Here is a 72,089-nt window from a genome sequence, read left to right on the forward strand (position 1 = left end):
TACATTTTTGGAGCTTATTACATTGAAAACAGATATTTAAGTATTTCAAAAATGGTCTTTTCTTAAATCAAATATGCTTTTTGCCTGCTGTTTTTCATTATTATCATGGTTTTTCAGTTAATAGTGCTTTCCACTCAAATTGTTGAACTCCATTGTAAGAAAGCAGTGCAAGTTTAATTTGCTTGTGGTTTTCTTATGTTGTTTTAAAATGACATAGAATGATAAAAAGTATGCCTTCAATTATGTAGGCCAAATAAAACAAACATATTAATCATAAAGTAGGTTTAGAAATGACTGATCTGAGAATAAAATTATGAAAATCTATAGGCAAAATAATGAAAACATGGAAAACAACCAAATGAATAATGTATATTCGAAATGTACACATCCCATTGTAGTATACCAGCTATACAGAATAACATTTAAGGCCAATAAAAGAGAGTACAAAACTTAAAACTGTGAAGGATTTCAAAGGGGCATGGGATAAACACTGTGGATCCCTAAAGGCTAGAGGATGGGAATAAATAAAAAAGCTTGGGAGTAACCTGCACGGAGCGGCAGTTACTACCCATAACAGAAACGTGGGGGTAACCTGCACAGAACAGCAGTTACTATCCTTAAGAGAAACATGGGGGTAACCTGCATGGAGCGGCAATTACTTCCTTGGGAAGCTTGCTGGGTAGACTAGATGGACCATTTTGGTCTTTTTCTGCCGTCATTACTATGTTACTATGTTACTATGCTTAGATAATTAGTTGCCCACTCATGCCTTGCTTTATTTACACCCAATTTATAGCTTATGGACTAGAGTTACCACATGGTTCCAAGTCTTCAGGGCAAACTGATCCGGACCTGGTTTTACCCCCTTTGAATGCAATGAGGACAAAAGCATGACCAGCTCTGCCCGTCTCTGATGAACTAGAGCCATCTAGTAATCCTGTTATGGAGTATGGACCAACTCTACACACATGTATAAGAATAATATTCGCATATGCCACTACTTTATAGGCACTATATATGCATGTATGTAGTGAATTTATCTTGTTGGAATCAGTTCTCTTTCAGGTCCTTTACCTCTCTGGCTTTTTAACGCTGACGTACTCTCTCATGTGACTTAACTATCTCACTTGTGATTGGCCCACGATTTTTTGGTGGGCTTTCTTGAACTTTTTAATACAGTTAGGTCTCTCTTTTACAGTAGGCGTCCCCCTACTTTACATTCAGCAGGGCCAGGCATTTAACTTAGTATGTACAATTTATGGTGTCTCCCTGAGAGTCTTAGTTTGTGTTCTTTATTTCATTTTCTTCCTTTCTTCTTGGCGTATCTTCTTACCCGTGTAACTGCCTTTTTTTAGGCTATACCCGACATTAGTTATTTATTTTATTTATTTATTTATTTATTTATTTATTGTTTTTGTTATACCGAGTTTCATGACTGGCATCACATCAACCCGGTTTACAATTAACAATGTGTGAAAAGCATAAGGTAACGTGATAACAATATTCCCAATTGTTGAAATCCTGTACCTCTTCAATGGTTGGCTTGTTTATTTTTATGAGGTTTGCTACGTCCTTTGCTTACATCTTTGCTTGCATCTTCTCTTTCTCTAATATTATTGTTTTATTTTTTTACAGCATACTTTAGAATTGCGAATCTATAATCTACATGGGGTATGTTTAAGGCTTATATTTGTTATCATAGAATTTTTCTTATTATGGCCTTCTAACTTGTTTTTTTACTTTATTTTTTGTACCCTCTTGTTCTACAGAATGCCTCCCATTTTGGAAATTTTATAAGCTGAATACTCTTGATTTGGATATGTGCTTTGTATCCAATCTTGTTCATTGTTAACTGTAACATATGCTGCTGTCTTTATTAAGATTTTTTGTTTTTTTGTGTAGATAACAATCTTTGGAAATTGTTCTTTGTGGGTTCCTTCTGATGCGGCCCTTGTGTGAAACACAGCCATGCTGGGGGACTGTACTTCTTGACATTCATTTAAAGTTTACAATATAAAGTTGTTTTCTTGAAATAACGCCTATACAATGTTGTTGCTTTGTTCTATTTGGAACAGCATTATTGACTGGTCTCACACCCTTCTCTTCACCGTGAATTTATACATGTGCAGGTTCTGTGCAAAAATATGCTATTTTATAAATGTTCACCTGTGAATTTTATGTGCTTAAATCTTGCTCCTTTATAGGCATATTGTCTTCACTTTTATGCATGAATATGGGTTTATAAGGGCAAGGTTCATCGCCTATCTTCTTAACTGACTATGTCATGAAGAAGGTGAGCTCTGCTTAGGAAGCTTAACTTCTAGCTATGGGAGGTAGACTTTCTTGTCAAAGAGATAATGAAGTTACAGAACATCTTGTATGGGATGGAGTCAAGGAAAGTGGGATTCTACAGGAAAGAACTGAGCTGGAAGAAGATTTTCCGTCAACTGAATGCTGTTTTCCACGATAACGGGAGCGTACAAGACCTCAGTCACAAGTGGCAAGACCTCAGTTGCAAGGACAAGGATAAGCAGGCCAGAATGAGGGCTGAGGGGCCAGCTGGACAGATTAGCTTCACCCAAATAGAATGTATCATCCTCAGCATCATTTTAGAGTCAGCAGTGCAGAGTTTGACACTAGGGATGTGAATCGGGCTTCGGACGATTGAAAATATCGTCGATATTTTCAAAATTGTCAGAAATCGGGGGCTTCCCCAAAACAATAGGAAAACCCCATGATATTGATCGTGGGGGTTCCCTTATCGTTTTGGGTGAGGGCGGGAAAAACGGCACACAAAAATAACCCCTAAACCCACCACGACCCTTTAAATGTAACCCCTTAGCTTCCCCCACCCTCCTGACCCCCCAAAAAACTTTTTACAGGTACCTGGTGGTCCAGTGGGTGTCCCGGGAGCGATCTCCCGCAATCTCCCACTCCGGGCCGTCCTCCTGCTCCCGGGCCGTCGGCTGCCACTAATCAAAATGGCGCCAATGGCCCTTTGCCCTTACCATGTGACAGGGTATCTGTGCCATTGGCCGATCCTGTCACATGGTAGGAGCACTGGATGGCCGGCACCATCTTGTGCTCCTACCATGTGACAGGGGCTGACCAATGGCACAGGTAGCCCCTGTGACATAGTAAGGGCAAAGGCTATCGGCACCATTTTGAATACTGGCAGCCGGCGGTCCGAGTGCAGGAGGTCACTCCCGGACCCCCGCTGGACTTTTGGCAAGTCTTGTGGGGGTCAGGAGGGTCCCCCAAGACTTGCCAAAAGCCCTGGTGGTCCAGCGGGGGTCCGGGAGCGATCTCCTGCACTCGGGCCATCGGCTACCAGTAATCAAAATGGCACCGATGGCCTTTGCCCTTACCATGTGACAGGGTATCCGTGCCATTGGCCGGATCCTGTCACATGGTAGGAGCACTGGATGGCCAGTGCCATCTTTTGCTCCTACCATGTGACAGGGGCTGACCAATGGCACCGGTAGCCCTATGACATTGTCCTCATTAAAAATATCTTTGTATCAGAGCATTCCTTTTCTCTACAATCCTCTGACATGGTTGTGCTTCCATTAGGCAAACTAGGTGGTTGCATAGAGTACCAAAGGTTTGGGGGTGGCAAAATCCTGCCAGTGTGAGGCCTGGAAGATGCTGTGCCAATGCCAATACTGCCAAAGAAGGGAATCCTGTCCCAGAGCCATTATTACTGGTAGGAGAGAGTGCTGTGCCGTAGCTGTCACCAATAAGAATGTTGGGGGGAGGGGGGGGCATGACTGAAGTTTGCCTAGAGTGCCAAATACTCTTGCACTGGCCCTGTCTGTTGGTAAGTCTGGCAATGTATCTCCTGCATTTTCTCTTCACTTAGGTCATATGCCTCCTCCTCCTCCTCATCATCACAGGGCCCTGTTAGATGATCATATTGTGCCTCTGGAGGAGGCAAGTTTCAAGATTTGGTCAGATTATAAAGCATGCAGCAAGTTAGAAAGATCTTATAGGCCTTTGTGGGGTTCTGGAGAAGAGATCCCTGATTTGTCCAGGCAGTGGAAACATGTTTTGAGTAGGCCAAAGATTCTCTCAATGACTTCCCTAGTCTGCTGATGGGCTTAGTATTAGTGGACATCTTTTGCAGTCTGTGGATATGCCAGTGTGATCGTGAGCCAGGTTAGAGGTGGATATCCTCTATCACCTGTAGGGGAGAAGCTAAAGAAGAGCAGAGTGAGATATCCCAAGGTGGTAGGCAGCGAGACTATCTCCTGGCAGAGTCTGGAGCAGGCTTCCTGGGTCAAAACAGTAATGCCACCTAGATGCCTGGGAGGGACAAGGGCAGAAGTCAATTACTGTGTGGCTGTAGTAAGAGCTACATACCTACTAAGAAACCAACCTCCAGTGATGAGACTTTCCTGAAAACAGTCATGAATTCCTGAATGTGAGAGGATGTAGGCATCATGACAGGATCCTAAAAACCTGGGAACAATGTCCATGATGATCTGCTTGGCATCGCAGACCACCTGCATTTTGAGGGAGTGGAAGCCCTTGAGGTTGTGGAAGATGGTCTCGTTGCCTGCAAGTGGCCTTATAGGGATGTGAGTGCTATCGATAGCTCCTAAAACAGAGGATCAGTCATAATTACTTGTTGTTGCTGTCTTCTCTAAGGGAAAGATATATAGTGATGTGTTTTTCTGAGAAATGAATCCAGGAACTGATCAATACAAATGGTGGTGGCTGACTGGCTTATTCTAATTGTGAATCCTAGAGGTGTCTGGAAAGTGCTGATGACCAAAAAGGCTAGGGCTGTAGTGATATTGAGATGTACTGGCAAGGCATGAACTCTTCAAGTGGAAGGGCATGGGTCCTGCTCTAACTGCAGATATTAGTACAGTATGGTTTCCTTGTTGAACCTGAACCTACACAAGATTTGTTCCTCTGATTTATTCAAAAACCGTGCACTGATCCTGTATACGTCCTCCTACTCCTCCTCTGTTCTCTCTACATCCTCAACTATTGTGCCATGAGTATCCATAAGTTTATTATATTCCTTTTGCACTTTAATTCTCCACCATTTAGTCACCCACCCAGTCTATCCCAGACCTATATACACATACACACCCTCTCAGATATGCTGTACCATTCACTAAAAGGTTCCTTCACAGAACAGAAGAAAATATTGTATGAGACAGAAGGATAAACCCGACAAAAAATATTTCCAGAAAAATACCCTTCTGGGCAAGGACAATGATTTCCCAGTTAGTGGCCCCAGACCACCTCCTCCTAGCCAGCTGCTATTTTCACTTATCTGGAGAAGCCAACATACGAAACATCAGGTCCAAAAAGACAAAGCAAGTTTGAAATTATAACGTTAATAAATAGCAGGTAAAACCTGTTTGTGTATTCTTGATGACACTTGCACAGATGTTGTTTATAAAATAGCAAAATATATGTAAACTTGCAATCCGTGCCCTAGCACCCCCCAAACATGCCCTCTTTGTTCACACATTATTTTCTGCACAAACACAGATATTCATGCGTACGTGACCTACTTCCAGAATCTGATGTTTCAGTGTATGCTACACATATGCACACACAAGCCATTTTTGCATGTGAAACTTCATTGAAAATTTCCTCAGTAAGGGTTAATTCAGCCCCGGTACATTTGGACTGCAGAAGATGAATATCTCTGGATATTTTAGTTTGGCTGAATAGTTGCATTCAGGAGATATATGAGATGTTCCAAAAGATATTTGGCACAGTTTAAAAAAGAAATTTGGACTGCAAAAGAGGAAGAAGAGGAGGCACCACAGATGCTCCATTACGATTCTCTGTTGTGCCTAGAAATCTGTCCACAAGAGGTTATTCATCGAGATATTTTTGTGTTCTTTATTTGCCCCCAATGTCTTGAACCTCAAATATATTTACTCTTACCTAGGCCATGAGTTTGTGTTTATTGTTTCTTGTTGAATCACAACTTATTATATTAGTAAAACAGAACAATGTACTTCCTAAATTAAGGGCCAGATTCATTAAGGCTTTTCTCCCATTTTGTGTCTATGGGAAAAACCTTTAGTGAATCTGATACTAATGTAGATAGCTAACAAAGTAAAACTAGCTGCAGAAAATTAACATAAAAACAAGTAACTAATTAAGACCTAGGTTCATCAAAATGCTATAAATATAGTGGAAATAGTGCCTGTGATACAAAAATAAAGGAAGGGAAGAGAGAGAGCACAAGAGAGAGAGAACCGCTGTAGGGAACAATATGCAAGTTTACTATTTATATCACTGTAAGAGGGGGCACTTTTAATTCGGGGTGAGGTTTGGGGGGAGGGGTAGGTTTTGGGGTATTTTTATATACACAGCCAGAGGTACAAACAGCAAAGTTGCCATTAGTGAAGCTTTTCTGTCATTTGGAGTGATGAAAGGTAAAAGAGGAGTTGATTTGTACAATGTACTCTCTACCTAGCTTGATTGTATCTAGATAGAGAGTGCACCAAGCTAGGTAGAGAGTACATTGTACAAATCAATTGTAGGGAGAGATTACAGAAGAGAGATATAATGGGGTGCCCCAGTGTAAAGCTTTAAAAGTTAGGCACCCAATTTTAAATTGTATGCATAGGGACACTGGGAGTCATTGTAGCTCAATCAAGAAGGGGATAACATGGTCAAATTTGGACTTACCGAAGATAATCTTAGTGACAGCGTTCTGTAACATTTGGATTTGTTTGATTTCAACAGTAGAAAGACCATGCAATAATGTATTATAATAGTCTGATCTAGCGAGAACAAGTGAGTGGATTAAGGTTTTAAGATCAGCACAATCAAGAAAAGGTTGAAGACGATATATATACACCTTAGGAAGAAATAAGAAGTTTGCAAAAGCTTGGAAATGTGATGAGAAAATTTGAGTTGACTATCAAAGGTTACACCTAGGGCAGTTATCATATTCTTTACTGGTATATCATAGCCTGCCATTATGGGTGAAGGGAGAGGATCAGTTTGAGTAAACCAAATTACTTCTGACTTTTGAGGCTTGGCTTTAAGATTTTAACCAGTCTGAAACCTTAGTTAAGCAAGTATTGAGATCAGACAATGTGTGTGCCAAAACTGGCTTATAGCTTGTAACTATCTGTATATTGTTTGCATAAAAGTGCCCAGAAGGTCCCTTGCCGCAGTTGTGTTACTCCCTTTGTAGTCTATGTGAGTAATTTTGTCTCATGGCAAAAATAGAAAATCTAGCTCACACAACTCATGCCATTTCACTCTTTCCTATACCATGAAAGGGAAAAGTGACAAAATCTGCTTTTGTCTAAATGTAATTGGCTGTACTTTCATATTACAAAAGCTGCTTCGAAAGAGACAATAATGCTTTCTTTGTAGTGCTATCTTTTTAAAAGTGCTGCTCCAGGCCCTACCTCTTACAAAAGCAACCAAACATCACATATGCCCTTCCTTTTGAGTCGTACCTCTTCTTCACATTCTCTGTCTCATGCATAAGAACATAAGACTTGTCATACTGGGTCAGACCAAAGATCCATCAAGCCCAGTATCCTGTTTCCAACAGTGGCCAATCCAGGTCACAAGTACCTGGCAGGATCCCAAAGAATAGACAGATTCCATGCTGCTTATCCAGAGATAAGAAGTGGATTTCTGCAACTCCACCTTAATAGTTGTTTATGGACTTTTCCTTCAGGAACTTGTCCAACTCATGCATACACTAAACCCATCTATGCATGCTCTTGCACTCATACTTATCATTCATGCTCATGCACAACCAGGCCTCCAAGAAATGATACCACCGAGTGCATTCATAAAAAAGTACTCCAAAAAACAGTAAGATAAATACAACTGCATCTTTCCTTCCTTTTTTTTTTTTTTGGTACCTCCTTTTCCTCCAGGGGTTTATTTGCATCTCTGGATCTCTTGAGCAGATACTCTTCGTCTTCTTGCTCACCAATTGCTTTTTTGGCTGATTCTTCTTCTGAAGGACTAGTATGGGTGGCTTAAAAGAAAAAAGGCAAATCAGAAATATAGCTCTACAGACTTCTAGCACAAAACAAAACAGAATCTCGAAAACAGAAAGCAAGACTGTGGGAAGCACATGAGAGCTCCAAATTTATGTATTTATCTATTTATGTGTGTATTTAAAAACATTTATAGCCCGCTTATAGTGAACCATTCGTGCTAAGCGGGTTTTAACATATCAAAAACAATATAATCAATACAAAAATAATACATTATATATAAAAATGATTAAAATACTTTCAATCAAAATAAATCTTGCAATAATCTGGGTATTCAAGTTTCTACAAAAGCTTCTTGGAATAAAAAAAGCCTTTACTTGTTTATGAAAAATTTGTATATCACTAATAACACGTAATGCATGTGGCAAGGAATTCCAAATAACAGGACCCACTATAGAGAACACCCGACATTTTGTTTCTTTTAGATGGGCACTCTTAATAGAGGGCACTCATAAATATCCCAGTTCTTGAGACTGAAGGAACCTAACAGGAAAAGTAAGGCTGCAATAAATTTGACAAATAGCCTGGACCACCCAGCTTCTTTGATTTAAAAAAACAACACTAAAACTTTAAAGGCCCATCCAGTCTGCTTGCTGGGCAGACTGGATGGGCCGTTTGGTCTTCTTCTGCCGTCATTTCTATGTTTCTATAAAGCAAATGCATTGCAAAGATTACCTTCTCTGGGGGTTTATCATATGCATCCATTGGTTGAAATCCTGGACTGCAGGAGTTGGGTACTTTAGAGAGGGGGCCTCATAATCAGGCAGTGGGATGCTTTTTTGGTTCGGGGAGCAGCCAAGCCAGCCAAACTCCACTCCCTCCCCACTCCTCCTCTCTGACCTCCTGCCTGCTCTGTCCCCCAATGCCCTCCCTCTTTCTTCTCTCTCCCCATCTCTTTCCCTTTGCCCTACCCCACTGCCTCCCTCTCTCTTCCCCTGACCTACTTCCCTCTCCCCCCTCTCTTTTTTTCTTCCCCCTCCAATCCTCCTGATCAGCTGCAGGAAGATGGAGCAGTGGTGCCTCTGGCCATGTTCTCCTCCTCCTCTTCTGCCACCTGGCCTGATTGCTGCTTTGAACGGCCTGGCTAATCAGAGCCCTGTGTAGTTCAAAGTAGCAATCAGGCCCAGAGCTGCAGAGGTGGAGGACATGGTCAACACACCAATGCTCTTCTCCTGCCACTGAACAGCTGCTGCTTGCCTGACCCAGCCCTAGATCTCCCACAGCATTTCTGTGGGAAGGGTCAGATTTAGGTTGGGCTTTGCCCCTATGACCCACCGCATTCCAAAACCTACGTGTATAGTCTATACTGAAGAAAACACATTACATAACCGTACGAAAAAAGTGCAGAAAATAGAGCTGGCATCAGATACACATATGAAGAGAAAATGCAAAGTTAGAATCCACAGAAGACAAAAGAAAGATAATATAACAAAAGGAATGGATATGTTAGAAATGGCACACTACACCCACAGCAGATGCATTCCTTTTGCATATGTAGCCACCTCCAGTTCTAGTTACAGGGGAAAAAGGGGTGTGAGTGAACCCCATTTAAGAGGTCTTGTAGATGTTAAAATGGACCCTTGACGGCAGGTCCGGTGGAAGCATTAGGCAGTGGCTTAGGGTGCTGGAAGTGGGCTGGGCGGCAGTTTTGAAAGGAGTGCAGGAGGGACGAGACGCGACGCCAGTGAGGCACAGAGCTGGGGGCATTTTCCTTTTTTGGGGGTATGTATTTATTTGAGGAGCTCAGGCCATTTGTGTGGTGTGTGTGATTTGTGTCGCTCGGAGAGAGAGAAAGAGATGTCCTGACATCATCACCACCTAGGGCACTGGCACTGCTCGATGGCAGAGAGGACAGAGTTGCTGTAAAAAGGACTCCACACCTTGTGCTGGTGTTCCCAGGGGTTTGCATTTATTGTTTAGGTAGAACAGCTGCAGGCATTTATAACAGAAAGAAAATACACCTATGTACGGTCACTATTTCTGTTCTTGCTGAACAAATGTCTCCTCTCTCCCAGCTCCTCAGAATTATGTTGCTTGTCCCTTACTGAGAGGTCTGAATTGTGCGTTCAGGACCACAGGGAGAATCATTTTTCTTTATGGCAGAAATGACTCCATCTGTGCCCAGCCCATGTGGATAGATCCAGATGTGTCTACTGTATGTCCACCATACAAAACCTCTGGGCTACTATTACTACTATTTATCATTTCTATAGCACTACTAGACATATGCAGTACTGAATAGAATCATATAAGGAATAGCTCCTGCTACATTGGGCTTACAGTCAAGATATACATATAAGACAAATAATAGGCTTCTGGAATTGTATTTATTATAAAAAAAAACCTGTTAAAATCAACAAGGCTAAGGTCATGAAGAACCAGATCTAAAGTCTGCTTCCCTTGTCCCACAAGAACATATACAATGTATCATAACGAATGCCAATACTCAAGTGATTCCTACTTATAGTTCCCAGTTGAAGGTCCTGCAAGAAAGACAAGATGGTGGGGATTTTCATACTCTCTCAGCCATCCTTCCAGTTCTTCAGACTTCCTTACTGTCTCCTGCTGCTACCCTCAATCCTCTAGGGGAGGAGGTCTTTGGAAACTCACTGGGATCCTAGAACACCCCATACTGGACTGAAGCACAGCTTACTAGCAAGGCTGGAAATGACCTGTAAATCATAAACACTGAATTTAAGCCACAACAGAGTGCACACGAGCACTTGCCGTTCTCTGTATTGGAGGCTGGACTGTGGCACACACAGAAAAAAAAAATCCCCAGTACATAGCATCTGCTACACCAACATTCAAGACTTAAGAGTGTGGCTACCACTTTAGTCTATGTAAATGAACAGAAATAAAGCTTAATAAATAATACAAACCTCCCCCCCCCAAACATATAAGGTGGTATTGATATAATGTTAGTCCAATAAAGAGGTGGCACGTTATACTTTTAAACATTATTTTTATATTTATTTCCATGCAGACACAGAAAAGACATCACAGAACACTTTCAGTTACAAACTAGTCACCAGGAAAGAAAATGAGAGACATGCAAAGAATTCACTCATAGGGCAGACATAGGTAACCTTCCATTGCTGATCTCCTTGACTGGCATCCCCTGCCCGGGATCCTCCTCTAATCACTAGGACAACAGAAAATCCCGTGTCTCTTCCTCCTCATAACAAAGAGGGAGAACTCCATGCTTGCTGCCCTTGACCAGAACCTTGATTGGATGGAAGGCCCTTGTCACGCTGAAAAGCACAAAAGAGAAAACATCATTTAGCACGTGACCTAAAAAAAATGTAGAAGTTAGTCTAATTCCATTATGACTGCTCACTTTCACACTTTCACGTTAGATTCATCAGTGATATATGAGAACCCCCAAAATCACACATCACTTGAAAGCATGCAAAATTGTTTCTCGTCATACAATTTGGGGAAGATTCTTCAGGGCATGTTTCCCAGGTCCCAATTGGTCACTGTTTCCCAAATCTCCTTCTCAAGGACCTCGTGTAAGTGTGGTTTTCAGAATTTCCTCAATGAATACGCATGAGATCTTATTGCATGAACTGCCTCCGTTGTATGAAAATAGACCTTATCCATATCCACTGTGGGAATCTTAAAAACCCCACTGGGGTGTGGCCATTGAGGGACAGATTTGAAGACCCCTGCATTAGCTGAGTAGGAAGAGCAGCTGCAAGAAAGGGAGACTAATGGCTACATCACTAGCAGACGTCACCATTCTTCTATCAGGCATATAGGAGGCAATAATCAAAAGGTTTTATGTGGTTAAACATCTGGTTCCAGGTGTATCATGTCCTTTATGATTGTCATGATTGCCTACATTCAGTATTCCTCCACAAAGCAGAAGAAATGGGAGGTGATGAGAGCTTTCTATCATATAGTTAAATCATCTGTGAGGGATGGATGTGAAGGCCATCTTTCCTAGGTCTTTCCAGCAGTGGCACACATGAAAGAAGAACCCTTGAAAGAGTATGTGACTTCTGGGAATAACCTGAACATTGTCCAGCAAAGTGGGTATAATGGTGATGTAGCCCTTATGTACCCCATATGAGACTGCATTTGTGAGTGTCCCTTCCTTTTCTGACCAGTCACACTCTGATGTCAGATATGGAGGGGTGAACAATGATTATTGTTATGATGGGCACCTCACTGGATGGCCCCTTGAGCTGCTGCACTCACTCCATGCAGGACAGGGCTTCTATCTGTGGCAGGAATGCCACTGATACTTGCACGCAATTGAGAGCAGTGCATGGCGTTTGGACAGCGTCTTCCTCTTGCTCCTCCTTGGGCCTCTCTATTGTGCACTTCAAGACTAAAAGGGGCCGTGGTGGGAAAAGGCTCCACTATACACTTTTGATGATGTCAGTAGCTTGCCTATTTAAAGCAGCCCAGGACCTTGCATCGGCGCCTCAGCAATGGGTCTCCTGCCTTGAACAGTGTGTGTTGCTCCTGCATTCCTTATTACCCTGCATTCCTGCTTGTTCCTGTGTTCCTGCTTGTTCCTGTGTTCCAGTCATTCCTGCATTCCTATTTTGTCCTGCCTTGTCTAGCCTTGCTTTGCCCAACCTGTCTCATCTAGCGTTATCTCCTCGTCCCAGTTTCATCTAGTGTCTCATGTGTCTTCGTCCATCCTCAGCCTGGTATTGACTTCTTGCATTGGATCTGACCAAGCTTGGCTGCTGCCTGATCTGATCTCTTGTATCAAACTTGACTACGCTTGCCTGCCGCCTGAACCTGACCTTTTGAATTGTACCCTGTCTATGCTTGTCTGCTGCCTGCCACGACCATTAGCCTGTTCCCAGTCTCTCCAGTCTTCTGCCTGTCCTGACCCTGGTGTGCCTCTGGATTCTTGCTCTCTCCCCCGACCCATGTAAGTCCTGTGGGCCACCAGAACCCAAGGGCTTAACCTATGGGGGAGGTGGCTGGTATAGGCAAAGCTCCAGTCTGTCCCGCTTCAGGACACATTCACCAGTTGTTGGCGTAGGCCATGTAGATTTACCTATGGTGTAGATTTACCTGTGGTGTAGTTGACTGCATCAACTACACCACAGCAACAAGAGCTGACTTTCCCGCTGCTCATTACAATTATTCGAAGTATGGGAAAGCTGTCATATGCCAATATGTAACTTAATGGGAAGGAGAGCTCTCAGTGAATTAAGTAGAAGGTAGACATGCTGGCCTACTAACTTAACAGTTCTTAATTCTTTGCACTTTCCTAAGGTATTGCAGAGTTTTTTTGGTAGGCAATGAGGACGTTTTCTATATGTGTGTTTCTGAGGTATTTTTCTTCATTCTCTCCTATGAAGCAGGGCTGCATAAGTGTTTCAGAGCACATGCAAATGAGACGGTGTAAGGCTAATTTGTTTTTCATTTGCAGGACTAAGAAACCCCCGAATTGCAGTAAAAAGTCTGTTAATGCCATACAATATAGATACAACCAGGATTGCTTGCTTAGACACACAAATACAGCTTTCAACACTACATGTATTATTTTCAATGAAAAAAGTCCTAAAGAAATAAATATCTGCAGGTATTGTGTACCTGTGGCAGTTTTCAAAGCAAAAATAGGCTCGAACAAAATCAGCGCACGGTCTAAAGGTTAGGAATACCAGCAGATTTTGTTCCATTGAAGACAGTATGAAAATTGCCTCTCATTGTCACGTCTTTGCATCCTGCTCTTGCTTTCTTTGTTCATGTTTCCTAGTGTATCTGTTAGCTCACTGCACCTGAGTTTCTTCCCAGTTCTTCTCTTTTCCCCTAACCTCCCAGTGAATGGAGCAGCCAATCCAAACTGTTGGTCTTGAGGACCAGACGGAGAAGAGCCTGATAATGAAAGTTTAGGCGAGTTCTCATTTTCTTTATTCAGGCCCTTGCAAGTAATTTCGGCATGGGTGAAAACACACTGAATAGTGGACAAGCATCCCCTTTAAGCAACAGAAGAGAAATGTGAGAGCCACAAATCATCTGTTGGAGACCAGATTTATTGGAGGCGAACTGACCCCCATAAAGATGAACATTCGTTGTCAATATCCTGAAAACCAGAACTGATTGCGACCCTCATGGACTGGCGTTGCCAATTCTGCACTAAATATGATGCATTACAAGTGTCACATAGGGATGATTTCACAGTCTTTAAGCATCAATATTATCTGCTATCCATTTTCTGAGAGCTGCCAACTATAAAAAGGCAATCACATTTCTTATGCAACAAGCTCTTTTTTTTTCCCTCCAAGGTCACAAGGGATTAATTCGGGCTTCTGATTCTAATCAGAAACAACTGGGTGGGGTAGAGTTTTCCAGAGTCGCACATGCTTGGTTAGGTGCTGCATATCCTTTATATACCATGCATTTTTCTCATGAACACAAAATAGGAAAAATCCTTTAGTGCATAGGCCACAAAATGAACTTTTTTTTTGTTTTGCTGTTGAAAAGAAAGATTTGGTTAGAGGATGTACTATAATACTTAGTGCTAGTCAGAGACCAAGTGATTCATGGATCTGGCTCACAAAATTAAAACAGACTTGAGAGCTGACTCATTAATCTATTGTTTCTCTGAGTGATTCAGACTATTATTTTGATTAAGTATAAAGAAGAAACTGTTTTGTGATCTACCATACCTGGGAAGGGTATCAAGTGATTATCATTTGGCCTTCGAAAATTAAAAAAACACTATTAGCTGTTGCTAAGCTGTTGTAAAAGGCGATGTTTGTTCACTATCTGGTATGTTAGAAACACTCAAAAGACTTACCTGGAAGGGCCCATAATATGATAAGCGAGGCACACGCGCTCTCTCTTTCCTTTTACTCTGAGTCGATTGAGCAGGAATCCGAAGAAAATCTCAGGACAGAGTCGGGAATAAGTCTCATTTTGGAGCCATTTTTGCCTCATTCAAAGAGATGGTCCTACAGTTGTCACAGCATACACTGGCATTTGTCTGTTGAAAAGCAGTTTTGTTAGACCCTACCTAGTGTATAATCATCTCGATACTATATACTTGCAGTTCATACCTCTTTTTTCTACTCATTCTCATGTGAATATACCAGCCGAGCCTACTCTGTATATATGCACTCACACTTTGATTCATAATTCATAAATACATACTACTAAGCCTAGAGGAAACTGCAAAGGATGCCAAATCTAATTTTTTTACCATCTCTATTCTAACAGCAGAGAGCAACCCTAGGGAATTATTTAGATCTGTTAATAAGCTGTTGGGTGAGGGTATAAGGATACTAGGGGCCTTGGTAGGCATCCCTGATGCTGAAGGTTTTGTTACTTTCTTTACATGTATAATGAGGGCAGAGGTATACTAAGGGGGGGAAGGGCAGGGAGCGGGCCGCCCCGGGTGGCAACAGGGAGAGGAGTGCCATTGCCATTGGCAGGAAGGTCCTCTGGTGGTATGGAACAGTAACGTGGCAGAGGAAACCCTGATACATACTGTGCAAGGAAGGATTGAGAGTAGGAGATAAGGTTTGGGACATATTTGGTCATTGGATTCTTTTTATTTATTTATTTATTTATTTTAAATTTATTTATTTATTCATTTTTACATTAATTTATCAAGTAACATACTTGAATTGAAAAAGCAAAGTATCGCAAAATTAACAATTCCATACCAAAGTAAAATATTATAAGCTTGTAACCCAAACTCACAAATAATTTCCACAAATATCTATAAATGGAATATAATCAAAATATATATTACATTGCCCAAGCCCACAATATGATCCAAGATTTCCTCAATTCCAAAGGAAAAATTTACCATTGTTATTGGTAATAGCAGGGAAAATACATTCTATTCTTAAAGGTACCTAAACACAATTATGGAGTTACTGGGCTCACATTTATAGAAGAGCTTAGAACATTTTTCTTTTTGTTAGATAAAAAAGCAATTAATTGAGATGGTTGATATAATAGGAAGGATACTCCCTGGTGTTTAACAAGGCATTTGCATGGATATTTTAACATGAATAGTGAGCCTATCTCAAGTACTTGTGGTCTTAGTGGTCATTGGATTCTAGGGGAATGGGTGAACCAGATTATAGGGAGGGATGAGAGTAAGGGGATAAAGAGGGTATATGAGGGTGTGTGTGTGTGTATGAGAGGGTATGTGTGTGTGTGTGTGTATGAGAGGATGCCTGTGTGTGTATGAGTCAGTGAGTATATAGAAGAGTGAGTGTGTGTGTGCCTGTGTGTGTATATATATATATATATATATATATATATGAGAGAGAGTGCCTGAGGGTGCCTCTGTGTGTGTATGAGAGGGTACTTGTGTGCGGGGGTAGGGGTGGGGGTGAGAGAGAGGAAGCATGTGTGTGTGTGCATGGGTGAGACCAGAATCGTGTGTGAGAGATACAGAGGAAGCATGTATGTGAGAGAGAGATGGAGGAAACATGTGTGTCTGTCTCTTTCACACACACACACACACACACACACACACACACACACACACACACACACACATACACACACTCAAGCTCCCTTTGTGTCTCACCAAGCGTGTATATGTGTGTGAGAGAGACAGAGGGAGCATATTTTGTTTGTGTCTGTGTGTGTGTGTGTGTGTGTGTGTGTGTGTACTCCCAGTTCTCGAGAATCTCAGGGTGACAGGTATGTAGAGAGGGGGATTTTTAAAATCCTGATTAGTTTTAATTATTGGGTGTTATTTGATGTCTGCTGTTTTCAAATATTTTATCAATGTTTAGGAAATTTTAAAAAATTTGTACAGAAGCTTCTAATTATTGAATATTCTATTCATCAGCTATTTTGAAATTTGTTGCCAGGGGATGTGGTTAGTGCAGTTAGTGTAGCTGGGTTTAAAAAAAAGGATTGGATAAGTTCTTGGAGGAGAAAATCATTACCTGCTATTAATTAAGTTGACTTAGAAAATAGCCACTGCTATTACTAGCAACGGTAACATGGAATAGACTTAGTTTTTGGGTACTTGTCAGGTTCTTATGGCCTGGATTGGCCACTGTTGGAAACAGAATGCTGGGCTTGATGGACCCTTGGTCTGACCCAGTATGGCATGTTCTTATGTTCTTATATTTTTTAGTATGGTTCTACTTTTCTGATTGATTTATATTTCTTTATTGTATTGTTTTGAGGAATAGTGATTTTCTGCTTTTCCATTGTTGACTGCATACAGAATCTGGCTTGTGGTTTCCAGTTCAGTTTTTGTCTGCATGTATGTGTGTTTGTGTTAGCATGTGAGAGAGACATAGATGAAGCATGTGTGTATGTGAGAGAGAGAGATGCAAGAAGCATGTCTCTGTGTGAGACACAGAGGAAGTGTGTGTGTGAGAGGTACAGAGAAAGTGTGTGTCTGTGTGTCCCTCACACACACATATGCTCCCTCTGTCTCTCACCAGCATGTATGTGTGTGTATGAGGGAGAGGGAGCATATTGTGTGTGTGTGTGTGTGTGTGTGTGTGTGTGTGTGTGTGTGTGTGCGCATGCGTGCCTCCAGTATACAACAATCTTAGGATGACAGATATGAAGAACGGGAGATTTTTTAAATCCTTATTAGTTTTAATTATTGGATGTTTGATGTTTCTGCTGTGTTGAAATATTTTATCAATGTTTAGGAAATTTGAAAATTATACAGGGTGGTCCGTGGAAAAGTAGCCCACCTCCAATACCAGTGCCACTCAGGCAGGCTACTTTCCCTGTATATGGGAGGGGGGGGGGGGGTGGTGCCAAAGAAGTATCCGCCTAAAGTGCCAAATACTCCAGGTATGCCTCTGAGTGAGGGATCTGCAGAGCGCCTTTGAAAAGATTTGATGACACTTTGATAAGGGAGAGTGAGCTCTGTTAGTTATGTTGGACCTTTTTTGTACCTTCTACCTGGTAAATCATGCCATTTTATTTGAAAAGTGTAGGACTATAGGCTTGGGAGGTAGCACAATAGCATGGATTGCTTCCTTCCTTTCGGACAGAATACAGAGTGTGAACTCAAATGGGGACATTTCTGCTCCTAGGGTATTGACATGTGGTGTGCCTTAGGGCTCTGCCCTGTCCCCATTGCTTTTTACAATTTTTATCACCTGTCTTGAGGATATTATTGGCAGCTATGCTCTAACAGGATATCTGTACACCCATGATGTGCAGCTGATAGTCTCAACAGGTAAAGATTCGGAAGCAGCGGTAGCCCAGATGAACAGCTGTTGGTGCAGTCAGGATTAGGACCCTCAGAAATATTTTCCCAGTGGTCATCTTGGGGTTTTTATAGATAGGCTTTTTGCATATCCTGCACCTCCCCAGTTTTTGGGTCATCATGTTTTTAGGATGAGTCTCAGTGGTAGAAATTGCCACTGAGCACATGCAGTAGTGAGAGGACAAGCGAGGTTGCAGAGAGGGAAGGAGAGACTGCAGAGAGCAGAGGGAAGGTGAGGTCCACTAAGCCTAGTGGGTTAGTTGTGAAGGAGGAGATCCGTCCAAGATCTCACAGTGCAGAGGAGTGGGTGAGGAGGAGATTTTTTTGAGTAGGTCTTCAAGGCTGAGTTATGTAAGAGTTTTGAGAAAATTGGAGAAGTAATTTCTGATATTTTGACTCAGGTCCTAACTGAGAGGGAGGACTTTTGGAAGGAAGGACTGGATCCCAGTTAACAGCAAGATGGAAGACAGATTAAAGGTTTTGAGAGTTCTGAGAAGTATTTTGGAGATTCTATCTATTTTTTAAGTTGGGAAAAGCTTTTTCCATCATCCATGGTACACTGTAAGCTGGAGCTTGAGGAGAACATACCTACTCTTATTGGGGAAGGTATTTTGGACTAGGACATAATGAGAGAAAGAAGGTCATCAAAAGAGATACCATGGGACAAAATACCTACTTCTTTTTATTTGTATTTTTCTCCTCTTACTTATGATTTTTGGAATCATAGTCTAGATTACATTTTTTATGCTTAAGTGAACCTTTTTGACTATTTGAACACTACTTTTGGACTTTGAATTTTGCTTTAAGTGTGCCCTTTTGGGTCATCAGACCCTCTCGCTATGAGTATTGGCCAAAGAATGAGAGTGACTGGGGCTTTCTTCCACCTTGATTCCTGGCAACAGATGCTGCGATAGAAACCCCAAATTGGGTCCTTGTGAGCCCTACATCATCCAGCGGCCAGCAGCAACAGTGGGCATGCTTTCAGCTTGGTTTCCAGCAACAGGTGCTGCTATGGACACACTGAATTGTATCCTTGTGAGTCCTACATCATCCAGCAGCCGGCAGCGCACTGAAGCTACTCTCCATTTAAGCCTTTTTTCCCCCTTGTTTTGGTATGGGAAAGAAGAGGAAGTGGAAGACTGGGACTCCTGCAGCAGCCTCTACTCTGGTGAGTGGCCCCTGGGATACTCATTTTCTTCATCTTAATATGCCTACCACAATAGAACTTAGTGATATATCAGGTGATGCCATTTTGAGTTCTGGAGTTCCTCTTCCTTCTCCTCTTCCTCCCGTGTGACAATCTCTACTGGAGAGAATAAGGAAGTTCTTGCCTTGGCTCAACCTGTGACTTTTTCACTGGGGAGAGGGGAGGCAAATTCCTAGACAATGTGAATACTGTAATCAATTCTGAACCATCCTTAATCCCAGAAGGAAGGGAGGATGGCACATCTATTTCTGTGGTCGTCCCTTCTAGTGACCAGAATATAGAGGCCTTGGTCCCTATACCAGCAGCTGTCATACCATCATCAGCCTTAGGATGTTCATTACCTCTTAATTTCTCTCCTGAGCCAAATAAGATTACATTAAAAGACATCTGGAAAGTGGTCGCTCAGACCAAATTTTTACTTGCTTCCACAGTAAGATGGCTATATAATTTTTCTGTTGGCACTTGTGCTAAATTGTCTGAACTGGAGAGTAAAGTAGATTTGATAGAAGGGAATTTGACATCTCTCTCAGAAACAGTTACAGTGATCCAATATTCAAATGTAGAAAACATGAAAGATTGTTTAATGTTATATAATAAATTAGAAATGCTTGAGAATAATATTAGACAAAAAATGTGTGCATTGTGAATTGTCCTAAATCTTGTTTGTTGTCAGCTGAAGGATTATTTAAAAAATATATTAGGGAAAATTTACAGATACTGTCTGATAAGGTTATTTCCCTATCTAATTGTTATTATGTTCCTGATTTTAAAAGAGAGGATAGGCAGGAAGGGAGCTTAGACCCCCTTAATTCCATCCAATAGTGTTAATTTGACTTCATTTCTTCAGGATTTGACAGATAATATCTGTGTTAGGGTTATTTTAATTGTTACATTTGTATTGGATCAGGACAAAGAGCTTGTCCTTAGACAATATTTTAAAAATAGAAGTGCCATATTTTGTGGAAACACGGTCCAGATGTTTCCTGACATTTCTCCGAAGCCTCAACTGCGTAGGAGAGCGTTTCTGCAGTTAAAGATTTGCGTTATCTCTTTGGGTGCATCTTATTTCTTAAAATGTCCTTGCAAATGAATTGTCACTCTTTCAAGAAACCAGTATGCCTTTACAGTTCCATTACATCTTGAGACCTTTATTATTGGCAAGGCTGCTGTTAATCGGTAATGGGGGTTGAGTTTTTATGGAGATGATATATATATATAAATTTATTTAATTGCCTTGGGATCCATGTTGGATTGATTTGTTTGTTTTCCTAATACTTGTTTTAGTTTTGCCTGAGGCCCCATTTAATGTGGACTTGGACTTGATAATCTTTCTTCTATGTGCTTTATTTCTTAAAATGTTGCCAGTTTTGCACATGTATTATCCTTTTTTTTTTCTTCTTTTCTCAAGTATTTGCAAAATCTCTAATTAAAATAAATAAATAAATAAATAACGAGAGTAACTGTGCTGCCTGTTTGTCACCATAGCACTTAAGGCTCGTAGGCTCAAGGCTCTTCCCTGGCCCTCAGGGCTGAAGTTTGGTGTCTGGAAGTGATATAGATCCAGAAGAGAAAAGACAGCCCTGGGACTTTGCTGCAGCCCCTGCATCAAGGACCCTCTGACACTGGGAGGGGGCGAGATGTGAAAAAGGTTTCTCTTTGGTTGAATACAAGTAAAAAAAATCCAAGTTACTAGTATTAGGGTGTGTTAATGTGCTCTCCCTGTGGATGATGTTCCTATATCTCCTGTGTCAGAGGTTAGGAACGTAGGTGTAAAGTTGGATTGTCTTCTTAATATGGAATCTCACATTTTGGCTACAGCACAGAATGATTTTGTATCATTGGGAATGATTAAACAACTTAATCGTTTCCAGAATTAAAAGGCATTCACGTTCATTTTGCGATGTTACCTATTGGCTGTATCAGAATTGAACTACTGTAATGCTTTACATGTTAACCTACCAACTAGAAATATAGGAAGCGATGGCAGCTTTATAGTTCCTTCCTGTCCCTCCGAGATCATCTGTGCTTGTCCCATGTGTTCTTGAATTCTGATATGGACCTCATTTCTACCACCTTCAAATGGAGAGTATTCCTTGTGTCCACCATCCTTTCCATCAAGATATATTTCCTTAGATTACTCCTGTGCCTGCCTCCTTTCACTTTCATCCCATGACCCCTCATTCCAGAGCCTCCTTTCTGTTAAAAGAGACCTACCTCCAGTGCATTTATCTTTTGGAGGTATTTAAATGTCTACCATAGCTATCCTTTTCCCCTTCCATCCAGGGTATACATGTTTAGATTTTTAAGTCTGTCCTCATATGTTTTATGGTGAAGACTATTGCGCTCTGGATGGTTCTATTTCCAGAACTGTACATAATATTCTAAATGAGGCATCAGAGACATGTACAGAGGCAAGTATCTTTTCCTCTTTTTCCAAGCCTCTTTCTTGTTTGACCGCCTTAAGATCATGAGATAAAGATATGATCACTCCCAGATTCCGCTCTTGTTTAGTGCACATAAAAACATCACCCTCCATACTGTACTGCTCCCTTGGGTTATTGCAACCCAAATGCATAACTCTGTGTTTTTTATCATTAAATCTTAGTTGCCAGACTCTAGAGCATTCTTCAAGTTTCACTAGATGCCTCCTCATGTTTTTCACATCTTTTAGGGAATCTACTCTGTTAAAGATTTTGGTATTTGCTAATTTCACATATTCCAAAATGTGGCCTCTAGAGTGATATTAGTATTAGGTAAACCCAAATGGAAATGAGCCACTCCTTTCTTGCAACAGTTACAACGGCTAGCCGTAGTAGCTAGGACCAGACTTAAACTTCTTACCATGATCTTCAGGAACATGAGAGGAAATTGCCTGCCTATTTATTGAATAAATGGTATATGCAAGGAAGAGCACTTAGATCTAGCTAGGGGGCATTGTTAGATATTCCCAGATTGTGGGAGGCACAGTAAGTATGGACTAGGACTAGGGCATTTCTAGTCTATTCCCTATTCTTTGGAACACCCTGCCCTAGAGATCAGACATGAAGAAAGCTCTCTCTCTCATTCAGAAAGAAAATAAAATGTGGATATTTCCTAAAGTAGGATCCCATTCTGTATAGTAGGTTTTTTGGGAGTTTTTTGGATGGGGGAGGTGTTATGGGTTTAATGTTAGGATAATGATTCCCAGTTAAGCCTGAATACTGAAGGTAATAAAAAATATGGCAGAATGGTGTAGCATTACAACTTATACATTTTATTTGCTTGTGTGTTGGGGATAATTGTTGTTGAATTTGCATAACATTTTTAAATAATTATAAATAGTGGTTTGGATGGTCCTGTATGTTTTGTGATCTGTGTATTGTTTGTCTTTGGTATTTCATGTCATGTATTATTTATCACTATTGTGGTTTTATATTTTATTTTTAGGTGATTTCTTTTTAAACACTGGGGAAATGCTATATAAATATGTTTATATAAATAAATAGTAAAAAGTAGTAGGAACAAATTGCACACCAAAAACAAAATAAAAATAATAGCGGAGATGTCGCAAATCAGGTATAGAAACCAGGGTGTTCTGCTCCTGCCCGCAAGAAGCTTGGGCAGGCTCTTACCTTCTCACAGACAGCCAGCCACGCTGCTGCTTCTCTTTCTCCCTGAATCAGCTGGGGCTGTCCCCGCAGCTCCTGCCATGCGGTCGGCTCCTCTGCTCATGTTTCTGCCTTCCCCCGACGTACTGCTGCGATCCCGGGACCCTTCTGCCAGCAGGGAGGCTGTCCCTCCCAGTGCCTGCTTCAGCCCGGGTCCTTGCCTGGCTGGGAAGCCGTCCCTGCCAGTGCCTGCAATCTTACCTCTGCTCCTGGGGCTGTCTTCACGGCATGGAGCCGTTCCTGCAGTCAGCCCTTCCCCCGCTTCCTCTGCAGCCAGCCTTACCTTCTCTGTTTCTGTCCATGCGGCTGGGAGCTGCTCCACTGAACTGCCTTCACCCAGCTCCAGTCCAAGGCTGCTCCACTGCTTCCCTGGGCCTTCCACGTGGCTGAGGACGCCACCAGCTTCCAGCTCTTCTCTCCAGCCTCCTAGGGCACGAGCACGCGCCTCTCTGCTCCTCTTAAAGGGCCAGCCAGGTGTGGCCCCCTGCTGACCCCTCCCTGGGCGTTGTCCACCTCAGCCCTACTAAAAGGCTCAGCTTTCTGTGTGTCTTTGCCTTCGCAAGGAGTTGGTCACTCCTGAGATCCTTCGCTCCAGGAAGTCGTCCGTGTTCCAGCACTTCTGCAAGGTCCTGTGTTTCGTGTTACCTGTCGGAGCTCCTCGTCCAGTCCTGATGTCTGCCTGCCATTCCAGTCCCAAGGTCTGTCTCTTGATCCAGTCCTGATGTTCCTGCTGTTTCAGATGTCCATGTTCCAGCCCTGAGGTGTGTCTCCTGTTCCAGTCCTGCTGTTCCTGCTGTTCCTGATGTCCATGTTTCAGCCGTGAGGTGTGTCTCCTGTTCCAGTATCTGTGTTCCAGTCCTGATGTTCCTGCTGTTCCAGATATCCTTGTTCCTGATCCTGATGCCTAACCTGCCTTGTGCTGCCAGGAGAGCAGCGTATTCTTGCCTTGTGCTGCCAGGAGTGCAGCAAACCTGCTTCCTCTTTCCTGTGCTCTCCCGCTCTCTGCGTGGTCCGCGACCAGCCTTCCAGGGCTGTGTAGGGCGCGCATGGGACAGGGTGGTCCGCGACTCAGTCCCGCGGGTGGCCTGAGTAGGGCACCCTGAGGGTCAGTGCCCATGTCTACCTTCAGCCCTCGTTCCTGATTCCACCTCTGTGCATCCAGTCCTGACTCCATGCCTGTGCCTGTCCACGTCTATGCATCCTACACCTCATTCCTGAGTCCAAGTCTTTGCCTGAGTCCACGTCTAAGGATCCTGCATCTATGCCTGAGTCCACGTCTATGGATCCTGCACCTCGTCCTGAGTCCACGTCTATGCCTGAGTCTACGTCGTTCCTGAGTCTCGTCTGAATCCATGTTCCAGTCTTCACTGCCCTGGCCTCCATCTGGCCTGCCGCTTCGTGCCGTACCCTGCGGCAGGTCCGAAAGGGCTAGGAACGGTCGGAGGACTGTTCACAAGACCAACATTGCGTTGTTGGGTCTTCCGAAGCGTGCAGGTCCGGAGGAGGGCCTGTCTTCCATGTCACTCCAGCCCTGCTCCCGTCCAGCCCATGCTTGGGCATGCCACGCCTCCCGCGGCACCTCTTCAGAGCCCTCTGGGGTCGAGCCGTGGCCCAAGGACACACATCACCCAGGAGTGGGATCGCTCTCCTAGCGCTCCACAACACAGGGTATATTAAAGTCAGTAAATATATCTTTATTCACAAAGTTGCATTGTTTCAGTTTTAAAATAATGAATATAATGAACTAAAGTTGCCAGATGATAGCACAGGGAAACAAGGTCCTGGCTCTAACAGGAGCCGTGTTTTGCAGAAACGCTGTCTCAAGAGGGCAGTTTATAGGCAACACTTAATAGGGACAGTTACACATCTCAGAAAGTAAATAAGGATATCAAAACAGCTACAGCAATTTATCACGAATAATTTGTCACAAAACGCTTACAGCATCAGAACAGGCAGCTGTAACACTGTAAGCACATCAAAAATAAGGAGGCAGGAAAAGGATAGGGCATGGGCCAAGACTTATGCACGTAACCCCGAAATATTGCAAGGCTGAATGTGGCAACGCACAGCATGTGTAACTTTTACTACTGGTCCTGATAAGATGCATGTATGGCGAGTTTGGGCCATAGGGATCCTGAACACTGTGGATATATGAGTGAGAGAGAGAGAGAGAGAGACTTTATATATCCCCCACTGTAAAAGGGGCATTTTCAACTCAGGGTGGATTGTTTTGGGTTTTTTTTGGGGGGGGGGGTGTTACATTGTTCTGCCTAGAGTGCAAGGGTCTGTAGACCCTTGCATCACCGCTCCCCCCAAAAAACCCACCCTGAGTTGAAATTAAAAATGCCCCTTTTACAATGGGAGATATATAGAGTGTCAGATTGTCTCTCTAACAGAGTCTCTCTCTCTCTCTTTCCCCCTCCTCCATGTAAAGGCTCCATGTGTGGAGCCTTTACATGGTGTGTAAAGGCTCCACACATAAGTGCAGTAGGGACATTTTAAATAATACATGTGTACTTTCATGCACAATATAAAATTAAGCATATTTTTGCTCACGCGCCCAGTACACCCATTTATGAGCATATGTGCGCTCCTTTTAAAATGTAGCTGTCAATGTGTATGTGTGATCCAGACTGCAAGGCAACCCCCCCCCCCATCCATCCATCCATCCACCCACTATAAACAGCTACACAAAGAAGCATGAATTACAAAAAATGGAAAAGCAGAATGCACTGGAGATATAAGATACACATTTTAACCATGAAATATAAACTCCATGTCTCAGGAAACAGAGAACAGCCTTTCCATTGTATTCAAAAGAGGGTCACACCCAAGGTACAGAAAGAAAACCCCGCAGCATACATACACATACATATACAAGTGCAATACTTGTTAGTGGAGTGTATCCAACAAGAATAAAGAAAAGTATTAGTCTAGAGAAAGACACACATTCTAGCAGTACACATTAGATCCAATACATGCCAGTTGTAGCAGAGTTGACCATCACAGTTGTAGTCCTGGAAATTGAAATGAAACAAGGCTATATAGGTTTAGTTGAATTGGTGGCCAGGGCTATCACTATTGTAGATTCTCAGTCAAGCAATGAACATGAGCATGTGATGACATCATGTTTATAAATGTATCCATTGCCACCACTAGGGCAGCATATTATTAGAATTTAGAGGGCCCATATCTGTTTGTGCTTCCTAGGCACAGCTGACAAACAACAAGCGCTCTCTGGTGATTCCAAGCAGCAGGCTTTAGAAAAGGAACCAAAAGACTGAATAGAAACAGCAACTCCTTGACTTCCAGATTTGTCCATTTGTTTGTACATGGCATAGTTACCCCCTCAATTACTAACATTCATCCCAGCTCAGAGCACTGACAACAGGAGGTGTACACAGAGCATCCTAGCTTGGAAGGCACTTTACCAATCAATATGTATGGTGGCTGGGTTATAGCACTTAGTACAGTGCTTGCAGGAATGGGATGTAGGAAGGCAGAAAACCCTCTATCATGACATGACTGTTGAGGTGATACAGTGATGAAGCCCCTGTGTCTGCCAAATGATGCTCCAGTGGTATATGTGCCTACTCTTGATGGGCTACTTTGAAGAGAATTGTGGGATTGTGAGGCCGTGGCAGCCATTTGGATGCCGAGGATTTAATGATATGTATAAGGGGAAGTTGTGTGCCTAGTTTCCAATGAATTTATTTATGTTATCAATCTTTATGTCCCATATTTCTGGCAACACCCAAAACAGATTACTAAATTACATAGTAACAATAATTCCTGAAGAGACAACTTTATTAAGTGTTATATTATTGTTACTATGGAGAGGACAGTTATGCGTGAAGGATGGAGAATAAACATTGAGTAGATGAGAAAAACTGGGTTCTTTTAACATTTGCACACATGCTGGTCTTAAATGCCAACAGTTCCACATGCACAGCAGCTTGCAATTTGTGCTTGGTGCATGTACATATTGGAGTTTTTCTTCATTGATTCCTATATAGTTGGGGTCAAAAAAGATTTTAGAAGCATGCAAAAGAGATAGTGATGAGACTAATGTGTGGGTCAGAATTTTTGTCTTCATTCCCTTAGTTCTTGCTGACATCACATGCTATCATCCCTTTTTTTTCTATAGAGACCAACATCACCTGAGGAATTTTGCACATAAGAAAATGAGGCAATTATTTAACATGTTTGCTGGCCTGGAGTGGGATGGGCTCAAATTTGTATGCTCATTTCTTATCCTGTGCAGCTTCTTCTCCATTTTGGTATAGTGGATTATTTTTATTCAGTGCCCTTTCCAAATGGCTATTCACCATGTTCCCCCTTCTGGCCTCATTCTTGGCAAATCAAACTCACTAGATTTTATATTCCAGTCAGCAAAGGTAAATTAAAGGCATTAGTCCTCTCATGTTGTGACTTTTTGAATTATGCCAGCAAGGGCTATTATTTGAGATGCTTGTACCATATATTCTGCTGAACTTAAATAAGAGGTGCATAACTACGGCTTTTGGGATTTATGCACTGGAAAAATGCCACAACAGGCAATAAGACTGACTGCATTAGCTTTTTCCATCATTTGTATCCTGGCTACTATGTAGCAGGTACTTATCAGCCCTGGAGTTTGAAATGGGTCATTTAAAAGCACACTGACTGGCTTGATACAACAAGGTCTTTTTCCATAGATTACAGAATGGGAGAAAAGCCATAGCGAATCAGGCCCTAACTAGGCCAATAGGATAGAAAGGAAAACTTAAAATACAATTTATGCACTGCAATGGATTTACTCTCTTGGCTGCCCTTAGGCATAGACACCCCTCCAGCTGGGGTGGGGGGGGGGATGGGGTGGTGTCTGCCTACAAAGCCATGGCTAGCCAGCTGAGGGGGGGGGGGGGGGGTAAAGGGAAGTCCGACTCCAAAATCACATAGCCAGCCTGGGGAGGAATTCCTCCTGCGACGAAGATGGCAGCTCAGCACAGAAGGGGTGGACACAGGGTGGGCCTAGAGAAAACTGGATTTCTTTTGCATGTTTTGATACTCTTTATTGGACCAGCTTAAACATTATCGAAGGGATATGATGCAAGTGAGCTTTCCAAACTGCATTGCTCCCTTCTTCAGGCTCATTAAGGCAGGGCTTCCCAAACCTGTCCTGGGGACCCCACAGCCAATCGGGTTTTCAGGATATCCATAATGAATATACTTTGCATATACTAAGTCTCCATGGCATGCAAATTTATCTCATGCTTATCATTATGGATATCTTGAAAACCCGACTGGCTGTGGGGTCTCCAGAACAGGTTTGGGAAGCCCTACGTTAAGAATTCACTATTGTGCCTTTTCCTTTACAGAAATAAAAAACAAAATATGTTGCCATGCTATTTATCTATATTCAAAATAAAAAGCTGTAAAACTAAAAAAAAAGGAAAATAAATTTAAAGTGCACCAAAAATATAAAAGAAAACACAACTTCAAACCAAAGTGTATAAGGTTAATGTTAAAAAAAAAAAAGCTGATCTCCTAAATTTAGGCCCCTAAGTTAGGACCCTAAGTTAGATGCCTATTTTCAGCCAAACTGAGGGGTCTGAATTTTCAGATGAAAATTCACCTAAATTTAGAATCCTAAATATAGACTTGCTATTCATTTACCTAGCGTTAAGCTCCTAAGTTATGTGCCTAGTGCTAAATATCAGTGCTAAGCATCTAATGATTTCTCCCTAAGGGGGTCATTTACCAGACGGATCGCATGCGATAAGGGACGTTTCGCACGCAAAAAGTCCCTTATCGTGTGCTATACCAAGATGGGGGCGGAGTCGGCCCCAGAAGAGGAGGAGTCGGTGCATCACTAGGGCCGACTCCGCGAAGACGCCGCGGATGATGAAAAGGTAAGGGCCTTTTCGTGTCCTATTTCACGCCCAATAGCTACACCTTCTATGGTGGCGCTATTGGGTGCGAAACCGGCAGCAATCGCACTGCGGCGGTGTGATCGCTGCCGGCTAGCGCAGGACCGCCCCCCGTTTCGGCCCCCCACCCCTCATTACCTAAAGTATCGCAGGCCTGCGATACTTTAGAAAATGAGGCCCTAAGTCCTGCCCCATAGCCACCCATTTTTTAGGATTTTAAATTTAGGGGACTCATGAAACTAGAAAGACAATATTCAACAGTGCAGTGAGTGGACAATTTATAGGACTATAGTTAGCTGGCTAAATTGTTACAGATATTCACTGGAGCACTGCTGATTAAGCGTTTCACTTAATATAGCCAGATAAAGTCCTAGTTAGCTAGATAAAAGTTTTCTGCTAACTTTAGGACTGCTCTTCAGCACAACCAGATTTAGCTGGATAGGTTACCCACCTAACTTTACTGCATCCCAGAATAGGAATGCTTCCAATTTATCCCGCTTACTTTTATCTGGTTTAACAGTTATCCAAATTAGTCAGAGGCATTCAGACTGGTAGGAAATTTAAAATCTGTGGTTTGTCCAGCTATGTCCTGAATTTAGCTAGATAAACTGTCTGAATATTAAATCCCTAGGAATCTAAATTTAGGCACTCAGCCCTAATACATTTTCCAAACAGCTAATTTAGGAGCCTAACCCTCAGAGTTAGGCACTGAAATCCTTTGAAAATTGATCTCATAACATGAATTCTGAACCTTGTAGCACTGACTGCATACACTTTAGTGAGTTCTGTAAATGATCTGCAATATAGTAACCAAAAGCCAACACACATATTCAGTGTTCTTGTGATAGCATTTCTCATGGGATTTTGGAATCCTGCTTGATAAAACTGTTATTTAAAAAATATTACAATTTTGAATAGAGAACGTCATGACTCATACTGGGCAAGTTCCAAAACTGCCAATGCTGAACTTTTCCTTGAAAGACATTTCCTTTGGATAAGCATACCATTTAAGCAGAAAGAACCTGAGGATAGCCTCACCCACTTGCTGAAATCCAGTTCTAATCTTAAGCATTCATGTGCAATGTAATGCAGCCATGAAAGAATAGCAGAAAATAATGGCAGATAAGGGACCCCTGAAGCCCATGCAGTCAGGCCAATCCTGATGAAATTCTGAAGAGCCAACCCAAGCTCAGATTTTCACCTAACATTCTTGGATCTGACATTCCGATATGCTTATCCCATGCTTTCTTGAATTTCAGTGACAAAAGGCAGAAAACAATAAATATAATTTTTTAGCTGGAAAAACACCCCTCTGCCATACATTAGAGAATCATATTTTTTTTTATTTAATATCTGTCTTTGAAAGAGATTTCTAAAGAGAATTCTGAGTGAGCCTATAAATGTATAATTCTAACAAGTCAACTTAAGAAGAAGGTACACAGCAAGTTCTTTGCAATTCTTATCTTTTTCTTAGAGGTAGGACATAGACAACTGGCATTCACTCAGAATCTTCTCATGTAGAAATGTCAGTAAAATAAGAAAATAATACAGTTACTTTGGGCTGGCCCAGTATACTGCTCTAAACTGCTATGCTATGCCATGTAAAAGGTCCCTGGTTCAATTCCTGAGTTGTGTCTTCTGCACCCCAGATTGGCTGGAGCTGAGAATGCTGTGGAGGCAGTGTTCATAGCCCATAGGGGAGGAGGAAGTCATGGTCATCATTAAGGGTGACACCTGATGGCTAGATTTAGAGCCCATGATACAAGATTCTGGAAAGAGCCCTGATGCATGGCTCCTGGTCTCAGAACCATTTCTGCAATGACAGACTAGGCAGGTTGGTCGACAGGGGGTGAACTCCTAATATATAAGAGTAGGTGGCTCCTCTGCCACCAGATCATGGAGACGATCTGATATCAGCATTCCACACCTCCAGCCGCCTTCTTTGCTTCCAAGTAGGCCCCAAATACAGCCTCATATGGTGGGGTCTTTCTGCCACCTCCTTCCCCAAGGCCTCTCCAGCACTGCTACATCATCTTGCCTTATCCTCTTTGGATTGTCCTGGCTCCTCTTGTTTGTACATCTCCTGACATTGGTCTCATGCCAAACTCAAACTGGGAGGGAGACTGCACGTACCACACTGTGTGCACTATAGCCTGAGGGCTACCCACCCTCCACTCTCCAGGCTCACTCCAGAGCCTCAAATCCATCCTCCACTTGTTCCAGAGCCAACATTCCAAATCCAACTTCTTGCCAGAAATCTCTGTTACTCTCTTTGCTCCGCCTGCGGGCAACTCTCCTGGTTTGGGAAATCAGCATTTTCTCTGCTGCTGACATGAAGGCCACTCTCCAAAGATGGTTGATGTCCATAAAACCTATGCTTGTTTTTCTCACTTACAGTGGCCACCATCCACTTTGGACACCAATACTTCTAGCCTGCATACTCGCCAACTTCAAACTCCATGAAGACAAAATGGCACTTCCTCCTTTCATGATGCTTCTGATCCTTGTGCCCTCATTTTACTGACTCAGTGATGTGATTGGACAACAACATCCACATAGTGCCACATCATAGTGACATCTTCAACCCAGTCATCAAGGAAGCTCCTCCATTACTTCCTCCCACCGACTTTGGATCTACACAAGTTCAGAATAATTTTGAATCCTCTTGTGGCGCAAAAGTCTTCAGCACTTCCACACTCCCATCCACCATCTTGATTCCATTTACCTCTATAGGAGCTCTGCTTTCATAGTGAAAAAATAACGCACAAAACTCCAAACCTCTCCAAATTTCTTCCCCTATATTACTCCTCTGTCCATGCTGTCACCATTCCCCATGTTTTGGGTGCCAATTTTATGTAAACCCCCTGTCAAGGTACATAAAATGATAGAAGTTTCTTCATTGTTTAAGGGTCATCTCTTCCAAATTTGTTTGGAGAATTCTAAAGTTTGGCCATGCAGATGGTGAAGTGGACCTTAATTGTAAGATCAGGAATAATGTAAGATTCTGTTCTCTTCTTTGAGTGACTGGACAGGGAGGAAATCCTTCAATCTCCCTTCATGAACTCTGAGCCCATGCCTCATCCCAGTGCCAGCTAAATAAGTTTTGTATACACCAAATTTCAAATTTCTAAATGATTAGCTTTATTTTCTGGATGAACCAGTCAGCAGCTATTTACATAGATGTGAGGCAGGTTACAGTGCTACTCACGGAATATATCAGAAATTCAGGGGCTTCCAACAGTCATAATCACATAGAATATAACTGACATCTGGGAACATAACAGTACATTCCTCTGCTTTTACCATGTACCAACTTTAAGGGTCAGCCTGAACTCAATGATTACTCTTACATTGTACCTCAGTCCCAACCCTGTTTAAGGAATGGGGTTCACTTAGAAGCATACCTATATCAACATTCACATCCAATAGGGCCAAAATGCAATTTTCCATTTACATGATCTACTCACACTCCTAAGACCTTTGACATTTCCTCCAGCTTCTACATCACTGTCCTCCCAGTGCAAGTTCCCCACATTGCTGCACTCCAAGAATACTTTTCATTTCCCTGGCATCATTCCCTCAGGGGGAGGGATGGCCTCTTCTGCTTTCCACCTTCGTCCATTCTTATTTCTATCTCCTAGTTAGCTCCTCAAGAGAAGAAAAAACCCACTTATTATTCAAGGCCTCAGTGCCTCTCTCTTGAGGGGAAGAGCCCCTACATGCCTTACTACTAATATGAGTTTCCCTGGGCCTACCAGCCCATAGGTAAGCTGCTCCAGCTGGTCACATCTCAGGAGATCCCTATTTCCCACTCTACTCTGGAAAGGGCAGGAACCAAATGGCAAAAATCCACCAAAGGTTCCCACTTTTATAGTTCCTGTCACTTGATCACCCAGTCATAACAGCCCAAATCTTTAAGGGAACATACACACTATTTCCTCAACATCACATTAAAAGGCAATGCTCATGCATATAAAATGCCATCTAGTGGTCTTTTAGTAGCATTACAAGAACAGATCTATAAAACATTTTTAAACAATGGTTAACAAAGACACAAGGGACTCTCCCCTACCCAAAGCCTCTTGTACAGCTACCAGACTCAAAAAGAATGCACCATATTTGGGAGTTTCCCTCATATAAATGTAGCTTTGCACCTTACTCTGATTAAAAAAATATCCACTCTGTCATTGAAAGTAGCTCCAGCTGCCACTCCTGCATGGTTGTAGCTCTATATTAGGCCAGCCAGTGAATGCACCATTGAGAGGGTCCCTCCTGGACTGACTGCAAATTGTGACTTCAGAGGAGGCTTCCCTGCCCTGGGTGCAAAGGGGATGATGGGATAAATTTGCCACTGTGGGCTCATTTAAATAGGAGAAAAATCACCATGTGGTTATGAATGAAGGCTCATGGCACCAAAATCCCAATACTTGTTCTGAATCAGCTGAGAGAAAAAGGGAAAAGGAGGATCTACTGGGTCAAGAAAAGAAAACTTTTTGAGGTAGATATTGAACCACAGTATGGGTCAGCTAGTTAGCCAGATAAACTTATCTGGCTAACTTAGCCCATACATTCAGCTGCGTGACTGCGATGCTGGCTATATCCAGCTATCTTAAAGTTAGCCGGATAGGTTTATCGGTTAAATTTAGGACAGTGCTTTGGACCAACCAGACTTCCCTGGATAAGTTATCTGACTAACTCTGAATATCTGACGGGCCGAAACAGTAAAGTCCGCGGGAGAGCGGGTGAACGCCCGCTCTCCCAGCGCGCGCACAGGCCACTCTCCTGTGCGCGCGATTCAGTATTCAAATTAGGGTCGGCAGTAAAAAGAAGTGCTAGGGACACTAGCGCGTCCCTAGCGCCTCTTTTTGGACAGGAGCAGCGGCTGTCAGCGGATTTGACAGCCAACGCTCAATTTTGCCGGCGTCGGTTCTCAAACCCGCTGACAGCCACAGGTTTGGAAACCTGACGCCGGCAAAATTGAGCATCCAGTTTTCAACCCTCGAGCCGCGGGCCGACTTCAAATTATTATTTTTTTTTTTAACTTTTTGTAACTTTCGGGACCTCCGACTTAATATCGCCATGATATTAAGTCGGAGGGGCACAGAAAAGCAGTTTTTACTGCTTTTCTGTGCACTTTCCCGGTGCCCGGAGAAATTAGCGCCTACCTTTGGGTAGGCGCTAATTTCTGAAAGTAAAATGTGCGGCTTGGCTGCACATTTTCCTTTCTGAATCGCGCGGGAATACCTAATAGGGCCATCAACATGCATTTGCATGTTGCGGGAGCTATTAGGTTTGGGGGGGGGGGGGTTGGACGCGTGTTTTCGACCCCTTACTGAATAAGGGGTAACGCTAGTGCATCGAAAACGCGCATCCAATCGCGGGTTAGCAGTGCGCTTCGCCAGAGCGCACTGTACTGTAACGGCCTGTGAGTTAGCTGGATAACTTATTCGGCTCCTCTCCAGAACACCCTCATCCCACCCACCACTTAGCCAGCTAACTATTTAGCCAGATAATTAGCTATTCGACTAAGTGGCAGCTGTTCAGTGGGCCAGATATTCAGCCGCCAGTATTTAGCCATATAGTGCCAAGCAAGAGGTCTTGGTTTAAAACCACAGCCATTTCTTGCCTTCCTAATTGGGGCTGGCTTTCTTGCTCCCCCCTTTTCCTTTTTCTATTCTAATGAACATTATTTTGTAAAAGTAATCAGTGATTTCTTATTTCCACACAAAAGTAACTTGGTACATGTTGCTGACATTCCCTAAAAATATATTTTTTATTTGTGATTATTCATTTTAGATTTAGTACCAAAACAGCAGGGGTAACAAAAAAGTCTGATGAGTTACCTCTACTGGAGAGAAGTGGAGATGTCAATTTTGAGTCTGAAATGGGAAATTTTTTAAAATTGCCCATAAAAGCAATCCATGTACTTACTTAGATAACTTTTATGAAAATTAATCCCCTAATTTGTTACTTACAAGAATAAAGATTACATTTTTGTAGTTATTTTAGTTACTTTAGTGGCCCACACTATAAATTAGTCAGCGCACTTTTAACATATTTCTAAGGCTGAAAGGATGTCCAGTTCTCTAAAGCAGTGGTCCCCAACCCTGTCCTGGAGGCCCACCAGCCAGTCGGGTTTTCAGGATATCCACAATGAATATGCATGAGAGAAACTTGCATGTTATGGAGGCAGGGCATGCAAATTTTCTCTCATGCATATTCATTGTGGATATCTTGAAAACCCGTCTGGCTGGTGGGACCCCAGGACAGGGTTGGGGACCTCTACTCTGAAGCATGGAGCAATGAAGAGAAAACCCAGACAGGTGCAGAATCTAACCTGCTAGGATATTATAATTACAGTGATAGGAAAGAGAAGGACCAGACAATCACAGGAAGAACTAGAACGGTTAGGATGGATCATTCTTGGAAAGCTATCCCAACCAGCTATTGTGTGCTGTGTTGCAAAAGGCATGACTTGGGAGTGTTGGCATACTTTTGGTGCACTGCAATGAAAGAATCGTTCTATAGAATGATCTGACATCTTTGTCTGCACAGTGAGAGATTTTCAGAGACCTAGAACACTCTTCTATTGTGTCAGTGCCAAAGTATTAATAACTATCTTCTTAAGCACTTACTGACCTTGGACACATGTAAGACATTACAGAGAATATACATTGCTACTTTCTAAAACCAGCATACCACATTTTGCAAAAGTACCTGCTGTATCTGGAAAGAAGATAGGAAAGGGTTTCCCTCCTGTAACATTCTCCACTGTGCAAACCAAGGGATTTTCTGTGCTTTCAGAGCTATCAGGCTGCATTATTCATGAATCACTTGTCTGGAATGTGACATTCCATTTGGAGGCTGGTGCTGTCAGAGTAGGGATCAAATGCTTCATTGTAGGCTCTACTGAGTTGGAAACACTTCTGTTTTCCTCTATTATTCTCCTGAAATTATTGTAAACTGGGAAAGACCTTTAAACAAACAACATCTGTAAAGGCATTTCCAAGATATTTATTGACATTATTATTCATCAGGGAAAACATAATCCATTCTAAAATGAATCAGAAAGTATGTAACAATCATGCTGTGGCCTGGCACCTGGACAGAAGAGAAGATTTACCACACAGACTTCAAAAACAAAGAATTTCCATTTGTATGCGGACCTCTCAACTCTTCTAGTTTTAATTTGGGCTTCCCAGACATAAGCATGTTTGAATGTGCTTTCCAGTATTTTGGAAACCATCAGAATGAGTATCAAGGCTGGATTCTGAGAATAGGATTTGCACCTCCAGGTATTTGGTTCCTCCCCATCAGAAAAATCTGACAGCTGTTATCCAGTCACTTGGATGGGAATTAAGGCAAACCGCTGAACAATGTGTTCCTAAGAGATACAGCAAATCCAACATTTGCTCCCCATTGATCGTGCTGCATGCATCTCAAGGTCTGCAATTTGATTCTCTTTGGGGTTTGCATGCTCACCCTGTGAGTCACAAAATTTGATTTGTGAATCATATTTGGTAGTTTTTGTTCTGTGCTGAATTTATTTTAGTACCAGGCCTTTTTGGATCCACTAATGTAGATAGGTGAAAAGCACAAGGTGCGCTAGGTTTAAAGGACCATTTATTCTGCTTTTTCAGAGTTTTATTTCAGTCATTATGGAAAAGTGAACCAAAGTTTGCGATTCAGGGTCATTGACTTTTTGAACCACAACTAGATATCCACATTTCATTTTGATTGGTACAGTTCAATACAGTGATTCAGGGATTGTAGCTTAAAGGGAGTTTCTAATAAATATATAGGGATTTAGACCAGTTCCATTTCTGGTCTCTTATGGACAAGATATTTTCCAATGAATTTGTAGCTGGATGTGCAGTCATTAGTCAAAGAAACTATTATATGGCATGATCTGGTAACCTGTAAAAATGACCACTGAAACAGAATGACCAAAATATTGATTTTGATAGGAAGCAAGCAGCTTAAACAAGGGGAAAATCATTTATTAATGGCTTTCATGGAGGAGCATCATAGACCCTATCCTAGACACTAATTTCTCAAAGTGAGTTAGAGATAGAAGTTGATATGCAGCGGGCTGGTCAACAGGAAAGTTACCCGAGCAAAACTTCCTGAATATTCAGCAAAACTATCCAGATAGGTGTTCCACTGTTGAATATATCTGGCTAAAGCAGTGGGGTAGCCATGGGTGGGCTGTGACCCACCTACTTTGCACACAGACCCATCCAATCAGTGTTGCCTGGAGCCAAGAAGAGGAGGCCCAATGCAAGGCTGTCATGGAGCTCATCCTGCCTGGCCCGAAAAGGAGGCCTGTCACAGAAAGGAGGGCTATAAGAGAAGGAGAGCCCTGTTATTGTGCGTGGGAGTGAGAAGCCTGTGTATATGTTTGAGAGAGGATGGGAGTGAGAAGTCTGTGTGTGTGTGTTTGTGAATGCATGAGAGAGAGCATGGGAGTGAGAAGCCTGTGTGTGTGTGTGTGTGTGTGTATACATGAGAGAGAGTATGGGCATGAGAAGCCTGTGTGTATGTTTGAGAGAAAGCATGGGAATAAGAAGCCTGTGTGTGTGTGTGTGTAGTTGTGTGTGCATGAGAGACAGCATGGAGCGAGAAGCATGTATGTATGTGTGTGTGAGAGAGTGCATGGGAGTGAGAAGCCTGTGTGCATGTGTGAGAAAGAAAGAGCATGGTTGGGAATGAGAAGTCTGTGTGTATATGTGTGAGAGAGAATATGGGAGTGAGAAGCCTATGTGTGTATGTGTGAGAGAGAGCATGAAAGTGTAAAATCTGTGCGTCGTGTATGTGTGAAAGAGAGAGAATGTGGAAATAAGCCTGTATGTGTTTTTGAGAGAGGCCATGTGGAGGTGAGAGCCTGTGTGAGTGTGTGAGAGAGAGAGCTTGTGGGTGAGAGATTCTGTGGATGTGAGAGAGAGCAAGTATATAGTAGTGGGATCCTGCATGTGAGGTAAAGCATGTAAGAGTGAGAGCCTATGAGTGTGTGGGAGTGAGAACCTGCAAATGAGAGAGAGTATTTGAGAGTGAGAGCCTGCATGTGAGAGTGGAAGCCTGGGTAAGAGAGAGTGTGTGGGAGTGGGAGCCTCTATGAGAGAGGAAAGAAAGAAGACAGGAGATGAGATAAGAAACAGAAAGAATAAAAGAGACCTTGAAAAAGGAATTAGGAAAAGACAGATGAGAAAAAAAAGACTGTGACCAGTGATTAGAAAAATAAGATCAGATAATGACAGTGATTGAAATATGTGACCAACCAAAATGCCAATAGTACATTACAATTTAAGTAAAGACGCTTAAGGTATTATTGACCAGTCATAATAGGCTTCATCATTATTTCTAGATGATTGACCGATGATTAAAGGTAGGCCTAAGTCAAAGTCCCATTTTTATATTTTTTCATATGCAATTTGTGAATCATGCAGTTTATATAATTCCAACAACTTAACTTGAGAAACTCGCTGAAGCCATAGATAGTGAACATGCCCGACATGGAACCATGTTTCGAATGCCCGTCGTTCTTTTTCAAGGGCTGGAGTTCAGCGTTGCATTCGAAAACATGGTTCCATGTCGGGCATGTTCACTATCTATGGCTTCAGCGAGTTTCTCAAGTTAAGTTGTTGGAATTATATAAACTGCATGATTCACATATTGCATATGAAAAAATATAAAAATGGGACTTTGACCGATGATTAAAGGTAAGGCCTATCATCTAGAAATAATGATGAAGCCTATTGTGACTGGTCAATAATACCTTAAGCGTCTTTACTTAAATTGTAATGTACTATTGGCATTTTGGTTGGTCACATTTGGTTTTTGCCACAGTACCTAAACTTGCTAAAATTGGGATTCATGTGAGTGGTTGTTGAGCGATTGAAATATGCCATCTTTGGGAAATGCATTTCTTATATATTTGTATTATACTTTGTCTTCTGTATTCCATTGTTCACAGAATATGGTTTCTTAGGTTTTCCATTTCAGTCTTGTCTACGTGTTTCTGATTCTAATTTATAGTTTTTTTATTCTGTTTTAGGTAATTAGCTAAATTAGGGGCCTATTTACGAAAGGCTTTCCCCCATTCTGTGTCTATAGGAAAAATGCTTAGTAAATGACCCCCTTATAGTTTCTTATTCTGTCTGTGTTGCACAAGTGTGACAGACGTGTAGTATTTCGGCTAGCGTGTAGTTTCTGTGTAGGGATTTGTTACAGTCTGGCTTGTTTGCCTAGTAGGTGCTTTTCAAAAAGGCTTTTTAATGTGAGAATGGGAAATAGGTAGTACTAAGAAACAAAAAAAGGACTTATATACACAAGCAAAAGTCACATGAGAACATATGTGTGTTTTTATTTTTTTTTCACACAAGTATTAAGTTAAAGAATTACAGTATACCGCATCTACGGTTAACCCATAAAGGGAATTTTAATACACTTTACATATAGCTTATAATATTGAATCATGTATCTGAACAACTGTGGCACCCTCTGGTTAAAGTACAATCCATTTCGAATTTATTTATGTGCCTATTTGTAAACCGTTGTGATGGTATATCACTAAACGATGGTATAGAAAAGTTTTTAAATAAATAAATATTAGTGTTCTAGAGCCTGGGGTAATTTGCCTTGCTGCCTTTTCATAGATAAGGTTGCTGCTATTTGAGTCCTGAGAGTTATTGCTGTTATGGTATGGTATGGCAAATTCTAGATGGTTTGTTATTTTATTTTTGTAGAGGTTTGTATTACTTCAGAAAGTGCTTGGCAGTGGAGGGAGTTTGTTTTGCAATTACTGAGGTGACCCCAGAATCTGAATATATATTTTTTTGCATGTTGGATTGTAATTCAAACAATCCCTAGTTCTGCTATGCACCCATTGGAAATCTTAAGTTCTTATGATTATTGCTGTTTTATTGTAGTTATGATATATTCTGCATTTTTGGAAAGATAATACATTGATGTTGTTTTATTACATGATTAGATTTGATGTTTCTGTGAAGTGTTCTTTGTTTATTTTTATATGATGTTGCATATTAAAAAACTGCAATTCATATAAAAAAATTAAATCAGACCAATAAACTACTTTTTATGTTGGTAGGTGCTTGAAACAAAACATTTTAAAGTGTCACTCATGATGCATGATGGCTGTTGCAGAACAGAAAGAAATCCATTGTCAGGTGCATTCTAAGGTATTATGTATTGATAAGAGTACAACTAGTAGGGCTCAAACCTATATGCCTACTGCCCACTCATGTTAACCTTGGGTGCAAGCTGTACCAAATCCTCCATCAGTGTCAGTGGAGTGCAGGCAGGCAAGGGGTCCCAATAATCATCCAGAAAATCAGGAAGTATAGCCCCCTGCAATGGAATCAGTGATGCCAAGCACATTGGGAGTGAGGTTACAAATATCCACTGCTTCCACTGCTACTAAGGACCCAGGTTTGAATAAAAGGAAATAAGCTGCCTTTGGCAAAAGCCCAGAGTTGGAGATACTTATCAGAGGAGATAAAACTAGATGTTATATGGATACGGGCTCAGATGTAACCATCATCATTGCCTTCTACTTCTGAAAGTATATGTAGAATTCCCTACCAATGGAAGATGCCAGATGGGTGAAACTGACCACAGCAAATGATATAAATTTGCTGGTATTGGGGTATACAGAGGCAGATTGTCTGTCTAAGCAGGTTCTGCCACAGAAGTACATCTTTGCAACTGAGGACAAAGATTGGACTGCTGAACTGATGGAAGAGAATACCCTAGGAATATTAGTGATGAATGTTCTACAAGATATGGAAGGCTGTTCACACAATTAAGTTCATTCCCTGACTTTTCCCACAAGACGAGTGGAATGTATTAAATCTGATCTGTCATAAAGCAACTCACACCCAGGGAGGCAGGTTATGAAAAGTATAGCCACACGCCATAGCCAATGACTGAAAGCTTGATGGAAGGAGGATGCGCTCACCCATAGCTGGTACCAAATCCTGAATTTTATAAGAACATAAGAAGTTCTTATGCCATACTGGGTCAGAGTGAGTGTCCATTTAACCCAGCATCCTGTTTCCAATAGTGGCCAATCCTTGTTACAAGTACCTGGCAAGTACCCAAACATTAAATAGATCCCATGCTACTAATGCCAGTAATAGGAGTGGCAATTCCCTAAGTCAGCTTGATTAATAGCAGTTTATGGACTTCTCCTCCAGGAACTTTCTCAAACCTTATTAAACCCAGCTACACGAACTGCCCTAACCACATCCTCCGGCAACGAATTCCAGAGCTTAATTGTGGAGTGAAATAGACCAAATTGAGAAAGTGGTGCCAAGCAAGATCCCTGGAAATATGGAGACTGAAGGATCAGACCTCCCTGCATTTGGTGAGAGGATTCCAGAAGCTGTACTGAAAGTGGAAAAGCTGCCTCCTAAATCTCCATGCCTTGCAGGACGCTTTCCTAATTGAATCCCTGCTTTCTCTCCCTACTCCTGGGAGACAGCTTGGGTGGCTCACTTTTAATGGTCATACAATGCCCAGCAGGCAAGAGGGCTTTTCAGAAGTGCCCTCTAAAGGGAACATCAAGAGTCCCTACCTACCATGACACCAAAATGTGAGGGATTCCATCCTGAAGAGGTTTATATTTACCCCCTTGGTCAATGCTGTAATGGCTGAAACAGCAAGAGTGACCTACGGGATAGCATTTCCCAAGAGCTGTTATTTCCTCTTCTCTTGCTGATGATTGGCTTTGGTCAGTAGAATGAACCAATTAGAGGTGAGAGAAGGGAAGCAGCTGCAGGCTGAAAGAAACTTCCCCAGCTCCTGCCTGTCTCTACCCCAGCTACTGCCTGCCTCTATTGCCATCCTAAGGCCTGACTGTTCTTTGTTATACACCAGAGAAAAAGACAGGCATGCTGAGGAATGACGGATGATTTTTAAGATTCTGGGTGCTCTCCTAGAGACTAAGAATCAGATCTCTAAACCCAAAGTGTCCGAGTTACACCCAGAGAATTTCTAGGTATGCTAGTAGATATTCCTTGGCACAACGAAAAGATAAAAGATGCAAAGAGAAATCTCAGGAAAAAAGTAAGGGAATGGAGAAAGTACAAAACAACTGAAATGCTAACTAAATTTAGAAAACACCTAGCATTTTACAAACAATTAATCTTTGACGCAAAGAAAAAATACTACAGCAATAAAATAGAAACGTTTGCTAATAATCCAAGAACCTTATTCACCATAGTATCAAATCTCACCAATGACAAAGCAGAATCACCTCAAAACCTACCGGAACAAAGATGCAACGAAATAGCAAAATTCTTCAGGGACAAAATTTCAAACTTAAAAACCAAAATTCCAAACACTACCAAGCAAGAAATTAAAATGCAAAAAAGAGACGTAACACAATGGTCTTCATTTAATGAAATATCAGATCTGGAAGTAGAATCCATACTAAAAATCTTAAACCCAGCGCCTCATATAATTGACTCACTACCAACCTTCGACATAAGAAAAGCAGCCAACATTGTCTCCCCAATATTAGCTAAGATCGTAAGCCTATCCTTAGAAGAAGGAACAATGCCAGATATATTGAAAGGAACAATTATAAAACCAATTATAAAGAAAAAAAACAGTGATCCCCTTATCCTGAGCAACTATCGCCCGGTCTCAAATCTCCCCTTAATAGCTAAATTAATAGAAAAAACTGTACAGAAACAACTAGCTGAACACTTAGACAATAACAATATACTGTATCCGTCGTAACATGGCTTTCGCAAATACTATAGCACGAGACATTGCTGTTCTCACTAACAGACAATATTCTAAGAAGATTCAACAGCGGAAAACATTACATTCTTATAATGCTAGACTTATCAGCCTTCGATACAGTAAATCACAACATACTATTAAAAAGACTAGAAGAAATAGGACTACACAGCAAAACAATAAACTGGTTCAGTTCATATCTAAACAATAGATTCTTTCAAGTTCAGATAAAAGACGTAATATCAGACAAATTTAAGCTTGAAATAGGAGTACCGCAAGAATCAGCCTTGTCCGCAACTCTCTTTAACATATACTTGCTGCCCCTATGCCATCTACTATGGTAGCTGGACTGGGAATCACACACTACATATATGCAGATGACATTTAACTAATTCTATCAATTGATGACACAATTGAGAAAACATTAAACCTAGCTAATATATACCTAGATATTATCGAACAGCTATTAAACCAAATGGAGCTAGTTATTAACATTGAAAAAACAGAATTTCTACACTTAGAATGAAAAAATATTGAGGTCATCCAAATGCCAATTATACTCAAAAACAACCAGAAAATAGAACTAGCCGAAAAGGTATGGAACCTCGGAATAATAATGGACACAGAACTCAGTCTAAAACAGCACATATCACTAAAAGTAAAAGAAGGTTATGCAAAACTCATGATTCTCAGAAAACTAAAGCCCTTACTAACACCTGCAAATTTTCGAACAGTGCTCCAGGCACTATTATTCTCTAGCACTGACTACTGTAATGCCCTCTTACTAGGACTCCCACATACAACGTTAAGACCACTTCAAACTACAAAACACTGCAGCAAGAATATTGACTGGTAAAAAGAAGGACCACATCACTGAAACTCTAGCAGAGTTACACTGGTTACCAATAGAACACAGAATACAATACAAAACCCTATGTACAATACATAAATTAATACACAATGAAAAGGCAGACTGGCTGAACACAGCACTATGGGTACACATCCCACACAGAAACCTGAGATCAGCCAACAAAGCACTCCTAAACATTCCTTCAGTCAGGACAGCGAGACTAACCCAAGTTAGAGAAAGGACATTATCCTTAGCAGGCCCTACACTGTGGAACACAATGCCACTAGAGATCAGATTACAAAGAGACCTCAAAACCTTTTAAAAAAAGTTTTAAAACCTGGCTTTTTAAACAAGCTTTTTTCAAAGAGAACAGAGATTAGAAAGTATGCAGGATCAGGCAGAAGATCACCAGCACACAGCACTATTCTCAACATGTGCATTGAAAACTAAATAACTTACATGTATATATGGTCAAGATTTACCTCACTCAACAAATAAGATTTATTACGACATGATGTAACCGTACCTTATTGGCACTCATTAGAATGTACTACTGTACACATTTACCAACCTTAATTTTTGTGCCTATATGTAAACTGTTGTGATGGTATATAACTTAACGACTATAGGAGTAATGAAGAGGCATCAGACAGCTTTCATGGCATGCAGGCAGAGAGAAGGCAAAGAGGGTTTGTCCTCCCGAGCCTCTTCCTTTTATTGTACATTCATACAAAGGCAGATGATGTGTCATTACATGATTGGCTACTTTCCCATAGCAACAGAAGAGTCATTACACCATTGGCTTTGGCTCAGGGGGTGTGCACGGATCATATCATTGGCTGCTGAAATCTATACCTCCTGACTTTGTCCTGCCTGTGACTGGGGAAAACCCAGCCCCTCCTTTCAGGCTAACAGGATTAATTATAGGCCAGAGAAATACATGAAGTCAGGTATCCTCTCCTAGGCAGAGAGGCTTAAGCACAAGTGATGCTTTTATTCAGGCAAATGTCAGGGAGAAGGGAAGTTAGTGTTTAACCCTGATGAAATGGCTTGCTGGCAAGCGCATATTTCCCACAAACGACGGTATAGAAAAGATTTTAAATAAATAAATAAAATAAATAAATAAAATTCAGCAGAGGAACAGGAAGCTGGTGCATGTGTTGATTTTGATGCATGCTAACCTATGGTTCTCAATTCTGGTCCTTAAGGGCTATGAGCAGGCCTGGTTTCCAGAATAACCAAGCTATGCAAATTAACCTTATTTCTAGACTATATGCATGCAAATGCATCTGATGAATATTCATTATGGATATCCTGAAAGCCATACCTGTTTGCGGTCCTCACGGAAACCCCCTGAGTTAGCCCAACCTAGTGCTTTACATAGTTAATTTCCTGCAAGATAAAACAGCAATCCCATCGGATGGTAAGGAAATACAGTTGTAAAGTTTAAAGCTCTAAAAGATTCACATGGTGCAGGGATAAAATAAAATAAAAGCTAAAAGACATGGGATCTGAATAGTAAGTGACAGGGTGGGCTTTTCTTACTCTGACTACTCTGATTAACTGTCCCTGCACACAGCCTAAAGGAGAAAGGATGGAGATTTTCAGTTTCCCCTCCTCCTATTACTCCCATCTAGCTTACAAACCCATGGGTACTTTGTAGATGAGACAGGTTTGCAACCCTTGAAGATTGCTGTTTGACACTCCTGTCCTTGAAGACCTTCCAGGCAGTCTGGTTTTCATAATATCCACAAGACCATAAGAACATAAGCCTTGCCATACTGGGTCAGACCAAAGGTCCATCAAACCCAGTATCCTGTTTCCAACAGTGAACTATCCAGGTTACAAGTTCCCAAGGGGCAGATAGATTCCAAGCTGAACAAGCATGAGATATATTTGCATGTACTGCCTCCATTGTTTGCAAACATATCTCATCCATTTTCTTTCTGGACATCTTGAAAACTAGACCCCTTTTCTAGCACTCTGAAAACCCCTTGCTTAAACAATCTTTCATGTTGTGATGAGATTATAATTTACCTGCAGACCATTACATTTGCATTACAATGTGCTGCTGAAAATATTTTCAACAGAGTAAAAGCTATGTGGCATATATCTATATCTATGCAATAGTATGGCCTTGAAGAAAGTCCTGTTTGTACAGTACATATTGGACAGATAAATGTTGGTAAATTTTGTTTCAGATTGGTATAAATTGTCTAAAGACCATGCTGTGATTTTGATACAAAGGGATTTCTATGTTGACTGCCTTAGCTTAGAGCTCTGGAAGAAAGACATTTCTGCTTCTTTAGCTTTAGAAACTATTTTGATTTCCAATATTTTATGAAAAATCTATATAAAATACCTTTTAAAAATGATGCTGTTTTCATTCAACATGAGGAGGGATGCTTCAGCAATAAGGTGTGCTAAGAAGCTCTAAAATTTGTCAGATTGTTTGACTTGAAGAAGTTTAATCAGAATGAGGAAGACTTTGGCATCCATAAACAAGATAGGAGAACACAGCGGGTGCTGTGCTTTAGCATACCAGACAGAAACAGTTACTTGCAGATCCAAAGGCAAGGCACCATGATGGACAACGACAGACTAGTACAGAAAAATGCTCACTGACTAGATATCATCTACCAGCCTATGCTAGTCTTCTGGGCCCTAATACCCATGAAGGTCCTCCATGAACCAACAGGGTACCCCCATATCTTCTACTTTTTCCTTTTGGTGTTCAGGAGGCAGGGTGTCCTGCTCTGAAATTCAGACTATGAGCAACTACTTCATGGGGCCTGGATAGGTCTGAAAAACATTTTAAAATAAGAGAACATTCATTAGTTTATTGAGTTCACCAACTACAAAACAAAGTATTAATCTAGAGAAAAGACCTACTCACAAATTAGCGATACACATTGGCCCCATCAACCAAGTGTACACTCTATACTCTTCTCACACAGAAAGGAGAGAAGGCAAGCCATATTTACTGGACTTGACAGAAAGCATCACCAAATATAGTCCTTCTTGTTTCAGCAGTGGTCCTGGCGCACCAGCTGAAGGAATGGCAGATGGAGATGGCGGAGCAGACTGACACCATTTTGGTTTTCAGTGAAGCAATGAGCATGGGCATATGATACCTGCATGTTTATGTCCAGCACTACTGCTATGTTGACTCATTACCAGCATTTAAAGGGCTCACACTAAGGCACAGCTGAAAGGCATCCTATATGCTTTTGTGATTCCTAACAGAAGGTTTTACAGACATTGATTCCAGGTGTGCCCATTTGATTGTACCTGGCATGGCTACGTGCATCTCTGTTCAAAGCAGTAATAGGAAAAGATATGCTTAGAAGACTCTATGCCCGTCAATACGTATGATCAATGTACTGCTGATGATGGCAAGCTACTAGCAGGAGTTGAATCTTGGAATGCAGAACCTTATTTTTATTGCATAACTACCAAAGAGATTCTAATGGTTAGTGCCCCTAGCATTTCTAAGGTTTGATTCTCTAATCCTGATTTTTTTTCTCCTCAAATCTTCTGAGGATACAGAATGCTGTAGAAGGCGTGTCCACAATCCCCAGGGGGAGGAAATTCCAACTGTTGAGAAATAATTAAGACTGGCTGGCTAAGAATGTACTGCCAGACTCTGGAGGGAATCACTGCCCAGCTAGAGAGCTTTTGCTGTGTCACCTGTATTAGATGGGGGGGGGGGGGGGGGGAACAGGACTGGGCAGGCAACACATTTAGGGGAAAGCCTTACGTAACTGCACATGAAGGCTCCTCGTTCCAGAGCTTCAATAAGGCTGTTTCAGAGTGAGCTGGAACCCAAAATGTAGTTGGAAGAATCTGCCAGCGCCAGGCCAAAAGGAAAAAAGTGAAAGAAAAATTTCCTAGGCCTATATACTCTTTGTTAAGATATTACACTTCAATCCTATATAATCTCAGAAGGGAAAAAAAAATCTTAAAATGTAAAAAAACAAGATAAAAGTCCAAATCTGGTATAACAGTATATTTAATAACAGAACAAGAAATCAGAGAAAGCATGCATTACTGGCTGGCATAGATAATGCAGCTTCCTGTCTAACAGGATATTGAGCTGTTGAAGGGGTGACCAGCTCCAGTCCTAAAGAGTCAAAAATAGGTTAGATTTTCAGGATACCCATAATGAATATGCATGAAATGTATTTGCATACAATGAGCAGAATGCATGCAAATTTATCTCATGAATATTCATTGTGGATATCCTGAAAGCCAGACTTGTTTTTGCCTCTTCAGACCTGGAGTTGACCATCCCTGAGCTATTGTATACCCTCAATTCCTTTGAGAAACCTGCTATGCCAATGTAACTGTTTTGTTAATGAGTTTCTAGATCTTTATTTTGTATTTGGGAATCAATGTGTTTGGAGCAGCAAAGACAATCAACTGAATTTTTCCTTTGATGGGATGTATTTATTTCATTAAACTAAAAAATGTTTCTATAAATATACCTTTATCCTCTTTAGCCAGAGCTTCATTTAGTGAAGCTTTTACTGCATAATTGGTAGGTGTTTATATATGGAAACTAAGAAAAGACAGGCACATAAAAAGCTGTTTATATATCTTTTAGGGCAAATTCCATCTCGCATTTCAGATCTCTGTTCAGTGGGTACTTCAAATGCTTGAGTAAATGACAGATGATTTGGGTTTCATTCCAAGGCATCACAAAAAAGCATTCTGTGATTATGCAAACTATGGCAGTTTATGATTCTGCTTTCATAATAATGACTCATTCCATCACACTCTTTCCTATTATTTATTCAACACCACTATCCAATCTTTACACATATATTTGTAGAATTCAACATATAAGTATGATGGAAATAAGAAATACAACTGATCTTATTATAATTTCTGCTATTTTAAGCAACAGTACTGCTGAAAAAATATTGTTTTACTGTGGTTCAAATGTAAAACATTTTCATCGTCTTTCTCTATATAAAAGTAATAATAGCAAGTAATGGTAAAGGAAGATAAACCACAGTTTCTTGGATAAGTAACTGTGCCAACTCATTCACATTAGGGTGATCTACTTTCAGAATCTGAATTATGGGTCATTTTGAAATGTGTGGTGTGAATGAGACAGACCCAATATTATGGGAGAGCATATGACGTTATTGCATCACACCTCTGCCAATTTCCTAGCTCCTGCCTGTAGAATAAAGTTATTTTCCTCTTTGTCTATGTTGGAAGCCAGGAATGTAGCATCAGTGCACAATGGTGCATACACACCACCTGCTTTAGAAAGGGGTGTGCCATGCTCCACCAACTTTACTTGGGGGGGAATTCTGCACTACTGCAGAATGCAGAATTTGTGCAGAATTCCCCTACTGTGCAGCATTTGTAGATGCTGGGTGGGCTGTGATTGGAGCCCATCCTGCTTGCAGCTGAAGACGATGGAGGCCCAGGTGGGCTGCAAGTGGAGCCCATCCTGCTCACAGATGAAGATGATTGAGGCCCTGGTGGGCCACAAGTGGTGGCATTTCACTCATGGCTGGAGAGAGGTCCAGTGGCCATGAGTGGAGCCCATTCTGCTCATGACTGATGTGGAGAAAGCCCAGTGGTCACTGAAGATGATGGAGGCCCTGGTGGGCCACAAGTAGAGCCCATTCTGTTTGTGGCTGAAGTGGAGAGAAGCCTGGTGGATGCAAGCAAAGCCCAGCCCGCTCGCAGCTGAAGATAATTAAGGCCCTGGTGGTTGCGAGCAGAACTTATCCCCCTCATGGCTGAAGACAATGGAGGTCCCAGTGGCCACAAGCGGAGCCCATCCAGTTCATGGCCTAGGTGGACAGAGTATTAATCAAGATTTATTAGAGAGAATGTGATGAGATTGCTAAAATTGTGTACTTTATTGACAATCAAAAAATGTTTTAATATTTTGTCTTTTTATAAAAAGTTATTAAATTTTGATAAAGGGAAGACATCAGTATTGGTACAAAATCTGATGATTCAGAAATTTATTAGCCAATTGTTGCAATCACCGGTCTTATCCCTTTCTTAAATTAAAATGTTCTATTGAAGAGTTATGAGAAGTTATCAAAGATAATTTAGGTTATTTTTTAACAATAGTTTTTTCAAAAACTCGCTCTCTCAAAAAGCAATTGCTAGAAGTAATATTCAAAGAGTTCGTTCACAATGTCACATTCAACTCCAAATTCTGTGTTAACTGGTGACTACCAGTATTGCTTCTTAATAGCCCATTTCATCTTTTAATTTTGAAACGGGAAAAACCTCATATATTGTAACAGTGATGACATGAATAAGCAATTAAGACTGCTCCAAATCTATGTTTGAGGCATTGGTCTGCACCGTGAAGGGTTTGGAGAAGTCTGAACTTATCAGGACTGGTTCAGAGCATAATGTCTCTTCAGAACCCAGAAGACCTTCTCTGCTTCAACTGACCACTGGACCTTCTCTGGTGCTTTCTTCAACAACAGCCTTGTGAGAGACTCCGCTTTTGAGTAATTGGGAATAAACCTCCTGTAGTATTCTGTAAGGCCTAGGAATGCTCTGTTTTGGGTTTTGTTTTGTGGGACTGGCACCCTGGTGATTGCCTTGATCTTCCAGGTCTGCAGATACACCTTGCCCTTTCCCAAGGTGTAGCCAAGATACTGGACTTCTTGCCGTCCCATCAGGCACTTCTTAGGGTTGGCGATCAGTCCTGCTTTCTTCAGTCTGGTTAGCATAGCCTGGAGTTTGCTTAGATGTGTCTTTTAATTTGGGCTGTACACCATGATATCATCCAAGTAGACAGTTGTGTAGCCTTGATGTAGGTGGAACAGGCGGTTGACCAAGCATTGAAACATTGCAGAGGCACCATGGAGTTCAAATGGGAGGACAGTAAACTAGAAAAGGTTTTCTGGCATCAAGAACGCAATCTTATCCTTCGCCACTAGCATGAGAGGTACCTACTAATAGTATTTTGTAAGATCCAGGGAAGAGAAGAACTGGACTGATCCTAGATGCTCAGTCAGTTCATCCACTCATGGCTTTGGGTACGCGCCGAGTTTTGAGAACTTGTTGACCATTTTAAAGTGAATGCAGAACCTTATCCTACCATCTGGCTTCATCACTAACACTATGAGAGAGGTCCCCTCACTGTTAGACTTCTCTATAACCCTGAGCCACAGCATCTCCTTCACTTCAGTCTCAATGACATGGTGCCTAGCCTTGGGAATTCGATAGGGTCATTGCTGTATCACAACTTCAGGAGGCATAATGATGTCATGTTTCACCAAGTAGGTACAACTTAGTAGGTTGGAGAAGATCTCCTTGTTTTGTTTTACCAGTTGCTTTATGTCAACAGCTGTGCAGTATACAGCTGTTGTCCTAAAGGAATATGGACCAAACTCTTCTTTTTCACTACTCCATTCTCCTGTGCAATCCTCTTCTTCAGAAGGTTTATGTGGTAGATTTGAATTTTCTTTCGTTTATCTGGCTGGGCTATTTTGTAATCCACAGGTCCTGTTTTCTCCAAAACCTCATAGGGTTCTTGTCAATTGGCTAACAACTTGCTTTCTGAAGATGGAAGGAGGTCAAGGATGTGGTCCTCTGGCTGGAATACCCTTTGCACCATTGGACGATTGTAACCTTGGGCTAGGGTAGCCTTATTCTTCTCTAGGCATAGGTGGGCCATCTCCCCAGCCTTTTTAAGGTGATCCTTTTGTCTTCCTGAGTCTCATGAACTATGTCCAAGATTCCTCTCAAACTCCTCCCATACAGCAACTCAAAAGGGGAAAACCCCATTGAACTTTGTGGTACTTTGTGGATTGCAAACAGTACATAAGGTAGCAATGCATCCCAATTCTTGCCGTCTTCATCCACAAATGTCCTCAACATTTGTTTCAGCATCTGATAGAAGCACTTTGTTCTGTGGGTGATACACTGAAGTATGCAGAGTTTTTACCTTGAGCAAGTTACAGAGTTATTTCATTACCTTGGACACAAATGGGATTCCCTGATCCATCAGGATCTCCTTGGGTAGCCCAAGTAGTGAAAATCCTCCATTAGGGCAGTTGCCACCATCAGGGTTTTCATATTCTGTAGCGGTATTGACTCCAGAATGACCAAAATGACAAGGATGCACTTATTTCCTCAAATAGATCTCTCTAATGGCCCCACAAGGTCCATGCCCACCCTTTCAAAAGGGGTCTCAATTATGGGCATTGGTATGAGAGGTACTGCCGTATGCTGGCAGGCTTTGTGAATTGGCAGGTAGGGCAGGACCTGCAATACAACTGGACCTGTTTATGTATGTGTGGCCAATAGAACTGTGCCAAAATGTTCTCTCAGGTCTTTTCCTCCTTCAGGTGACCCCCTAGAAAGTGGCTGAGAGCTAGTTGCACAACCTTCTGGTGATGTGGTCTGGGAACTAGGAGTTGTTCTATCAAACCCTTTCCACACGTCCCTTGATGACTCAGTAAAGTAGGTCCCCTTTCATTATGAAATAAAGAGGAACAGGATTTGTAACCGGCACCCCAGGGACTGGCTTTCCATCCACCCTCTTTATATGCTCCCAGGCCCATTTAAAGGACTCATCCTCCTTCTGGGCCCACCTGAAGCTCTCCGGATTGTCTCCCCCTTTTCCCACTCAAAGGGGCTAATATGACATTCTGACTGGGTTGCTGCTATTCCCCTGATTCTAACCCTTCCTCCCCGATTGCCTCTAAATTAGCCACATAACTATATTTGTTGTATTGGCATTGTCTCTGGGATTTAGGACTTATAGAGTCTTTATAGTACAGGTCTGGGTCTTCTAAGGGAAAGAGTTCTGAAAATGCCAATTCTTAATTGTTATGGCTGTACAAACCTGTTATGAACTGGTTCCAAACTTTTTCAAAGTTTGGACAGTACGGTCCTATCACCAAATTGTAGGGTAGCCAAGGAAGAACTCCTACTTCTATTCTATGTTGGCTGACCGGGATCTTCAATTCTGCCTGGCCTTTTGGATGTTGTCTTTGATCCCCGTGAGTGCATGCCAGGGTCATGACTCTGTTGTAGTCAATCTGTACCCACTTCACTAATTCTCTTAGAATGAGTGTTTTTACACTCCCAGAATTCACCAATACCTGGATAGGATCACTATCCAGCCCAACAGCAAACACAAACATAGAGACTCCCCAGCTGGGGAGATCCACAAAATTACAAAAGTGTGAAGCCACAGCATTAACATCCATTGGCTCATCTTCCCTGCAGGGACAATCCCATGCAAAATGGCCTCTCTCACCACAGCTGAAACATAGCAATCCCATGGATTTTTTGCAGTTGAGGAAAAAGGTCCAGCTTATCTGGCTCCACCAACTGTTGGGTTCTCTTGTCCTTAGGACTCCGGCATTCTCAGCCTGGGTTGGGTGGTCTCCCCTGAGCCTATGGAGATTCAGGGATCGACTGAGCTTGGTAATAAGCCTCCACAATTTCCAACACTGTCTCTAGCATAAGATTTGGGTGTCTGCATACCCACTGTTCCATAGGGCATTCTAGGCCATCTAGAAATTATTCCATCAAAATCAGGTTGGCTACCTCTCCCCCAGTCTTCCCTTCTGGGTGCAGCCACTTCCAAGCCACATCCTTAAATCAATGGAAAAGGTTCTTTTCTGGTTGATGGACTCCTTGACGAATTCTCTGTTGGTAGACTTCAGGGATGAGTCGTGCTCTCTTTAAGATGTATGCTTTGACTTCCTGAAATGTGGCCCTCCCTTCTGGATTGGTGGTTAGGAAGGCCTCTTGACTACTATGGTGAGTAGATTCTCCATCCAAGTGTCTTCTGGCCAGCCTGCCAATCAAGCAGTACATTCAAAATGATTCAGGAAACAATCGGGGGTTTTCTCCTGAGGCTATCTTAAGTATGACTGGTGACAAGAAAGATGGCCTGGTCAAAGCTGTCTGCACGGCCTGTGCTACCTGAGTTAGACAGTGTTTTGCTGCATAGGTTGTTCTTGTAGCACCTGCTGCTGGTTAATTTGGGTTTGCAGGACATTCTGCAGTTGCTGCTGCCCCTGGATCACGTGCTTTCTGAGCTGCCTCCAAACTGAGTACCTCTCCAAGGAAAAGAAAGGGGAGAAAAAACCCAAAAGAATCCCCTGCTGGCCTGTCCGACTCTGGCTCACTGCTTGAACTCTGACAGTACAGGCAGGCAGGCTACCACCTTGGCCTGTTGTAGCTTCAGCTGATTAAGTTGAAATGGAAGGCCCCAGGATAAATAGACAAAAAAAAATCTCTGAAGGGTTTTGCTTTGGGGTTTTTTTGCTGCTGCTGCTGCTACTGCTGCGGGTTCCTACCTGTGCTTCCCACTTAGGCAGCAGATCTCACTGCTACCACCATTTGGGCGATGGTGGGTTGGAAACAGCCAGAAGGAATAAGGAAGAAGACTTTTGTGCAATTTATTTACAGTGAAAAAAAATGAAGTGCAAAGAAAAGCAAACAAATGATGCTGCTCACCTTAAAGTTCAAGTAGCACAGAGACATCACACATAGCAGGTTTAGTGTAGGCTGGCCTCCTACCTGCTTCTCAGGACCTCCCTAACCCTTCTGGGCACTTTCTTTTTATGCTAGACTGAAGGGATTCCCCCCCTGGTCCTGTTTCCCTTGCTGGGTTGGGACTTAAGGGGGACCAGGCCAGACAGCTGTGTCCGGTCCCTTAAGGTGGTCTGAGGGAATTTCCTGTAGGCTCCCTCACAATCACACTTAAGCTTCCTTCCTTCTCTCAGTCACCATACTGTTTCCCTAAACTCTCAATTTCCCAACCAAGACCTAGCTGGCATGAGAGATGGGGAGGATAGTTTAATTATTTACTCATGAGTATCTTAGAAAACAAATCATTTGAACTGTCATAGATCCCCTGGAATATTTTCTTTGGTTTTTGTATTCTCAGTTTTATCCAAATTTCTCTAAATTACCCTTTAGTAAAAACAGTTTGGCCAATCATTTAGTTATTTTTTATTTAAAAGTTTAGTAGACTTCAGATTGACAAAATGGTCTCTAAATCAGAGGCTCCCAAGCCTGTCCTAGAGGATCCCAAGTCAGTCAGGTTTTTAGGATATCCACAATGAATATGCAAGAGGGAGATTTGCATGCACTGCCTCTCATACATAATTACATATTCATTATGGATATCCTGATAACCTGACTGGGGGTCCTCCAGGGCAGGTTTGGGAACACTGCTCTAAATGTTTCACTGCAGAGAGCACACAATAATTATCTTACAGTGTGAGACTAGTCTGATAGTAAAACACAAATTTATGAATTAGAACAATAGAAGAAAATGTCATCCTCCTATGGAATGTTCTCAAAGATGAGCAACATCTTTGCTTTCTAGGTCACGGTATTTTTGTCTAAGATTTTGCTCTGCAAAAAGCCCTTCCAGTTGCATAAGTGCCAGTTTACTTGATTTTCCTTGCAGTCAATCAGCAGGGTGGCTTGGCAGCTTCACATAATCAGTAGTAAAATAAAGGAGCATCAGTCAACTGGTCACCGGCAGTCAAAACAGATCCCAGCATCTGCTTCCGGCTCTTAGATGTGAATTGGAATTTGTCATCATGTTTGATGCAGTGTGGTGATATGCATGTAAAGCATCATGTTTGCTGAGCATATTACCAAGAAACTAAAAAAAAAAAAGAAACTACATGGTACAAAGTTAAACACAACATCATTCTGTAATTTTTAATATAAAATTACTGTTTTGTTATTTTCAATCAGTTAAAATCAGCATCAAAATAGCAATTTTGCATTACAAATTGCAGAAAGGTGTTGTGAAGACATTTTCAGGTACCATTTTTCACTGAATTCAAAATTAATAATTTGCTTTGTATGATCTTGCAAAGCAGCATCTCATTTAGGCCCTGATTTACTAAGGATTTTCTCCCATTCTGGGTCTATGGGAAAAATGCTTAGTAAATGAGGCCTTAAACTTGCTAAAAATGGTGCAAACTGGAAATCGGTACTTGGTTACCAATAAGTAGTCCTTGACTTCCTTTGACAGTGCCCCAAGTGGGTAACTTTCTTCCAATTTCTGACCCATTCCCAGAGCTGAGGGAACAAAGTTAAGTTCCTGCTAGAAAAGAAAAGCATAGAAAAGTTATGTAGGCAACCTTTGGTTTCCCTGACTAAAAGGAGTGTACCAATTGATTCAGGAGGTTCTGTGTAGAATTTAGTGAGAGAGGTTTGGGTTTTGCTCCCCCGTGTGGAACAGTAGATGGTGTGTGTTCTAGCTGTTCATCATCCCAAATCACCATCTATCCTTGTGGATTTTTAGTTAAAGTTTCAAGCTGACAGGAGCTCTCCGTCTTCTACTTTCTATTTTTCTCCTAAGTTATGGGAAAGTAGTAAGGAAGTCTTCCATTTCCTGTTGATTCGCCTATTCAGCCTTTTAAGCTTGCATTGGACTCTTTTCTAAGCCGATTTTGAGATTTTCCTGTGAGAACCGATCCCCTTTGTTGCAGTGGATTGGGCATCCCTTTAACGAGACTGGATTTGGGTTAAGGAAGACCTGCAGTGTGCTCTCTCTCCTTCAAAGCATAGGCCTGACAATGACCTGATGCAGAGGAAGTATATTTTTTAAATAACTGTCTGTTTGTACTATCTCCTCTGTTTCAGGCAAGGAAGTTTTATTCCACCCTTCCTGTCTTGTGCTTGAATTTTCCCTTTTTTGGGTTCAAAGACTATTTTTGTTCCATTTGGAGCTGATGGCCCTCGGTACCTGGGACTCAGCAACCAAACCATTGAGAGAGTGGAGTCTTTCGTTCTGAAAGAGACAGAAATGTGGAAGAAATCATTTAGAGAAGGGGATCCCATCAAAGAACACTAAAGGAAGAAAACTAAACATATATGTATGCTCAGGATGTACTTGGGAGTGTCAAGAAGGAGCATTGCCAATCAAGTAGGCCTTAGAAGCCTTGAATTACTACTTGCTGGGATGGCAGGTTACACACATAATGGACCACTAACTGCTCCTATGGATAAATAGAAATAAGGAGTCCAATGTGTGGGTGATGGGATTTTTCCTGGCCCTACAGCCCTTCAACTATAAAATCTGGCATAGGGCAGGAAGGGAGAATGCCATTGCGGATTTCCTGTCCAGAGAGGTGACCCTCATACAGGCAGCTGCTCATCCCAGCAAGGCTGAGCTGAGGGAGAGGGTATGTGAGGGAATCTAAAGGAAACTCCCTCAGACCACCTTAAGGGGCCAACCACAGCTATCTGGCCTGGTCCTCCTTAAGTCCCAACCCAGCAAGATGTTCTGGGCCCTGGGAGGATCTCTTCAGCCTACCATAAGAAGACAGGGCTCAGAAGGGTTAGGGAGGCCCTGGGAAGCAGGCAGGAAGCCAGCCTAGGCTAAAACCTGCTTTGTGCTACCTGAACTTTAAGGTGAGCTGCATCATTTATTTGTTTTTTTCACTGTAAATAAATTGCACAAAAAGAAACCGACAGATTCTGCCTCCTTATTCCTTCCAGCCGTTTCCAAGCCGCTATCACCCAAATTACCACAGTGATCCTTAAACAAAGCGCAATTGCCTGCTTGTAGTACTGTTTAGTCTTCAAATCGAGAAATGCCTTTTTAGGGAGTTTGGGGGTAAGTGGAGGCTGTGTAGCTTCCTCTGCTACTTGGATTTTCAACCCAAATGGAACTGACTTCAACTCTGGGATCCATAAGTCTTCATTGCTATGTTGCAATGGTATACTGTGGCTGCTAGCTGCAGTCTGCAATTCCATTTGAAGTCTGATAAAAGGTTGCTCATTGCAGGCTGTTAGGTGTCACTATATGAGTACTGAGTTCTATAAAAGAATAGTATAACTGTTTTATAAAAAGTTGTTTTCATCTGTTTTCCTGAATAGTTTGCAAGCCAAACTCTTTATTCTCTCCTATGACAATTTAACCCCCATTTGGGTCAAGTCAGAGAATTAAATTACCTGGGGAACTCCCTGATAAAATAAAATGACAGAATTAATTAGCAGATGGATCTGTCTGGAATGCATTCAAAAATAATGAGAAGACTTAGCAGAAATGCATAGACTTTGTAGTCGGGTCTATGTGTTGACCTGATCAGTGTCGTGGGTTGGTGGTAGCAGGGCACCATCTGAAAAGACCATGGAGATTAAAGAGACTGGATGTTTGAATAATAGCTCGCTGTTGTTGGTTATTGTTTAAATTATCATAGTACCTTCTGGGGAGGGAAGCGGAGGGGATGTTTTCTGATCGTGAGTTAAAACAGGATTTTTGTATTTATTCATTTATAAAATGCATATCCTGCCAATGCCAAACCTCCAGGCAGTGGACAGCATCACAGACATACCGAATAAAAATATAACTAAAGATAACATTTCTTCCAGACAAAGTATAATACAATACAGAAATTGCATGCTTGCATGTAAATTTTCCATACTGACTACAGGAAAGCTTGCCTAAACAAATGAGTTTTTAATTGTTTTTTAAATTCTTTTGAGTCTGTTGTAAGACACAGTTCCATGTAACTGGTCCCGCCACTGTAAATGCATGCTCTTTATTCTCAGACAACTGGTCATGGCGGAAAGACACCACATCCAACCAGCCATGCTGCTCTAAGTGTATTGTAGATGCGCAGCAGAGCGTTAGCCCATAGAAAGGAATCAGGGCAAGCAATTTATGAACCATCATAAACTGTTTTATAGATTACGCGCCATTGTTTTGGCAACTAATGGAGCTCAAACAGTATTGGGATGATGTGCTCCTTCGTGCTATGGCCAGTTATAAGGCAGGTGGCTGCATTTTGCAGAATCTGAAGTGAGTATATTAGAATCAAAGGAAGACCAATATACACAGCATTCCGATAGTCAAGCAGAAGGGTTATGACAGCCTGAAATCAGCATTACATAGGGATGGTTTCAAACCACACAGGATATGTAGTTTAAAAAAACATTCCTAATAACTAATACGATATGATCCTTGATTCCGAGTTTGGAGTCTATATAAGCCTCAATACTACAAAGCTTGGAGGAAACCTGAAATGTAATATTCTCAACATTTAACTGCAGAGGAAGCTCAATCCAGGTACTTTGCAGGATGATCAGCAGCTCAGTCTTGGAGATGTTCAGAGCCAATCTGTTATGGGAGATCCATTGATGAATGGCTTTCAAACAGTAAGAAACAAATGCAGACGTCTCAGTCCAAGAGGAACCAAATGGCAAATAGAATAGAATGTTGCCTGTGTTAAGTGGTAACCAGCACAGAAGCCAAGTATGCAGCAAATAGGGGCAATATAGATGTCAAAAAGTAATGCTGAAAGTGCGGACCCCTGGGGTATGCCGATATTAACTGGATACCAACTTGAGGAATACTTACCCATATTTACCTGGTGGACTTGATCTGATCATTTAAGTAATGATTGAGGAGGATGGAGTTCTACAAAGGAAGACAGCAAAAACTGCCATGGATAAAGAGCAAAATCCTACAGGTAGTCACGCTCTATGGGTGACAGATGTAATATATCTCTGATAGTGTGAACAGGAATAACTGGGCAGACTGGATGGATTAGTTGGTTATTTCTTGCTATCATGTACTGTATTACTTTGATATAGAGAAGATAAAATTGTTCCTAAGGTAGAAGAACTTTAAGGAGGACTTTAACATGTTTGTTATACATAAATTGTGGTCTAATAAATATGTTGAATCATGCATTGGGGTCCAAAGCTCTCAAGTGAAGTGAAATGTATTTCCTGTAACCAGTTTTGATTTCAGTAGTGAGAAGACAAGCTGTGAACATATGCTCCAGTTCTTTTGTTACCATCACGTGTTCACAAGAAGAAAACTGGGTCATCCAAGTAGAAACATGGGCTCACATGGTTATCCTTGAAATGAATGGATTTCCCAGAACCAACCTAAATGGTATGTTTGAGAAAGGGGATTCTGTATATTAGTGCAGTTTGATGTTTCCGCAGCTTTCTATACCATCAGGCACCCTAAATTGATTGATCGATTGAGCTAGATTGTATCAATGGGGTAGATTTAAACGGGTTTGAGTCATTTCTTAATGGGTAGAAGACAATGGGTACAGCTGGGGAATGTGATGGGTGGGGTGGGTGTGAGCCCTTGTTGCAGTGGTGTAGTTGACACAGCCTCGAAGGTGGATCTATGAGGCCTCTGCTGACTGCTGGCAAACATGCCCTGTAGCGGGACAGGCTGGAGCTTCATGTATACCAGCTGCCTCATCCGCAAGTTGAGCTCTTGGGTTCTGGTGGCTGACAGGGCTTAGGTGGGTCCTTAGGGTGGTCTGGTAAGGAAGAGTCAGAGGGCACACTGAGTCAGGGCAGGCAATAGACTGCAGGAGTCAGAAAGAGGCCAAGTTTGGGGCAGGTGGCAGATGGAGTGGTCAGGTCCAAGCAAGAGGTCAGGTCCAGGTGGCAGGCAATCATTGTCAGGTCCAAGCAAGAGGTCAGCACCTAGAAGTTAGGCCAAGGGTAGACAAAGACATATAGAAGACACTGGACAAGACGGATAGGACAAGTCAAAGTTGGACAAGGAAGAATGGATGAGGCAAAGCTGGACAAGGAAGGCTGGAAAGACAAGGTTGGACAGGGGAAGGCTGGAAAGACGAGGCAAGAATCAGGAATACAAGAACAAGCTGGAAGAACATGAACATTGGAAGGCTGTAGTAACATGCACTGCTAATAGGCTGGAGACCCATTGCTGAGGCATCTGAGGCTACTCAGAAGGAGCTTATATAGTGGACTGTTGGCAAGGGCACCGCTGCTGTATTACCGCCATGAGCCCTTTATGAAGGGAGACATCAGGTGTGCACATGCCTAAGGGGAGCCAGAGAGTTGGTAGTAATGGTGGTGTCCTGTGCCACATGAGTGTGGCTGGGCTGCTGGTGGCATCGGAGATGAATACTGCAGGTCACAAGGCCCTCCCATGAGCTGCAAATCCTAACAGGGAACACATGTTCATCTTGGAGACTCCTTTGTTCTGGAGTCCCTCAGGGATATGCATTGTCCCCATTTCTATTTAATATTTATTTGTCCCCCTTGGGCTCTCTTCTTAAGACTTTCGGAGTTGATTAGTTTATCTACATGGATGATATATCGTTGTTTATTCCCTGAAATACTAATGGTTCATTTCTGCTGCCATTTTTTGTGAAATGTTTGACTGCTGTCCGAGACTAGCTAGGTGGGAAAAGTCTGTCTATGAACATTTCCAAGACCAAGCTGTTATGGGTGAGTAAGAATCCATTACAGGATAATTGTTAGACATTAAATTTTGAGGGATATTCCATACCTATTTTATCTGAGGTGAGAGTTATTTTGAAATCCAATAGGACAATGCAGCCACTTGTGCAACAGATGGCAAAAAATTGCTTTTTACAAGCTAAAACTATTGCGGCCTTTAAAAGACCTGATACCAATGGATATGTTCAAAACAATTTTGCAATCCCTGGTATTAGGGCAATTGGAATACTATAATAGTATTTGGGTTGGCCTTCTTAACAAGCTGAGTGTTTTGCAATTGGTACAGCATTCCACAGCACGGCTATTGAGTGATATTGGCTGGGGTGATAATGTTTCCCCCATTTTGCAAGATTTTCATTGGTTTCCAGTCAAGTATAGATGTCAGTTCAAACTGTTGGTATTGGTCTATAAATTATTGAATCTAGAAAATAATTGTTCAACTGCTAAAAAACTTCATTGGTATGAGCTGAAGCATGTATTGCGATTGGCAGAGACAATATTGTTATAAATTCTCTCAGGGCCAGTGTAAGCTCTAGGTGGACTAGGCAGCTATCTAGAGCTCCACCAGTCGGGGGTGGCGATGGCATGGCCTCTCCTTCTTATGCATGCAGCCTAAAGTAGAATGTGCTGTGGCATGGGCCCGCGCAGGCAGGAAGAAGGAGAGGCCATGCCATTGCCAGCAGAGGCCATGCTGTTGCCTGGTAGTAAGGAGCAGAAGGAGGAGGAGCAGCAGCAGTGTGGACTGGACTGGAATAAGCAGCAGCAGCAGCAGCCAAGCAGTGCACCCCTGCCCACTCTGGAAGGAGTAACATAAGGCTTGGTCCCTGCTCAATGTAGGAAGAAGAGCAGCTGAGGCCACGGGGAGGCAGAGAAATGTCAGTTTCCACAGGCCTGAAGAAAGAGGAAGAGTATTCTGGGTCACAGAGGCTGAATAAGGAGGCTGTTGCTGTTGGCCATTTTCTTTTAGAGAAGAGGCAGTAAGTGTGTGTGTGTGTGTGTGTGTGTGTCAGTGGCGTAGCCACGGGTGGGCCTGGGTGGGCAGGTGCCCACCCAACTTAGACCCAGGCCCACCCAACTGGCACCGGAACTGCAAGGCTGTCGCGGGATCCCATCCCCGCGACAGCGAACAAGAGAACCCACGCCTCGCGCGCCATCACGGCACACATGGGGAAGCGCTGCTGCGGCCGTATGGCCAACCGGTCTTCCTGTTGAGGGGGGGGGGAGCGGAAGCGCCGCGGGCAGTTTCCGCTTCCTCCCCCCAAAGCAGGAAGATCAGCTGCCTCTCCTGCTGCCACCCGTTCTCCTGCTATCTTCGGGCCCGCCGAACTTCCTGTTTGGGGGTGGGGAGCGGAAGCGCCGCGGGCAGCTTCCGCTTCCTCCCCCCAATGCAGGAAGATCAGCTGCCTCTCCTGCTGCCACCCGTTCTGCTATCTTCGGACCAAACGGCCTGCCGAACTTTCTGTTTGGGGGAGCGGAAGCGCCGCGCACAGCTTCCGATTTCTCCCCCAAAGCAGGAAGATCAGCTGCCTCTCCTGCTGCCACCGGCCTCCTGCTATCTTCGGGCGTCGGGCCGTATGGTCCGCCGATCTTCCTGCTTGGGGGGGGGAGGGAGGAAGCGGACGTTGTGCGCTGCGCTTCCGCTCCCCCCCCCCCCCGACAGGAAGTTCGGACGCCCGAAGATAGCAGGAGTCCGGTGGCAGCAGGAGAGGCAGCTGATCTTCCTGCTCTGGGGGAGAAAGCGGAAGCTGTGCACGTGCTTGAATGTGTATGTGTGGGTGAAAACTGGAGCCTGGGTGTGTATGTGGGTGAGAATGGAAGCTTGAATATATGGGTGAATGGGAGCTCGAATGTGTGTATGTGTGGTTGAGAATGGGAGCCTGGGTTTGTGGGTGGGTGAGAATGGGAGCTTGAATGTGTATATATGGGTGAGAATGAGAGCCTGGGTTTGTGTGGGTGGGTGAGAATGGAAGCTTGAATATGTGGATAAGAATGGGTGCTTGAATGTGTGTATGTGTGGGTGAGAATAGTACCTTAAATGTGTATATGTATGGATGAGAATGGGAGCTTGAATATGTGTGGGTGAGACTGGGAGCATGGGTTTGTGGGTGAGAATGGGAGTCTGGGTTTATGTGTGTGGGTGAGAATGGGTGCCTGGATGTGCGTCTGTGTGTGCATAAGAATATAAGCCTGGGGAGGGGTGAGAAAGTGAGAACTTGAATGTGAGCTTGGGGGGGGGGGGAGAGCATATGAGAGTGAGAGCTTGAGTGTGTGAGAGGGAGTCTGTGAGAGAAAGCGTGTATGTGTGTGTGTGTGTGTGTGTGTGTGTGTGTGTGTGTGTGTGTGTGTGTGTGTGGAAGGGAAGAAGACAGTAATAGAAGAAAGACACTGAAAAGGAATTAGGAAATGAGCTATAAGGGAAAAAATGGGAAAAAGAGACCAGGACCAACTGATTAGAAAAATACAAAGATCAGACAACAAAGGTAAAAATATATATCTATATTTTGAGATGTTAGCAATTTAAATATAAGCAACACAACCGCTCTCTCAAAATTTATGGACAGGTAGGAGCCGTGTATAAAATCGTAATAATAAGAAGGCTAAAGTACCACAAATCACCGTGAATTATGTTTGTATCATTAAGTAAACCTCATACTTAGGCGTAGATGTGAATGCTATGCTGCATAATTTGGCATTATTTATCAGTAAAAAAACAACTAGTAGACCTGCATGCCTACAGCCCACCCATGTTAACCTTGTGCCCACCCAAAAAATCAATTCTGGCTACGCCACTGGTGTGTGTGTGTGTATGTGTGTGTTTATGTATGAGAGCATATCTGTCTGTATGTATGTATGAGAGAGCACATCCGTGTGTGTGAATGTATAAGAGAGCATGTCTGTGTGTGTATATGTATCAGAGAGAGCATGTCTGTGTGTGTATATATGAAAGAGAGAGAGAGTGCCTGTCTCTGTTTGGATGTATGACAGAGAGGCATGCTGTGTGTGTTTGTATAAGAGAGAGAGCATGTCTGTGTATGTATGTGTGTGTGTGTATATATAAGAGATAGGAAAAAGTTTATGAGCAACAACTCCTCTCCTTTCCCTCTGCTAATCCATGACAATCTCAAGGCATATGGAAATGAAAAGATCAAAGGAATCGACAGCAAGGGATTTGTATCCTTATTAATTTTAATTATTGGGTGCTATATGAGGTCTGCTGTTTTTAAATAGTTTATTGGTATATGGAAAATTTCTATGATTTTTAAAATTACTGGATGTTCTATTCGCCAGTTGTTTTGAAATATTTATTCATTTTATTAGCAAGGTTTTACTCTATTGATAATGAATATTTCTTGATTTTATTGTTTGTTTTATGAGGAAGGTTGATGTTTCTGTTTTTCTATTGTTGCACAGCATACAAAGTCTGGCTTCTTATGGTTTCCAGTTCAGTTTTTGTCTACATGCTTCTATTTATAGTTTATGGTGTCTTTATTCTGTATTTGGTGAGGGTCTGGCTGTGATTTGTGGATTGCAAGTTGGTTATAAGACAGGAAACAGAATAGGATTAAATGTTCAGTTTTCACACTGGAAAAAGGTAAACAGTGGAGTGCCTCAGGGATCTGTTCTTGAACTGGTGCTTTTTAATATATTTATAAACGATCTGGAAAGGGGTACAATGAGTGAGGTGATCAAATTTGCGGATGACACAAAATTATGCAGAATAGCTAAATCTCAAGCGGATTGTGATGAATTGCAGGAGGACCTTGCGAGACTGGAATATTGTCTTCCAAATGGCTGATGAAATTTAACGTGGACAAGTATAAAGTGATACATATAGGTAAAATAACCCTTTCTGTAGTTACACAGTTAGGTTCTGTCTTAGGAGTTACCACCCAGGAAAGAGATCTAGGTGTCATAGTGGATAGTACATTGAAATTGGCCCAGTGTGCTGTGGCGATCATAAAAAGCAAACAATGTTAGGAATTATTATGAAGGGATTGGAAAATAAAATGGAGGATGTCATAATGCCTCTGTATCGCTCCATGGTGAACTGTACCTTGAATACTGTGTGGAGTTCTGGTCACCGCATCTCAGAAAGGAGAAAAGTGCAGAGAAGGGCAACCAAAATAAGGGGCATGGAACAGCTGCCCTATGAGGAAAGGCTAAAGATGTTAGTGTTGCGATCCCCCCTGCTGCTGCGCTGCAGGAGGTCTCTTACCTTCCTCCAGAGGCCGCTCTGAAGCCAGGGCCTCGCCTGCGCATCATCCAGGACTTGCTCCAGGGCCTGAGAGGCCTAGCTGTGCCGGTGGCTTGCAGCCTCAGTGTTTGGACTTCCTGTTGGGCGACGCCTTTCCCTAGGGGCTGGCCCGCAGCTCTCTACCCTAGTTATAGGACCAGCGGTGGGCGGTCCTGGCAAGCTCCTCCCAGGGAGTTGCCCTCTACCTCCAGTATTTAAGGACTTTCTGTTCACTGTGTCTTTGCCTTTGGATTGGGTTACACAGTTGCCTGTGGCCTCTCCCGATCCAGGTCCTCCGTGACTACGACTCCTGCTTGTCGTCAGCCTGCCTTGACTCTGGTCCGTGACTCCGACTCCTGCTTGTCGTCAGCCTGCCTTGACTCTGGTCCGTGACTCCGACTCCTGCTTGTCTTCAGCCTGCCTTGACTCCGGTCCGTGACTCCGACTCCTGCTTGTCTTCGGCCTTCGGATCGGGCTCTACAGTAGTCTGTAACCCTGCCGATCCAGGTCCTCCGTGGCTCCGACTCCTGCTTGTTGTCAGCCTGCCTTGACTCCGGTCCGTGACTCCGACTCCTGCTTGTCTTCAGCCTGCCTTGACTCCGGTCTGTGACTATGACTCCTGCTTGTCTTCAGCCTGCCTTGACTCCGGTCCGTGACTCCGACTCCTGCTTGTCTTCGGCCTGGGATCTGTGCATTACAGTTGTCTGTAACCTTGCCGGTCCAGGTCCTCCTTGTTTCCTGATGTCTGCCTAGACGTGTTTCCTGATGTCTGCCTTGACGTGTGCCTGTTGTCTGCTCCTGTTCCTGCCAGCCGAAAGGGCTTCGGATGTGAGTATCCCAGCATCGGAGTTCCTGTTCGCCTGGGTCTTCCCCGCGCCCTCCTTCTCAGCGTGGTCCGCGACCAGCCTTCCTAGGCTGTGTAGGGCGCGTCTGGGACAGGGTGGTCCGTGACTCAGTCCCACGGGTGGGCTGAGTAGGGCGCCCTGATGGACAGTGCAATGTTCCCGTCCAGCCTTGTCTTCAGTGTCTGCTTCAGCCCTTGTCCGGATGTCTACCTGTCTCTGCCTTGACCTGGTTCCTGAGCCTTCTGTCCTGTTGGGCCCTGGAGTGGCCAACAGGAGGGATTCGTCCCACGGGCTCTTGAGCTTCTGCCAGCCGAGGGGGCTTCGGATGTGAGTATCCCAGCATCGGAGTTCCTGCTCGCCTGGACCTTTCCTGTGTCTCGCTTCAGCCCTTGCCCTGATGTCTCCATCTTGCTTCAGCCTGCTTCTGCCCTGTCTGATGTCTTCAGTTTAAGGACTCTGTCTGCCCTCGCCTCTGTCCGGCCTGCTGCCCATTGCCGTTCCCTGCGGCGGGTCCGAAAGGGCCGGGAACAGTCGGAGGACCGTTCACTAGTCAACTTCCCCGTGTTGGCTACCATGGGCATGCAGGTCCGGCTGAGGGCCGGACTCCCTGCTTCTGTTCCTGCCTGCCTGGCTCACCATGCCTGCTCAGCTCACCTCCCACGGTGTGGCCTTGGGCTCCTCCTGGGGTCCTGCCGTGGCCCAAGGGCTCACCACCCGCCCGAGACGACCGCGCCCGCGCGCGCTCGTAACAGTTAGGCCTGTTCAGTTTGGAGAAGAGACAACCAAGGGGGGGATATGATAGAAGTCTATAAAATCATGAAAGGACTTGAAAAAGTTAATGTAAATTGGTTATCTACTCTCAGATAATAGAAGGACCAGGGGTAAGTCCATGAAGTTAGCAAGTAGCTCATTTAAAACAAATCAAAGAAAATTCTTTTCCACTCAGCGCATAGTTTAGCTCTGGAATTCATTGCCAGAGGATGTGGTTACAGCAGTTAGTGTAACTGGGTTTAAAAAAGATTTGGATAAGTTCCTAGAGACTAAATCCATAAACTGCTATGACGGTAATTAATAAGCAATAGTAGCTTCTGATCTATCTAATGGTTGGGTACTTGCCAGGTATTTGTGACTTGGATTGGCCACTGTTGGAAACAGGGTACTGGGCTTGATGGACCCTTGGTCTGACCCAGTATGGCATATCTTATGTTCTTATGATTTGCATGTGTGATCAAGGAGAGGTATTCTGCTATCCTGTAATTTCTGTGTAGGGATCTATAGCAGCCTGATGTTCCATTTTCCTAATAAGAGTCATGTTGATATTTTGGGGCCTGGTATAATATTTCCAGTGCTGCTTTTTCATAGTTAGAATTGTTACTGTTTGAATAATGTCAAATTTTTTATTGTGCGTGGGGAGCAGGCCCGGCGCCACCGGGTGCACAAACTGTGCAATTGCATGGGGCAGCACACTCGATGGAGCGGCGTCGGGAGCAGGGAGAGGCCAATGTTGCCGCTCATGGACCCGATCCCACCGGTGGCGAAAGATTTTCGCTTTTTCTGCCATCGGTGGATCGGGTCCAATGGCGGTATAAAACGCAGGAAGCAGTTTTGCATACTGGGGGCGGGGGCATATCACTTTGATGCTGTGTGCCAGCCGCACACAGCAGGAAGCTCAGCAGGGCCGTGGTGCAGTTCATCCCACCAAAGCCCAAAGAAAAATTTACATCTAGGTGCCCCTCCTCCTTTCTGCCTGTGCAACCCTGGAAGAAAAACGTTGCCGGAGCCACACGGGCAAGGAGGAGGCTCATTGGCCCGTGTGCAGAGGAGGTCTGAGAAGAGGAGGTCCGGTCACAGGGCCGCTGTGGATCCCACTTCGCAGGGGCCCGAGAAGATCAGGGTTGGCGCGGAGCCCATCCCACAGTGACCTGCGAAGAGGAGGTCAAGAGGTGAAAGAGAGGCTGAGGCCCTGTAGAGTGTGTGTGTGTGTATGAGAGTTGAGAGACTGTATGATTGGAGAGACAGCATGTGAGAGCCTCTGTGTGTGTGTGAGAGAGAGAGAGAGAGAAAGAGAGACAGCATGTGAGAGGGAGAGCCTGTGTGGTTGTGTGACACAGCATGTGAGAGTGAGAAAGCCTTTGTGTGTGTGTGAGAGAGAGACAGCATGTGAAAGAGAAGACTATGTATGAGAGAAAGCATTTGAGAGTGAGAGCAGTGTGTGTGAGTATGCGAGAGTGAGAGCCTCTGCCTGTGTGTGTATGTGTGAGAGAGAAAGACAGCGGGTGAGAATGATAGCCTGATTGTGTGTGTGTAAGAAAGAGACAGAATGCGAGAATGAGAGCCTGAGTGTGTGTTTGAGGGAGGAAAAGAAAGACAGGTGGATAGAGAAGAAACAGAAAAAAAAAGAGACCCTGTAAGAGGAATTGGCAAAAGTCCAAGAAAGGGAAGACAGAAAAAAAAAAGCCTGAGACCAATCAATTAGAAAACTAAGATCAGACAGTAAAAGAAAAAAAAATCATTTTTGAATTTTTAGTGATTGGCATATGTTATCTTTGGGAATGTGCAAGAGTAGCACTTTCTCTATGCCGATCTCGTGATGTACGAGATCAGCATGGAGGAACTGGAAGCCCTGCAAAATGTTAATACTATGGGGACTGCACAGAGGAGGCAGCAGAACGGGCTTCAGTGCCAGTAGTAGCGATCAGTACCTCCCCAATAGCCACGTGACAGCAGTGACAGTGGCAGCAAAGGAACAAGAGAGGCTCTGAGCTTGCTGGCAAAAGAAAGATGGGGGGGGGGAGGGGGGTCTGCCTTCATTCCATGCATCTGTAGCTGAATGAAGATGAGGACCTGAAGCTGCTGGTAGATCCCAACCAAAGAAAAGCTGGAGATGCCTGCAGGTTTGTCTGAGAGGGAGCATATGTGTATACGAGCTTGTGTGTGTGTGTGTGTGTGTGTGTGTGTGTGTATAAGAAAGAGAGGAAGAAGTTTGTGCATCCCTCTTCCAAAATTCCCAAGTATGGAGAGTGTGAATTTTTAAAATCCTTTTTAGTTTTATTTTTCAGGTGTTATTTGCTGGGTCTGCTGTTTTGAAATATTTTATTGGTGTTTGGGACATTTAAAGAAAACTTGTATATGAGTTTTTAATTATTTGATCTTTTATTTATCAGATTTTTTTGAAATATTATTAGTATGTTTTAGTATTATGATTATGTTTTTATTTTATTTCTTGATTTTATTGTTTGATATTAGAGGAATGGTGATGGTTTTGTTTTTTCATTGTTGCACTGCATATAGTGTCTGGCTTCTTGCAGTGTCCAGTTCAGTTTTTGTCTGCACATTTGTATTTCTACTTTATGGTTGCTCTTTTCTGATTTTTGGTGAGGGTAAGTTTATGTTCTGCATGTGTGACTGAGGTGAGGCATTCTCCTAATAGGAAGTGCATTAGTGTTTTAAGGCTTTTGGAAGGTCAAATACACACCCAACATACATCACAATAGGTCTAACAGCATATATGTTGCAAGTGTCTTTTTTGCAGGGATTTCTGGCTGGCAACCCAGCACTGCATGTAAATATAATGTAAGTGATATTTTTACCACAGAATACTGTACTTTGATATTTTTCATGTTTAATATAAATGCATAACTCTTAACTGTGTGTGTGGAATGGGGTGGGGGGTGTTGTGCAAGGCTATAAAGTTTGCCTAGGGCACCTAATACCCTTGCACCAGCCATGGGTTCAGGGGGGGGGGTGGAATGGTGTCAGTTTTTAAAGTTTGTATCACTGAAGGGGTGGGTGGTTTTTTGGTGGTCTCGGGACAGAGAATTAATGAATGGCGGGGGGGGGGGCAGCACAGTAATTGTTCAAACAAGGCAGCAAAAAAGCTAGCACCAGCCCTGGTGGGGAGGGTGTGACTCAGGGAGGGTGGAGGAGGTCAGCAGTCTGTAAGTTTCGCCTAGGGCACCAAACACCCTTGCACCAGCCCTGAGTCTGCCAACTCATAGCTATTGTTTTCAGTTAGTGAGAAGTAGTGCTTTTTCTTTTGTGTCACCAACCCTATGGAATGTATTTCCAAGAGATCTTAGAAGTGAAAGTGACATAAAGATGTTTAGGAAGGGGGTTAAAGCACTTCTCTTCTGAGAAGCTTTTAACTAAGTTTTGTGTTATGAGTGTATGTCTATTATTTTTATTTTAATGTTAACAAACTTATGTGTGCATTGTGCTACCTGAATTGGACATTATGTGGAATTGCGGGTCATACACTTTTAAAATTAATCAAATAAATAAATAAATAAATAAATAAATATGAAGAGAAAGAATTAATGTTATGCCTTTCGGTTCTGCTTTCCTACCCTCCTTGGGTCTCCTGACTGCACGGGCCTCTCTGCATCGCTGCATTCCTCCTCGCGGAGGCATGGATGCCATTACTTCCAGCTCAGATGTCGGGTCCTCCTAGGCATGCACACACATCACAAGTCCCGCCTTTTAAGCCACTTCAGCGGGAACCTCAGGGGCGTCCCCTGTTGATGATGTCATCAGACTCCGGTATTTAAGCTCCTGCTTCACCCCCAGCAAGCTGAATTGGCAACTAAGTTCCGTACGAGTCCTTTGCCTGCCTTGTTCCTGAGATGCCACTCCTGCTTGTATCATGAAACCTGTCTGGCACCCGTTTCTCGGGGGTCAGTGTGCACTCTAAGGGGACCTGTTCCCTGGCCTACCCTGCTCCTCGGGCTGGCCCCATGCCTCTTGGGTTCCATCTGGCTTCCTGCTCTACCTCGGCTCTCCTTGGGAACTACTGCAGCGATTTGTAAGTTCTCAGTAGGCCTTCCCTGCTACTCGGGCCGCGCTCACCTACTCCAAGACCGCCCTGAGCTTCCCCACGCCTCGGGGCTTGCTCCTTGTGATTCTACAATTGACAGCTGTCCCGCTCCACGGGCCTGTTTCTCCATTACTCAGCCAGCTACCCTCCGATCTCCAGGTACCTGTCTATGTGAGCTACTAGACTTGAGCTCGGGTTCTCTGTCCTGGGGGGTTCACCTACACTCTCCCTGTGCAGCCACTGCGCTGTGGCTCCACCCCTCAGGCTGCACCATCAGAGAAGATCCTGCTTGGCTGTTTGGGCGCCCATCATCCTATGATCTGCCTGGCGCCCTCTCTCTTCAAGTCTCTCCAAGTGCCATCTACAGACTACAACTCTAGGAGGGTCATCTCCTGGTCTCTGGGGCTCTCCCCTCAACTGTGCACAGAGCTTCCCTGCACTCCAACACCTCGCCTCCTGACGGTGCGGTCCCGTGGGGCTCCTCCCCACAGGCTGTATCAACTCGCACCTCGGGCCAAGGGTCCACATACACACCAATCATAACAATTGAATGATGCTCTTAATTTTGGAAAAGTAGTTTAGCAGTCCCCTGCAATAGTGCACAGTGTTTTAATGGATGAAAGATTACCTAGTCTCTTAATGCTTCATATGCTGCCAGCTTTTCCAAAGGGCGTTTTCAGGCTTTTCCTATGATAACTTTTAATCACAACTTTAAAACAATTTTTATATATGACTCAGGGGAAAGATTGGTTAACAGGTCGTCAACTAGGTTATCAGCTAGGCCGCTCTTAATAGGTCTTAGAGTGGCCTAGCTGATAAACAGCAAAGTCAATATAAACTCCCATAAATCAACTTCTCCAAAGTTTTGGCTGAAGCACAATGCAGAACAGGAGTATATTGCTCCCCCAACCCTCTCATTGTATGATTAATATAGAAAACACCCTAACTGGCAATAAATCTGAGCTTGTTCTGAATCCCTGATTTTGGGAGGGCATGAACTTGGATTGAACCTGTACCACTCTGGAACACAGTACACATTCCATCTCAGGTCCTCAAGTGCACATTTACCAGGGTGCGTTAATTACATTCTGCACAGGGTATATGCTTATGTTAGGATGATCAAGGCTGGTGCCTGCCCATTGGAAACAGGAAATTTAAACAGAAGCAAAACAATAAAGGAAAGGGTAAATGAAATGTAGTTTGCTTCAAACCATTGAAATGCCTGCAAACATATTTGAAAGGAAAAGGTAACCAGCCTCTTTATATTTCAATGTGTGTGTAATGGAGGTTCTACTCCCCAAACAGAGTTATAATCATAATACTACAAACTTTTTTTTTTCTTCTCATCTTTATTACCATACAAGGCAGCTTTGCATTCCTGCTT

General features: G+C 42.8%; 1 long non-coding RNA gene across 1 annotated transcript; it reads right to left on the bottom strand.

Annotated features, from left to right (window-relative positions):
* Window positions 1–10,976: 10,976 nt before the first annotated feature.
* Window positions 10,977–35,756, bottom strand: LOC115098524. Its single transcript, XR_003858547.1, has 3 exons — window positions 35,682–35,756; window positions 14,788–14,973; window positions 10,977–11,266 (listed from the first exon to the last, which is right to left on the bottom strand). It is a non-coding gene; the product is annotated as an uncharacterized LOC115098524 (long non-coding RNA).
* Window positions 35,757–72,089: the final 36,333 nt, after the last annotated feature.

Source organism: Rhinatrema bivittatum, chromosome 9 (assembly GCF_901001135.1).
Source record: "Rhinatrema bivittatum chromosome 9, aRhiBiv1.1, whole genome shotgun sequence".
NCBI classification, from domain to species: Eukaryota; Metazoa; Chordata; class Amphibia; order Gymnophiona; family Rhinatrematidae; genus Rhinatrema; species Rhinatrema bivittatum.